Here is a 56,647-nt window from a genome sequence, read left to right as displayed (position 1 = left end):
GGTAAAGATTGGGCTAAGAATTAAAATAAATTACATTACATGTTTTTTAAGGTGCTTTAATGACTTGTGCATGTTTTTTTTTTTTGAGCACATCAAGCACACACACTGCAGTAATTTAAACTGGTCTGAAGTTTTTTAGGACAGTTTAAAGTTTCCTCTTAGATCTGAGTTAAACAGATTCACAAAATTAAGAAAGACTTCTTTTAGCTTCAGAAGTGTGCCACTCTACGGCTAACTCAGCACAAAGAGACACTTTTTGATGATTACTATCAGTACAGCTGTGACTTTTTATTAGAAATCTGAATATTTGTTCAAACGTAGGGGAATAAAGTTGATATTGGAGTTGTGTTAGTCTGTTGTGTTCCAGCAGAGGGCGCTCTAAAAATTCACTACTTTCCTACTAAAGACGGCTGTGAGACAGCAGCTGGACTGCAACAGGTAAATGCAGATGCCTGTCTGAAGTCTGACTATTAGATCAAAGTCACTGTCAAAATCTGTTCTTGTGAAAGTGGCCCTCAGAAAAAGAGACAAAACACACCTGTCACAGGTTTCAGCTCTTATGCCCCCTAGAGGCTGTGCAGTGCCTTGCAGATAGACCAAAAAAAAGGGGACTGAACTAACCAACACATGGCGAGTGGTGGCACACCTGCTGCATAGAGTTAAGATGTACTAAAAGCACATGACTGTAGGATCTCTGAGGCTGTTGTGATGGGAGAAAGAGGTATAGTGACATGCACCCTTATCCGCTGCGGTGTCACTGTGAACACGACCACCGGATGGCGCCAAAGTGGGACATTCTCAAATCCTGCACATAGTGGCTTTAATTTGAGGCTGTGCAGACTGTGATCAGACTATGGTATTTATTGTTACTATGCCAAACATGTCTTCTCTGCTTACCAACAATCCCAGCTGAGTTAGTTCATGTCAGCATTTATTTTTTTTAAAAAAATTGTTTGTTCAATTATATGCTTTCACAGGCGGTATTCCTTTCAAAGCACAGAAATTAATGGCAAAAAAACTTTCAGACCCATCTTGTTCAGACTGAGATAAAATGGCTCATTGTCAGTATTGACAACTAATATCTCCTCTATGATTTATTTCGCATTAATATTTTACTGCTGCTAGGATCATGCGGGTGTTAATTACACTTCCTCAAAGGGATAAAGTCTTTTTTAACCCCCCTTTTTTAAATACTAGGAATAGTATAATAGTAGCTTCAGGGCCTCAATCAATCAGGTAGGTGGTGGAGGCAGCCACAAGCCAACCCCAATTTTCTTACCTCCTGTGTGTGTGTGTGTGTGTGTGTGTGTGTGTGTAGTCCCAGGTGTGGCTGCTGGTTCATTTGCAGCCCTCTCCCAGGGGACGAGTCCCTCGTGTCTCTGCGTCTATCAGACACTCCCCTGTTCCTCTATCAGTACACTTCCCTGCTGCCCTCCTGCTCATTTGCACTGGTTGACATTCATCGGACCAATGTTGTTGTGAATGTCAATGCGTGTGTATGTCGGTGCATTCGTGTCACTTCATGCAACATGCAGATAAGATTAGTTATCATCAAAACATTTTCTAATTTTTGACCCCCACCTCCGTCCTAATACAAACCACGATCAGCCACTTGAGTGGATTGTTGTTGTAGAGAAGCTTCTGAGGCTTTGAGTGCTGAACTCAGTCACATCCTGTCTCTGCTACAGAGGCAGGGTGTCTTTGAGCAGGTATTGTACAGCGGACATACTGATGATGTTTTAAAGACTTGTTAAACCAATTTAATAATGACTCAGAAGCACCCACGGAGTTAATAGATAGTCACTCCGCGCCTGGAACGCAGCCTGGATCATAAAATGAAGCCAGACAACATAGTCAGGTGCACAGGTTTGTTTGTTTATTTATTTATTTATTTTCACAAGGCACAACTTGAAGCGGAGGTGGGGAACATGCGGGATCCGAGTCGTATACGGCCTCCGAGACCGTTTTATCCGAGTCAATTCATTCATCCCAAAACGCAATTACTTATGATAAAGAAAATAAGTAGATTAGTAGATTACCGTTTTTCCGAGCGGTCTATGAATGCAACACACGTCGCGGTTATATTGCGTAATTGTATCATGGCGGCTCGCGGGAAAACGCAGATGCCGAATGTCGCGCTTTCCAAGAGAAATGAACAAACCAGTATTTTCTGTTGAAGTAAAACGCAAACCAGTGTGTAAATTAGTTTGTCGGGGCGCGGAATCAAAAGTATTAACCTCAGAACAGCTACTAACATGCTAACTGGACGAGCTACAGGGACAGACGCGCCTGGATGAAGTTAAAGCTCTTCGGCGGAGTTTGGAGGCCCAACAAGCAGCTTTCACAGACCACATTCTGACAGAGACAGTGTTATACAGGCAAGATTTACGGTGAGCGAGCAATAGCTAAGAAGCAGAAACCTTATGCAGAAGGAGAATTTGTGAAGGAGAGCCTCGGTGCTGCTGTGGAGCTGCCAGCGTCACACAAAGTAAAACTGTTCCAAAGTCAGTTTGTGTGGGATAATTCATGGAGGCGCTGATGTGGAAACCCATTGAGCTGCAAAGCGAATACTGACTACTGTGAGCAGCTCCTTGCAAAACGGACTCTTGCTAAGACTCATTTCTGCTCAAGACTGACTGACCCAAACCAGGAAAACCATCTGTGAGCATCGTCATCCTCATCATCTTCTCATCATCATCATCATCATCATCATCATCGGACATCTGATGGCTCGCCAAAGGGAAGCAGTTCCAGCCATCACAGAGGTTAGTGTCATATATTTGTTTAACAATTTAGTATGCCACCAAGGGGTGGGGGTGGACCAATACAGGTGCTGGCCCCCCAAAGTGAGCCCCCTCCAACCCCCCATCGCATAAGCAGAATAAGCCTCTCAGGTGCTGCTGGCAAAATTAAAATGGCCCCTGATAAGAAAAAACTCCCCAACCTGACTGAAGGATAAGGCAGTGATTTTATTTATTTTCCTTCCTGAAAATGATCAAAACCAACAACAAACTGATTCTACCAACAAGTATTTTCTGTGTCACCAAAGCCCGACGTGGCTCTTTGCTCTGTGCTGCATTGTTGTCCAGAAACTATTAAAAACACATTCGTGAGCCGCACTGTTGTATTAGGTGGCACATGTCGTTATCATGAGCACGGACAGCGCAGTCTGTGGTGTTTTCAGTGATTCGTACACTGCACTACTGTTGTAGGTGCTTACTTGTGCACCAGATCCACGGCTGAAAACAGGCCCCAACAAAAGCAGTTTTTACTCCTCCACTTCTACAGACTGGTGTCAATCATCTCATCCAACCCCCAGCGAGACAGTAAACACATTTATTTCCCATAATGTCAAATTTTTCTTTAAGGATTCACCTACAGCCTCTGGGTACTTTAAAGCGCCATGTGTTGCCAAACACAATCTATTCAGACCGTCTATGACTCCACCCTTCTCGTTAAATACGAGCTGACATGAGCTCTTGTGTTTTCACAGGAGGTCTGTCTGGTAGTGAGAAAATGATTGAATTAAAACAATGTCTCAGCTACACGATGTGGATCAGCACACACATGACAGATGGCATCTCAGGTTGCCAAGACAACTGAACCCTAATCCGCCTCCCTCTTATCCCCGCTGCAATAGTGGTGGTGGTGGTGGTGGTGGGGGTCGATAATTCAGCACAGGGCACCATGTGCTGTGTACCACTCAAATTGGTCCCCTGAGTCAGGAGGACCTGAGGCCCATCAGATGGGGACACACTTATTAGAGACTCACAAGTGTTTTATCATTCTGTCAGATTACAGCCGATCTCATTTTGAGGAGGAATGAGCTTCGTTCATGTGAGGGAATATTTGTGTGTGTGTGTGTGTGTGTGTGTGTGTGTGTGTGTGTGTGTGTGTGTGTGTGCGTGTGTGTGCGTGTGCGTGCTGCTGCTGCTGTTGCACGCAAGTGTCCATTTTCTGCACAGACTTGTCTCTTATAAAGTCAAACCACACGTTAACATTCCTTCATAACGACTTTACATTCATCTCAAATGTGAGGGTTTCAATGCTTTTTCTTTTTCCCCGTGTGAACGTCAGGCATGCTCGCCTCACAATACTTGTTTTATATTTAAATTGCACAGCCGGTAAAACAGTTGTATTTAAGCAGGAGACAATAGGTTTATTAAAGAATGGCAGTTGGGCCTGAAGACAGGTAGAGTGGAAGGAAAACAATGCTATTGGTTCCCTTATGAGAGATGTCAGATCGAGTATATTTGGAGGTTGGTCCACAATATGTTGGCCTTTGTTGCATCAAGTCTCTTTTGGGTCCCCCAACTTCACAGATGTGCAGTTCTGAACACTTTTTCATTAGCTTGGACTGGACTGTGATTTCATTACGCTTTGTTCAGTGTGTTTATTTGAACGTCACTTCTGTTTGAATCCCTGAATACATCTAAGACGTGGGTGGTGTTTCATAAATGTGGAGGCAGGCTAGTTTTTATATGGTACTTCAAAAATCCTTAAAATTTCCTGAACTCGCAGTTTTCAAACATCCAAATTGCTGTTATTCCTTTACAAATATCACCAACAATAGTCCTTCAAGGTCCTCTGTCTTATATGAAATGCGTTTGGACCCGACAGAAATTCAATAAAATGTGATTTGAAAGCATTCAAAGTGGCAGCCGACATTTCTGTGTGCTTTGTAGCTCATAATATGTGCGAGCGTCATCATGTTGTGTGAGGAAAGGCTCCACTCTCTCTATTTCATCTCAGAGGAATTTATTGTGACTTAAATCATGTCATTGCATCATCTTAATTACCACTGATTATTCCTGCAAAGCATTAAGCCTGTCTCACTGTCGCTGCCCGCCGGTGGCTGTGACCCATTCATATAAATGACTAATAAATAATATGTCAGCCCCTCCTGCACATGACAAATGAATACTAGCTACCTCGGCTCAGGCTGGCAGGCCAGGGGGTCAGTAGCTGCAGGGCAGACCTTTGCTTTAATTAAACTACCTGTCACACTGAGCGTCTTTAAATGTGCAGCCAGTCTGGAAGCAGACGTGTCTTTACCTTCGAGCCTATAGCAAGAATGTGGACATAAACACACCTAAGGACAGAATTACTTACACTTATTTTCTGCATATCTTTCCAGCTCTTTAAACCACATGAAGCCCAACCAACATGCAATGATAAGAGCAAAATGGCCTCAGTGTAGTGTCAACAAACGGCCACCAGAGGGCAGCACAGTAACTTACTCATCAGCCCTTGATGCCAGACTCAAAGGGGAAAAGAGGAGCCATCTTTACTTTTAATGGAGTGGGGCGCAGCTATTGTGTAGTGACTTCATGCATCTGCTTTTAAGTAAAAAGAGCAACGAGAGAAAAATCAATCCCGCTCTGTGCAGCTCCTTCTCTCCATCCTAAAACCGCAAACTGGAAACAGATAGCCCTTCGATGGGAACCAAACCCGCCTTTTTAAAAGTGCATTTCAGTACCTGTGTGCCCGTGCAGCTCCATGGTTACCTGACAAAAGCTTAATGCACTTCAAAACATTCAGTCAGACGAGGTGAGGGCTCGACTCCACGGGCGGCCCGCCTCGCTGCCATTCGTCTCTCTGTCGCTGTGATTCCAATCACTGCGATTTTAACAAGATTACCGGGAGCGAGTGGAAGCAATGGAGTGCCGGTGTAATGTGATTATCAAGTGATGGAGTGCCTGAAACAGCTGTATTATCACTGGCCAGTCGCTTAACCCCTGTCAGCACGTGAAGGATCGCGCCCCCGCTCCCTGCCAGACGATCAACAACGGTCCATCAGCACATATGAGCATTTTTGTGGGTTCATGTTTTTGCAAACTCAAACAGCAGAAGGGTGGACGGGTGAATGGCCGTCTCTGTGTGTGTATCTCTGTGGGTTTGTGTGAAATGACGAGTTTAAACAGGAAAATGAAAGAAGAAGAAATATGAATGTACTTCATTGTTGAGAAAACCTGAACCTTGAGTCCACACACACACACACACACACACACACACACACACACACACACTGCAGGCTCACTCTTTCAGCCTCAACCTCATGGTCCTAGAGTGTCTCCTGACAACCACATTTCTCTCTTTTGCCACTTCCTTTTTATACAAGTATCCCAGTCTCCATAGCAACTCCTCTCAGTTTTAGAAACATGGACAAAAGACGCAGAGAAAAAAGAAAAATAGGCAAGGACATGCACAAGTAATACATGTAGACACACATGAGTCAATAGAAACATGCACACAACTGCACACTGCGTCCGCCGGCAGACACGTGCATGAGCAGACATGCAGACACACAAACATCGCTCCCACGCCTCCACCCTTCAGCAGTGAGGAAGCGTTAAAAAACCCAGGAGGACACAGGTTTGGATTTGGATAAGCTGATTTAAAACGTCGCCTTTTCTCTGCATATTATCATTTTATCGACGTCATTTCCCGAGTCACTGATCTAATATCAACGTCGCCGAGACGTTTGTTTGTCAGAGTGACGTCACTGCAGCCCGACAGCGGCTTGATGAGGGGACTTTGCTTCTGTGTGCCTCTCTAATGAAGATGCTGTGTCATTTAAGTAGTTCGGGCCCCCTCTGTGAATTTCTGTGAACTCGTCCAAGTTGAGTCCCTGACGAATGACGAGATGATTCATGTTTTACTGAGTCATTTCTCCCGTCACCGTGCAACTTTTTGGGCGGTCTGCGATGGCGTGTGGAGCTGCATGCTTAATCAGACCTCATGGATGTGAACAAAGTCAGCTTCTAGGATCAGCGTCACCTTCAGCCCGTGCCCTCATTTATGGGTTCACATGCAGACGGGGGGGGAAAAAGTAGTCATTTACTCCACTGATTTAACGTTGGACTCCTATGAGACGCTAGGAAAGTCGCAAAAATACCAGTTTTTGATTAATGGTGCTTTAATAAATGGTTTTTAACACTAAAATGCAGTTGCAGGCACATTTAAAGACCCTTTAAGTTAAGTTACACCTGTGTTTTACTACATTGTCAGTGATTAACACCATTCTCCATTTATGGGCGTCCACAGGAGGAGTTACAGTTATACATTACAGCTAAATTATAGCGTGTCATAAGCCATTTATTAAATATGTGCATGCTGACTGTAAATAGGGGCAGTTTGAAGCATTGAACTATTGGCCTGTTTGCATCATATGTTCTAAACTGATCACATGTTTTGTTTGATCTGAAAAGCAACTACAGCCGTCAAGTAAATGCACTTAAAAGTACAATATTTCCCTTTGAAATGTCTCGGAGAAGAAGTTTGAAGCAGCATAAAATGGAAATCGTCGAGTCGAGCGAACCCACCGCTGCTTGTAGGGAGTTGTTGAGCTTGACTGACTCGCTGAAGCCCCTGAAACAAAGACTTTGCGTGTGTTTATGTTTGTGTGTGTGTCAGGTCAGACAGTAGGCTGTGCAAATGGTTTAAAACTTAAACGCCAAGTCGAGGAACCGAGCAGACGGGAGGACGACTGACAGATGGACGGAGAGCGTGAGGGGATGAAGAAACGCCTTGCTCCTCTGTGGAGCAGTGGATTGACAGATTTGCTGTGTGTGTGTGTGTGTGTCTGTTGTGCAGCAGCGGTCAGGGCGGCGTGACGGGGCACCACTAGAATCAGCTTGTTTGTTTCGACAGGAGCGTAGGTGCAGAGGAGAGAGATAAGCTGTGATTGATGCGTCGATCATGGCAGCTCACTGTCTGCAGAGTCTGAGTGGACATAAGTGTGTGCAGTCTGTCAGACGCTCTGCCAATGTGTCGGAAAAAAAAAAAAAAAAAAAAAAAAACTTTTCAGAGATGGCCAGTGTCCGATCGGTGCGTGACTCATCCGATATATCATTCAGATGTAGCGTCTCTGCAGTGTCTGAGTCACCATGCAGCAGTGACAGAGCGAGGAGGAGCACCAGGGAGGGAGAGAGGAAGGAAAAGAGGCAGATAACAAAGGAAGCTGATATGATGAAAGAAAGATCATGACATTATCTTATCCTTTTCATGTGACTCTCCTCTGCAACCTTCGCCCGGCTTACTTCAGTCTGTCACAGGCGTTATCTGGTCGTAGCTGTGTCAATCAGGAGCTCACAGGAGGTGCAGCCTTCCTGGAAGATGGGAAATCGACCTCTGATTTAAATAACACTGTAATATTACTACAGGAAGTGTGATGCCAGTAGTGTTTTTCTATGATTGATGAATATTTTAGAAGTTCTATGACTGACATGAGTTCATTTTCTGGTGATAAATAACAAATGGCATCACAAATAAGACTAGATTTTAAGCAGTTGTGATCTAAAACTGATGGGACTTGTAGCTTTAGCTCCCTGTTTTCATACAAAGCATCAAGCTGCTCATTTTTCCATCATCTTTCCAAAGCAAATGTCATAGGCGGCGTCTCCTGTGTGTTTTATCCTATTTGTCTATTGTCTGTCCCTTTTCTCCCACACACTCGTCCCAAGGTGTCGCCTCTCACGGGCTCGGCTCTTAAAGGCGCCGCGCATCAATATTTTATCAGCGCAGTGACACAAAGCAAAAATCCATTAGCTGAATGCAAATATGTGCTGTTAAGTTCTCATTAAAAATGGCTGCAGGAAGTCTGTAACAAGGAGTGAAATGTGATTCGGCAATTGTTTTCAATTGAGGAGCTGTAGTGTGCGCTTGTGCTCTGGATGGGGAGTAATTGCCTGCAATTGCAAAGCAATTTCTAACCCTAATGTGGAAATTGCAGGGTTGTGAAAAGGGGCTTGGTGTTGTGCCATTCTTACCAGCAATTACAACAAATGGTTTAACAGGCGACGATAAAAGGCCCATTTTTTTCGATTAAGGTTGTGATTAATGTGCGTTTTTTTGGAAAGTTGTAGGGAATTGAATCACGATGGTGGTCCATCCACGGCGGCCCTGGCAGCGAGCTGAGCCGTCCCTCTAAACGCAGAACAAAAGGCCAGACGGCGATAATGTCGTCCTTGTCGTGTCCCTCTCTATCCGATGTGTCACAAATGAAATCAGACGGACGAGCGCTGGTGACAACATGAAATCAATAAGGCATCAAAGTGTTCGTGAGGGGTGTTGTTTACCTCTATAACATGTCTGTGTAGACAGATTTTCCTTATTCCATCATCAGTGTCATATTTTAATTATATAATACTGAAATAACATAGAACAATTAAAAGGTGAATGTCGGTATCCTGTTTTAAAGTCTTATTTGACACATTGCTTGAACCGAGTTGTTCTATTATTTGTTTCCTGCAGTCCCATTAGACATGAAGCCCCTCCCCCCATCTCTCACTTTTTAATGAGATTTGGAGTGTGTGTGTCACCCCACTGTGAGGCCATCGGTGACAGGCGAGAGGACAAAAGGAGGCCTGATGCTCGGGTTTTGGGAAATACCCCCCTCCAATCCAGACCCACACACACACACACACACACACACACACACCTACCGCTAGCTCCCATCTGGTGACAGGGCATTAAGAGCCGAGCTTGATTAAGGAAGTATGGGCACACACGCATGCATGTCCATGCACAGACATACACACACACCTCAGTCCAGGTGCTGTAGCTGCATTAATTGAGGGAAAAATGCCTCCCCCCTCTTCCTCCCCCATGTTCCTAATGTTCTCCTCTTCAGCACTGACCTGCAGTGTCCGGATATGGAGGCACAGCAGGGAGAGTTTTTAGCTGAAGAAGAGAAAATAAAGCAACAAGTCGTTTTTGTTTGTGTAAAAACCAAAATAAAACCAAACGACAAATTCAGTTTGAAACCGTGAGATGAACTTCAGGCAGGATTTATAACAGGTTACTTTTTCTTGCAGCTTCTATGAAGAACAGTCACATGAGCGTACTATTAAAGTCAAAAAGGCCTCATTACCAGAGTTCTTCCTGGCTTCCCTCCAAGATATCAAACGTATGTTTTCCTGGAGGAATGTGCGATCAAACCAGCAGCACCCTGAAAATAGTTCAGGTCGACTGTTTGTGACTGTGATTCATCCTCTTGGGGGAAAAAAACACATTATTTTTATTTCTTTATTCCTTTTTCTGTCTGTTTTGTCCTGGAATTCCTTCACTTGGAAACAAAGAGCAGAGGAAGATGATCGTGTCCGTGTGCATGTGAACTGTTCACACACATGGCTCCTGACGTCTCCGTGCATCACACCGTCATGTTTAAAGTGGCTTTCTCTGCGTGTGTGTGTGTGTGTGTGTGTGTGTGTGATCTTGACGGAGGCCTGATGAAGGAGAGTTTCTGCCTTCGTAATATTAGAGTGCCTCGCCCCAGAGGCTCCCCCTTGACAAGCCTATGACGCACTTCCTGTCAAGGTGGTAGGAGGCTGCGTGTGAGGGGAGGAGAAGGAGGAGGTGGCCGGTGTGTGTGTGTGTGTGGGGAGGGGGGGGGGGGGCAGCTAAATATATACGAGCTGTGGTGATAGTGCTGAAGGCTGGCATGTGCAATTAATCATGCTTCCTGACTCGTGCAGGAGGAGGATCCTGCTGCTGTTTTCCGAGCCAATGGCCGCCGAGTCAGAACCTGTTGTGGGGGGTGGGGGTGGGGGGGGGGTTTGTTACCCAGCGTTCAGGTAGAAGTGCGACGTATAGAACAGGATCATTTAAAGTCTTGAATACCACGATGCCGTGTGCTGTATTTTATCTGCATCCTGCATATCTATGTAGAGCTCAGCGAGCGCGCCCGTGCTCGTGTTACGCAGTGATCCTTCATTGAGCACCATGGACAGCTCACGTGTGGATGTATGTGACTGCAGAAAGCAGGAGAGGCTGCATAAAGTTACAACTATCGTTTTGAAACACAAAACTCAAAGATATTTCTCAGTTTGCTGTAATTGTTAATGGAGCAACTCCTAAAATTGCTGCTGAGTGATTCAGGAAGTCTTTTATTATTCATGAAGAGAGTAATGCAACAATAAACGGTTTCTGTTACGATACTCTGCAGATGATAATTCCCGTCAGTCACACCTGATGTGATCTTCATGTGTCCTGCTCGGTCTGAGGTCGATAAATCATCTGAAGACACACACTTTCTCATCACCCTGTGACTCGCTCAGAGGGGCTGGAGGCACATTGTGCAAATCAGGAGCTTATTTATGAGCGACACGGGATCTCAGGGGCCCAAGCACAACATGAGCACAGCCCCCGAGTCATTAAAGAGTGATTTTGGCATCCACTTCCACTCCTCTCACCCCCCCCCCCCAAATCCCTGCTCCCATGAGACTGGAGCGGCACCTGCCCCCCACCCACATATGAACAGCCATTTAAGATGCTGAACATATGCGCCCGCGTCCATGCTGTCAGACACACACGCCCACATGCTATATTTATATATGTGATGCAAAACATTAAAACTGAAGAGAACAGTTAAAGAGCTGCTGCATGACGTGTTTCTGCACAGAGACTTCATCAGTACGCAGACACCGAGGCGGATGTTACCTTTTTAACCTTTTCTGTGCTGATAGGCGGCGGCAAGTTTTGTGTTAATAGGCGGGCTGATGGTCATAAAGGGGTTATGGGTCACCTCCCTCACTTGCAGCGGGACAGGATGACGGTTCTGGCTGGTTGACTGTGAGAAAATACCATTTAGGGGTGGCTGGTGACACGTTTATTGAGCCTGTCAAATTAGCAAAAGCAATGAGCTGAGCAGGGACAAGGGTCGCAGTAACGCACACACACACACACACACACATACACACACGAATGAATGGTTAAAGGTAGAGGGGAAGAGAGGTGCTTTTAATATCGGCTGATTCAGAAGTTGTGCATCAATCAGACAGTGATGTCTGTGTCACCTTGGGCTTTTCAGAGCTCCTGCGGAGTTGTTTGACGTCAGTGATGCTGGGAAGGAGAATGTGGTCTGAATTTTAGTTTGCTAATTCCGCTCCATAAAGTGCAGGAATCCATACAAAATGTGCTTTAAAGACAGACATCTCGGGTAAACTACGTAGGAAAGAACTGAGCAGATACGCAGAGCAGTACATCGAATTAAAAGTAATGGTTTAGCAGATCCTGTGCGTATTGTGTTGTATTGTATATGGTGACCATTAATTATTATCTTGTGCATGTGGTCTGTTGCAGTTCATATTTATGAATGATATATTTATAGCAGTTTTTTAATTATTTAAAGATCCTGTTTGGACTTGCGCCTCTGCTTTGAACAGCAATGTGTGTCTGCTTTGGTTTTCACTTTTTAAAAATTCATAAAATTACATGTCGAAGCAAATATTTCACACACAAACGATGAACTGACAGACACACGATGTCTCCGACTACAAAGTCCTTTCTCTGTATTTGTGCACCGAAGTTTTCAAGTTTCCACATCACACTTGTGTAAGTTGAACAGTGGACCGTGATTGGCTGCCAGACTAGTTGTCACCACATCCTGCTTGTACACGCACGTCATCTTTAGCTCAGATTTAAGGTGAACACACAGCAGATTAAACTGGAGGAGGAAACTGAGCCGTCTAGTGTCGAACTCTGCACAGTGAAGGTCAAACATCCAAGAGGAGCAACAATAAGCAAAACAAATTACTGAGAGGAAGGGGCCTTTAATATTTCAGAGGCAGGCTAACATTTACGACTTTCTGTCATTAAAGAGTTTTTCTTTTAGTAGATCTGCCAACTTAATCAGGCATTAAAGACCCATCTTAGCCAAGTCTCTCCTTACAAGAAGACTTGCATCTCATTGAGACATCTACCTGAGAGAAACAGAACTCTCTGCTCAACCTCAGAGGTAGTTCTTTTTTTTTTTTTTTTTTTTTTTTTTGCTGTACAGTATCTCCTCTGATGATCCGAGAACTGCGTGGCGAAGCTTTGCCGGTGGAGCAAGGGGTTGGCTCCTAAATCGAAATAACACCTCCAAATGGCTTAGTAAGTGCTCCTCCTCCCTCTCATCTCCATTAAAAGGTTAGAACAGTCAATAGGTCCAGCCGAGCACTGGGGACTGACCCTATTGATTTCACCGACGGGGGAAGGAGGGCAGCCATTAACGGTGCACTTCCTGTGGCCTTGGTGGAACAGCTAAAACTCACTCTGCTGAAATCCCGACTGTATCACTCATGTTTTATTTATTTTTTTTATTTGAAGTAAACTGAATGTAGTTGAATTGACCATTCCTCTAAAATCACTAAATGCAATATTTAGGTTTATATTAACAATATTATTCTTGTGCCTAGAAAGCAGTGGGAAATATTCTGCAGAAAAGTGTATATGGAATATTTCAATTTTACCGTCACGCTCTGTCACAATATGTAACACTGAATCGGGCAAACATAAAGCAGCATAGATCTACATGTTGCTTTATATCCGGCATGTAAGTGGCATTTTAAATGTGACGTTTACCCCAAAACAATGTGGTTAAATTAAACCTCCTAAAAGTACATAACACAGGTTTGTACACCTGTGTGTTCCTTTTATTCATTTTTATTGTCAGCGTCCTTCCTCAGTGAGCAATAGTCCTTCAGTTTAAGGCCGAACTTCTAACTTTTCCCCAATTATAAGTGTCAATCAACTTAACACCGACAGGAGCACCAAGTGACAACAAACAAACATACATTCACAAAACGATGTCCTTCCGCTCGAATTTTAAATAAAGTTCTGTGCGATTGAACAGTGTTTGGCTGGTGTGACGTCCCTCCCGTTGTCTCGGCAGGCCATTGGCTGACGTGGGAGGGTCGTCAGCTGATCTGGTTCACCTGGGCCTTGCAGGCTATAAAAGCTGCTCCATGTGCTCACATTGACTCTCTGCCTTCCTACCGCTGACATCCACCCTGTGTCACCTTCTTTTGCATTGCACCTTCAGCACCTCCACAGCACACATTCATGCATTTGAAGTAAATTACAATGACTTTGTCTTGACTGACCTGCTGGGGGCTCACTAAAGCTCACCAGGTTGACTTCTCGCTGTAGAGCTTTAGATGTCCTGTAGACTAACTCATGGTTTGGTCAGCATCCATAAATATTCTATGAGCTTGTGTTGAACTGTATTATGTTAATAGTTTCCATTTGTTTCAATATTACTGTCTCCATTACAAAAACACTCTTAATTTATTAAAATTCAGTTTTCCAAACATTTGCTCTTAATCATGACTGCAGCTTTTTTGGGCCGCTAATAATGATCATGTTGTGTACTGTATACATTTAGTAAAGCATTTTAGTAGCTACCAAGCCAGACACCCTTCAGCACTGTCTGACTTCTTTCATTACTTGATCTCCCTTGTTGTCGATACAAATACTCGAGACACACACAGATTTGTTTTCTTTTTTTCTTTTTGTTTTTTTTTTTTACAAAAATGGATATAGAGTATTTCATTTTTGACATCAACAAACCTCTCAATTTACACAGCAACAGAAGCCATAGAATCACACTGTAACTTCAGAGGCACAAAACAGGAAACTTTTAACTACTTCAGGTTGCACATTTGTCGTTTTTGAAAACGGAGAATCACCTGTTCAGGTGTCATCCTTAATGTCAGTGTCGTGACAATGAAATCGGGGTCGTCGGGGGGAAGGAGGAGGTACATGTGGTTAAGTAGGGCGACGGGGGTCCAGCCACTGAGTGAACAACATGAATCAAACTAAAATATGAGGAAGGAGAGACAGAAAGAGGGAGGACACAACAGCACACAGTCCACATGGACCACAGCAAAACAAAAAGAGAAACATGAAGACGAGCGTCCGCTTCTCAGGCGGAGCTCGTTTTATCATTCTCATCTGGTGAGCAGCCCCAACATAAACTCCTTGCACTTCCTTGTTGTCAAAGACGTTTGTGTAGGACTCTATTACTATGTTTTCATACATATATTTCTTTTTTTTTCCTTTACAAGTGTATATTTTCTACATTTGTTATCACAAAAAACACAGCTTTTAAACAAATGCATAAAAAGACAGTTACATAATGACTGTTCATGACGTTTGACCAGAACTGTTACTATGGGTTTATTGCTTTGTACACTGAGTAATGTTTGGTGCCACCTGCACTCTGGGGGTCTGTACGCTGGGACCTCGCTGCTGATGGTCTGTACTCCCTTACAAATGCTTGACTTGCAGCTAAAACCCAGCTCTGCTCTTCACCTTTGGTTAATTGTGCAAAGAAATTGAAGCATCAGTAACAGTTTCTGAGACAAAGACAAATAAGTTTGAAAGAAAAGGAAACAATAAAAGAAAAAGACAAACTACAAATTTCACTTTGTTCCATGCATAAATACACATCCACACACGTCTACATTGTGAAGTGCTGACTTAAGGTCTCCACAGACAAGTGACAAATCAAACAACATTGGCCCCTTTCAGACCTTGTCAGTGTAAGTGCAGAATGAGGACACAACAGATTCTGGAGGCTTGTTTGTGCTCAGGCGCCTAAAACACTTTTCATAACCAGACTCCCATAAGAAAGGACAGTCATTACATTATACAGTAATGTATAAAATGTCTCATCTCACCTCTTTTCTGCAATAGAAATGGACAAATGGCAGTTTGTCCAAATTGCACACCTGTGTGATTGCCCCTCGTGCTGCATCGTCTCTGTGACCGTAGAGAGAAAGCACCTGTTGTGCTGAGCTTTATGCAAAGTATAGATTTATATAAACATTCATATACTTCTTCAGAAATATTCAACCTCTCTAATATTACTTGACAAACTCTCGTCCCTTTAGTTTTAAAGGCCCTGAAAACATTATTTTTCTCAACAGGCTTCTCACTTTAAACCAGTGGTTCTCAAACGCACAGTAGCATCAGCATCTTCCTCTCCCTCGCCTACATAAATCATATTAATTCTACTTTGTTTACATATTTTTCCACTGGTCAGCCACACCCCTCTATGCACCCCCTGAGTGACTCTATGCACCCCCAGAGGGTCCCCACCCCCCAGTTTGAGAATCACTGCTTTAAGCAATGGGATGCTACATGAACGCTCAAATTCCTGCTAAAATTACAGCAGTTTTGATTATTTGACGCAACAGATTCCTGTATTTTTCTTTTTTTTCTGTGCTCTTCTCAATGGTTTGAAGTAGGCGCAGTTCAGATACAAAAAGCTGATATTTCCATGTACCAATCAGAGTTTAGCTACATTTGAATCTGATGACAGCTTTCTGTCAGTCAAATCTGATCAAACAGCACCCACACCAGCCCGATGAAGCACGTGAACTTTCTGAGTGTTTAAACTCTTCATAAATTATCCATAAAGATGCTTTTTTTAAAAACTTTGCTTTTTTTAAGTCTATTTGATGCAATAGAGAAATTACTTATCCCTTCATCATGTAAATATCTGTTATAAATATTAATTTTTTTGCACTCTCATTAAATATTATTAGCTTTGCTGCTCTAATATAGTAAGATTCTCATACTGATTTTGGCTAGTCTGTAAATTCCCCAAATCTTTACGTTGCACAAACCCTTCATAAGGACAGGACCACAAATCTTTTGGTCTAACAAAGTCTAAATTTAATCTATAAACTCTTATACATCTTTACTCTCTAGTTATCTCTGTCATATATATGTCAACAATGCATTGGTACAACTAGACTTCTATTGGCTTGACTAAAGTGGAATATGACACTGAGCATGGCTTCAGTCCTGCACTCCTGCACTACACTGCTGAGATGTGACGGGTTGCAAAAGCTAAAATCAAACGCTCAACTGCAGCGTTACAAAATGGTTCATGTGTAGCAAACATCTGACATTTTTTACCTTTTACGCAAGTGTAATCAAACACTCATCACAAGTCAATATATCACTCGTCAGATCTCTACATCAGGTCACTTACATGTACACACACAGAAGCCGGTGATAAGAGAACAAAAGTCGTCATATTGTGCATTAAAAGGACACACTACTCTGAGTGCATTCAGGAGAGATACAGTACAATCTATATCAACAGAGTGTCTAGTTTCTGTTTACAACGCTGTGCAGTGACATATCTATACACTGTAATGGCTGGCTTGTTGGACGTTGTACTGTCACTTTGATGATAAGGGGTCGGTTCTGATGGGCAGCTTCTATGGAACCCTACAGGCTTCAGTGTGCTCAGGAAGCCTCGGCTGATGGCATGAAAATGTTCACATTTATACACAATTGCACTCCAAATAAATATATCTATTATCAATATGCATAATAATACATTTACAGACTGCCAATTTGATATGTGTTACACCTCTATTAATCGAATATCTTTAAATCTTTTACACATTTTAGTGATTTTTACATGGATTTATTTTTAGGATTTGTGCAAACATTACAACAATGGTTTGTAGTTTTTCTGGTTTCTCATTTGCTATTTGATATTTTTCATGACTAAACTGATGCACACTTGGGAAAATGAGTCTACACGTGTCGGTGAATGTGTTTGGTCTAGGAGTATCCCTCATCCTGCCTGTATCCGTAGCCTGCTCCCTGTGCTTCTTCCTGGACGTACTCCTCCGTCTTCTCCCAACCTGAAGCCCAGCCTCCGTTCACCTGTGTGGTTGCACCGTAAGACTTAGCCGGACCTCCAAAGGCACCATAATTTTGAGTGATGTCGCCCGTCTCTTCTGCCAGTTCGTCCTCGTCTATGAAGCCACACTTTTCCTCGCTGGTCAGTTCTGGGTCGGCCCATGGCTGTTTTTCTCCTGATGCAAAGATCCCATAGAAGACAACACCCCCATAATGCACCATGGAGGCGATCAGGAACACGTACTGCCACTCTTCTCGAGTCTGAAGAGGAAAGGAAAGCAAGAAGCTGTTTGTAGCCCCGTAAAGGAAAAGTCTGAAAGTATTTTTCCTATTGTTAACAAATCCCATGAAAATAACTAAAACCAACAATGAATAGATCCTACTAACAAGTATTTTTTGAGTGTCTGAGATGTGGCTGTCCAAAAATTATAAAAACACATTGCTGCAGAACAGCTGCTGCAGAATATATATGATATATATATACACATACTTTCATATATTTACTGTCCAGGTACCACTAATTATTATTCTAATGAATGGAGTCAAGTATTAAATTATTATAACACATTATCTCTTTATACACAGCCTCCAATTATAGATGCTTCACAGGAGGAGTTATAGTTGTTGACAAATACATTAATAAGCGTGTGTATACTACATTATAGTATGTTGTAAACCATGTTTTTGACATTTGCTGTATTTATGTATTGAGCTGTCCTTTAAGTCTTATGGCACACATGAACTGATAGAATCTTTATTATTGTTTGGGGCCTGAAGGGAGAGGATCTTACCTTGTTCTTTGTCATAGTGCCAACAATCAGTGGACACACCATCCCAGACAGGGTACCCACACCATTAGAGATGCCCATTAGGATACTGGCATAGCGTGGAGCAATGTCCAGATGATTTACATTAAAGCCTGATGGACACACACACACGGACAAAAAAAGAAAATATTGTTAATAAATTTTACCTTATATTTGTGCTTTATGTCAAGGCCATGCAACAGCTGAATGCCAAATTGTGGGAAACACCGTGACAGCATGTATACAGTATTAAAAGCATCAGAAGCAGGACACAATTGTAGATAAAAGCGGCACAAATGGTGACCATCTTGTTGCAGAAATAGGCAGCAAGTCGCCACACATCCGCCTCCTCCCCCACTCTGACTGGCTGAATGAGTAAGTGTCCTCGCGAGCTGCCTTACACTGCCTGCCTGGCAAATCCCCGGGGACAGCTAGCACTGAATTATTAAACACTCCAGGAGAGAGCTCAAGAACAACGGCCAAGAAACTGATTTTGCACGCAGTCACAGACCCCTGCATCCTCTGGAGCTAAGCATATACATGAAAGGATCTGCTGAATGAGTGGCTGAAGAAAGATGAAAGGTTTGTTTTGCCAGTCAAACGTGTTGCCAGTAATATCCAAAAGCTGATGTCTGAAGGGAGCCCTGTGCTACGCAGCTGATATTGATAAAGATTAGTGATGGCATATACATCCTTTATTATCAGATAACAGCAAACATGCCACTGCAAGGATGTTTGTTTGTAATTTCAAATTCATTTCAATGATGTTTTTATCGTACTTCATAATCCCCACAATCATTGCTGTATATCAAAGAGTCTGGAGAGCAAATAAAAACTATCTAACCTTGTATCAGAGATTTCCCCTTTTACCTGCCCTCAGTTTGTATGGAAACCCAAGTAGCACAACACAGTAATAAACAAGTTACTAAATAAAAAAATATATAGTCTGTGGTCATCATAGAAAACTTGATAAAGGAGTTGGATTACAAGATAAATACCACTCTCATATCTGTATGGTAAATATAAAGCTACAGCTAGGGGACAGTTAGCTTAGCATTACGACTGGGAGAAGAGGGTCACAGCTAGCTTAAACTGCTCCCGGCCAAGAGCACCGGGCACCATAACGCCCTGTAAAATCACAACTCCCTGTTTTCACACTTTACATTAATGAAATAAAAAAGGTATGATTTGTTAATTCATGATCTTTAGGGGTGCTGCTGCTTTGCACGCAGCTAGCTGTTTCCCTGTTCCCAGTCTTTATGCTAAGCTAAGCTAACCATCGCTTGGCTTTAGCTTCATACAGTTATGAGAGTGGTATCGATCTTCTTATCTAAAGCTCTGCAAGAAAGCAAATGAGCAAGTGTCCTTAAACTATTCACTGAACTGCACTTTTCAATTTCATTGTTCACTTGACATATTTTCAAAATCATGCCAAGAAATAGTTCAGCAACTCTAACTCTTATTGTGAAAGGTATTCAAATCAAATATTCATCCTCTTCAATTGTGCCTTATTAGCCTTCTCTTAGACTCCCAAAGCTGTTCAGTATTAGATCCAGTGAAACTACTCAGTAAAACATCATTTTAACGACAGTACATTAAATCCTAAATTGTACCTATAGTATATCGTGATTGAGCTTAGAGTGTATTTTACTTGCACAAACCTGATATAGCAAATCCACTGAAGCCCACTGCCAGCACCAGAAAGGAGATGGCCACCCCTTTGCTGTGGGAATATCCTACCACCAGCAGCAATGTGGCCTCCATGCCAAATCCTAACAGAGACAGACAGCAGGCCACACACACACACACACACACACACACACACACACAGAGCGCCCACGGGCTGGTGGTCATCACAGTGCCAATTGAATTAAGCATGATACGTGGTCTGCACTCAATTACGTGCGTGACGGATATGAAATCAATGCACAGTCACAATCAGCGAGTGTGGATAAGTATTGAGCAGAGAGATTTTTTACAAAAACATAAACACAACCAGCTCTTAAACCCATCTGGCAGCGATGAGCAACCGAAAAGAGAGCAGTATGGATCCAACACCGTGAAAGTAACACCCTGTAGCTGTGCAGAGAGAGGTGTGGAAAATGATATCTCATCCTCGGTTCAGGCTTCTCACCTCCACAGTTCATGATTTTCCTGACAGTGGTAGTTGTCAGGATGTTCTTGCTGCGTAGGTAGTCGGCCAGCTGGCCACCGATGGGCACGATGATGGTCATCACCAAATGGGGCAGGGCAGACAGTATGCCGACCTACAACCACACACAGAAAATCTACCATATCAGCTGCAGTATGATACGTACGGCAGCACGATACATTTATTATGCCTGTGTAGGAAATGCATGGTCATTTTGTGTCATCACTGACAAATGAATCATTCCCCAAGAGCTCATTTTTGCACTGTGGGATTGTTAGTCAGAAGTAGTGCATTATGGGAATTTTTGAAGACACTATAGTGGGTACATATTACAGAAATTTGCTGAATTTCTGAGTGTTAATCTTTTATTAAATAATGACTAAAGATGATTTTTTCCTGAACTTAATTTGTGATTGTTGTCATGAATATTTAATGTCTTAAATCATGAAGGCAACCAAGTTTTTCCAGCATCATGTACAATATAAAACAGAAATGTTGCCATTTGAAGCGTTAACATAAAGTTAATTTACACCCGATGTTACAATTAGCCATTACATTAATTTTATTTTATTCAAAATGAATCACTTATTCTGTGGTTACTTATTCTCTCATTCTATTGCAGGAAGCCTTTGCCATTTGACCTTAAACAAACATCAGTGTCTAATCTGTGATGACAGTCACTTTGACTTTTTTATCTTTTGTGAACTGATGCCACCTTGTTATGTAATATATCGGATCATGAAAATGAACCGCAGGCCACCAGTTGCACAGACATTGATTCTGATAATGACTCGTTCCAAGAGCAAAGTGTCACAGGCTCAGTTCTGAAACACCAGGGCTGTGAATCCGTCATATATTGATCACACAATTCATGCTGCACGTTTGTCACTTGTCCACTGAACTGTATCTTAAGCTCACCTTGCTTATCTCAAAGCCAAACACTTCCTCAAAGTATGCAGGCTGGCTAATCAGCAGCAGGTAGAAGGTCCAGCTCCTGCAGAAGTTGGCCACGATGATTGCATAGACAGGCATAGAGGTGAAGAACTTCCTCCAGGGGGTCTTGAATTTCTGGAACAGATTATGATAAAGGATTTAATTTTACCAAGACATGTGCAACACAAAACAACACAAGACAAAGGAACAAAGAGTATTGGGTGGAGTGAACTATTGTCTGCCTGAAGTGTAGATTGTTATCTGAAGGGTATCCCCTCACCTCAGAAGGACCCATTAGCTTGGCACTCTCTCCGATGCTCTCCTCAATGTAGCAGCGCTCCTCGTCAGTGATGGTAGGATGTTCAGCGGGGCTCTCGTAGGATACGAAGATCCAGAACATATACCAGAGGATGCCGAAACATCCTGCATATCACAGAGAGATTGCATGTCAGAAGTTTAGACAATTACAGATGAAATACTGCAGCTAATTTTGACCTTAGCAGTAAGTACACACAGAGAGTTTGGCAGCCTGATCTTTCCAAAATGCCTGAGAGGAAAAAGACCCGGACAGGAAAGCTTACTGTATTCAGTCCAGAGAGAGAGAGAGATGGGGGGTTATTTATTGACACACCCAAACATCGGAGGGAGGAAATCAATACACAGTCTGCCTGGATAAATCCATTTGACTTTCACTGGACTCTCCGAGTGTCAAACTCTTAAGGTTTCCACCCAGCTTAAAAACACTTCAGCCAAATATTTTTCAATTGATTTCACCTCAGAATTATACCTCATCTCCCTTTGCACCATGCAATGATACACACACACACACACACACACGCAACTTGTAAGCTCTCATCAATGAGTCTTACCATAGACGTAGAACACAGAGGACCAGCCTGAGTACTGAACCAGGATCCCAGCCAGAGGCATGGCTATCACAGCACCAGCATAAGAGCCTGACAGACAGCAAGACAAAGGAGTCAAAGCGTGGAAGGTCAGGCTGCTTAACTGATACATGCAACACGTCAATTCATGAAAGCCAATAGTAGAGAGGGAGAAATAAGTATTTACCACAGAATGAGATGGTGGCCAGACGACTCCTTTCCAACGGAGGAGCCCACTTACTCCAGATGCCATGACAGGCTGGGTAGGTCACTCCCTAAACACCCCACACAGAAACAGTCTGTATTAATCCGGTGAAGAAACATGCTGAAACCGTTCGCAACCGACTGGAACTCCGTGTTCTTTAGCTGCCTATTTTGAGCATTGTGTCTTCCTGATATGAACATATATGGAAATGTATGGATAAGAGTGGTCGATGTGCTGTCAGCCATTTTTGGCATCCCAGGAGCAAGTAGGGGTTCTCTCAAGCTCAATGATTTAAATCCAACGTATTTATGTGTTAAATATATCAGTTTGTACAATTAACAGATAAAAGGCTGCATGCTGCATTAGTTTCTAACACAGTATTGTTGCAGTCTCAAAAGCCATGTGTAAGTAGGAACAAACTATTTTCCACAACCATTTCAAGCATTGTAATGGCATTGCTATGCTTTGTATTTGTGGATTATTTCAGTTTAGGATGCCCTGTTAATCTAGGGGAAAATACCCTTTTAGATGCGAACACAAAGAAACAGATATCCGATATAATAACTAACAAAAATTAACATTTTCACCCTCGTAATTATCGTGAACAAATTGCACGAGGCCATGAGCAAAGAGTACTCGATGAGCTGTTCATGGAGCAAAGCGGCCCTGCAGCTATTAAATGTTCATCAGCCACTAATTTGAACAAAGTGTGTTGATGTGAAAATACAATCTGCCTGGACTTTCTTAGGCGGCCAGTGCAGGGCCTCCAGTCTTTAAGGGATGAAATATGAGCTTATAATGTTCAATTGTTTTTATTCATCCTCCGCAAATCTATGATGCAGCCTTCGATAAAGATGTTACGTGATGCTGTTATATGATTCATTGATGCCGTTTGTCCGAAAACACTAGAAATCAAATGGAAAACCATTAGCCAGCATTCCCAGTGATGTACAGTTTATACAAACGTTGCCCAACAACAACTTTATCTCTACATTTCATTATGTCTCCTATATGTAAGAATTGTAGTATCAGCTTTCTGTATTTTTCACACGATCAGCAAACAACTTTCATCAACATGCCAAAATTTACCACACAGCAGGCAAATATTTGTGTGTCATGTTTCACTGCAAAGCCAGAGGAGTGACTTGCTTCTGCCTGTCAGCATTTTCCTTTTCGTCTCTGTGTACCAGCACTTTGCTGTTGCGTTTCTAGGATACAAAATGTGACAGCAAAAATAGGGGCTGGACTATACCACCAACATTCAGCTGTAGTGAACTGGATCAATACAGCGCATCTCACATTTCCTGTGGATGAATATCCAGTGCACGTTACAGTCTTCCTTTTGCCTTCTCATGGAGTAATATTTGCAGGAAGCTCCTTTGTATAGAGCATTATTGCAAATCCCCTGCTGTTGATGTCCACAGTAACAGAAACACAAATCAGCCATAATGCAACCTTTATGTTCTATTAACGGTGAAAATACCTACAGTCTTACTGAAGGAAAGAGATATACCTTGTAGCATAGTATTCTCTTACCTCCACCAGTCCTTGTAATATCCTCACAAAGATGACACACCCATAATGGACTCGGGCAGCCGAGGGGATGAACATGTTGAGAGTCGAGGTCAGGACAATGGCTGCACCAAATACTCTGAAAATGGTCAAATATACCTTAAATTAACATTTTATGTAGGCTATAGTGACTACCCCCCCCCCCCCCCCCACACACACACACACACACACACACCCACACCCACACACACCCATGATTATTTCCACTGAACCGAATGTGTGTCACTAACATCATGTAGTATTGTGTTTTGTGCCATCATGACAAAGAATACATTGAAATATCACATTGGATGAAATATTCCCTTTTTTTTTAGGAAAATATAATAAAACATTATTTATCTTGCAGTTTTTTTAATTACACTTTGGACTAAAAATATCAATGAAAAATAATCAATTCACGTTTTACAATGAAAAGGCCGTTTCAAGTCTCTTTATTTCCTAGGGGAAAAACAGAAATCTGTCACATTTCAAACCTCTGAAAGGTTTTATCATTGCACCCGCCGAGCGCACGCGCCGGCGCTGATCGAACGCTGTGTCCTCCGTGATTGGACCTGCACCACACGCGCTCTTTTGACGTCAGTGAGCTAAATATTTCAAGCAGCGACGCCCAGTTAGCAGTCACATCGATGCGTAAGTGTCGCTTAGCAACCGTTTTCACTTCGGTAGGCTACTGTTCGAGAAGTATGTTTTTCATAAAGAGTGACGTTTTAATTCGACGTCGAAATGGACGCAAACAAGATTCATTGATCACTATTTTTACAGCATATGCGTGTTAGGCCTATTACTTGCGTATTATGTGTATTAAGCGCCCACCTTAGGTTTCTTCTGCGTTTTTGTTGTTAAATGTAGACAAAAGGAAGAAGAACATTACGGGGGGTTTTTTTGTTTTAGTTTTTTCGATTTTTACCGCGAGGGAGAAGCTGAGCAGGTGAACCCGGTCGCAGGGAGGACCAGGCCAGCCGTAAACACCGAGCTATTTCTCATTTCTGTCACGTTCTCCCGCCCCTCTCATCTGCACGCGGGGGGCAAGCCCTAATCCGGTCGAGAGTACTGTTGGGCACGAGACCAATTGATTCGATTACATCCTTGTGTCAATCAACGGCACGAGGGAAATAGACGTTTAAAAAAGGGGATGGGCCTACATTAAATTCAGGCTGCAGGTGGATTTATAGCTGCCTCCTCTGACTGCGCCGTCTATCAGTATTATTAAGTAATATTAGGATATTGTTCGCCTTTTATTTTAAACATTCATTGTCGTAGCGTGCACATATAGGCCTCTAGTGTTTGTTTTGTCTTTATAATGGCGTTACTTTTAACTTTTCACAGTGGTGTACATCAACATTAAATCCCTAAAATGTGCATACTAATATTATATCGCCTATAGGGTGTGTCTAATATAACCTAATTATGATGGGTGGCGCGTTGGCAGTGTTCATGTGAATTAAAGCCTTTGGCGACAAGACCGGGTCTGGTCTCCATGCCCTGAGAGAGCGACAGATTAGACGCGGCTCCCCCCAGGGAGCTCATTAACAGGTGGCAGAGAGCCCTGACACCGGGAGCTGCAGGCCTGCCAGCCCGGTGCCCTCCCTGCAGCTCTGCATCACTTCAGAGCAGATGACTGTCTGCTGCCTTTATAGTGAGACCCAGCCTTTAACTGTGAATTGTTCATCCGATTCATAATTCAGACAGGACAGACGCCATTTTTTTTTTTAAATATCTGCCTTGGATGTGTGTGTGTGTGGGGGGGCTTTTTATTAGCTGAATTTATTCCAGTCCCCATGTGTTTATTTTCGTTTCCTCCGTGTTTTAAAAATAACAAAGAAATAAAGCAACAAACGAAGGGAGTAAGAGGAACGGAGAGTCACGCCAACTGTGCAGTTATTTCGTTTAATAGGCCAGAAATTATTATTTAAAAACACACACACATCGTGCTTCATCTGCCAAATGATTGTGTTGTATTTCTGGTGATTCACGGAGAGAGCCGCCTACCTGTTTGCTGCCAGCCTGGAGGATATGTATCCTCCCGGGATTTGTGTCACGATGTAGCCCCAGAAAAACGATCCGTGAATCAGTCCCACCGTCTCTGGATCCCAGTTGAACTTGGCTTTCTGGTGGATAGTACGGACAACAAACCCAGTTAAATAATTGTTAAATGACCTCTGCTGGAGGCTCCCAGGCCTACATTCACACAATCATTCAAGAAAGGAAAAACATAGATTCTCTGATTGGCTTGATCTAAAGCCATTTCCGATTATTTAAGGCCTGCAACGGTTTATTTCGATCAGATTTCATTGATCTGATCATCGGGATCATTCAACTGTCCTGCACTGTCAAAGGAACACTAAGCTGGATGTGTGAAACTCAAATACCTGCGCGTGTTGGATGCACTGTCCCATTATTTGGTTAATATCTGAGCTAAATGCATAACCAAATATATGCAGCCATTTCTACTCTATATATAGGCTATTGTGAACTCATATACCATATATTTAAAAATGTAGTTGGGCTTTACACACAGGCGATGCACGTGAATCTGATCTTTGTAAAAATGCATCACATCAATGAAAGAGTTAACTATAAAAGCAATGGCTGACGTTATAAAAAGGCTCGTGTCCATGGTGCGTTAATGATTTGAAATATTCTTATTGAAGGAGGCTTATTAATGGGTTTCTTGCACACAGATATCCACTTAAATTTGGGAAAATACATGATTACAGGGGCCGTTCATGGTATAGGGATTCATTTTATGGCCTAAGTAGGCCTTTTCTATTCTGCATCTCTTGCACGGAGGAATTATTTTCTCCTCATCTTCCTTCCTGTGAAATAAGACCCAGGTGTCTGAGTCGTGAGCAGTCTACGCTGTCTGTACGTCAGGGGCGCGCGGGGCCCGTTGCCACACCTCTTTGATGATGATCTTGCCGTTCTGGTGGATGGTGCTGTTGTTGACCATGCCCACTATGGCCACGCCCAGGTTACACCGGATCCCGAAAGAGATGCAGAAGCCCAGGCCGCTTAGGATGGCGATGATGTAGCGGCGGGGCAGACCGCAGCAGTTGCACTCGCACAGCGGGGGCTTCTTCTCCGCGGCCTCCCGGGGCCGCCCGTCCTCCGTCAGCTCGATCACATCCCCGGTTTTCTGTCTCCTCTCCATCGCCCTGCAACAGCCAGGTGGGGACAGTGTCTACAGAGTGTCCCCGAGTAAAATACCATCACATGAGGTGGCGCACCCTTCAAAGATGTACAATCCATCCTATAATGGAAAATATTTTCGAAGAGGCCCATTTTTTATTATTTTTTGGTGTGAATATATCATTATGGGCCTGATGCAAAAGAGCATGGGGTGGTTTGTGGATCACCTAGATCATTTCTTATTTTTTGTGTCATTGCAGTCAGCATCGTGCAGGAGGCAAGTCTTGCAGAATCACCTCAATCATCAGCTGTGCAGGCGATGAGGCCTCCGCACTGTATTCTCTGTCTGTCACACTAAGGAGCTTCATGTCTGTGAGGTTCAAGTCAGCTGACTCAAGACAGACGCGAGCACCGAATTAAAATCAAACATTTGCGCTTAAGAAACTAAAATGGGAGGAAAATGAACAAACTTGGCCTGTGGGGCAGAAAAGAGGCGAACATGTCCGTGACTGTACCGCATTGCAGCAGCCCGCTCACTTTCACACTCATTAGCATTCACGGGACCGAGCAGCAGCTCCAGCCTCCAGACACACGTCTGTGGGCATCCCTCAAACTCTTTTTCCCTCCCCCTCCAGGAAAGTCACATTCAGTCCCCGCGCGCTCTTTGTCCGGATTCAGGATGTAAAAATGAGGAAAAATCCAAACATTTAAATTCCTGTGTTGTGCACACGGATGAAAAGCAGCAGAGCCAATTAATTATGACAGAAAAGGAAACGAATGCAATACAAATGAACGGAGAGTGCGCATGTAGTGAAACCAAAGGCCTGGTTTTTGTTGAGAGAAAATACAGATCAATCGCGTTTTCCTGAAAGATTCATTGAAACCAAACTTCAGCTCATCATTAGGAAATTCACACCAATTTTCACTGGAATTCTTCAGATTTTAAGGAATCGAGAGAGGCAATGCCCCCAAAATGCTTGAACTGGCATCAAAGCTGAATTCACAAGGCGATCATCTCAATACAGCTGGAAGTCTGCATTTTTATTTATTCCACCGCAGATTCAGAAACAAGCATTAAGAAACACCACGTGAATCCTGTCGGTTTAAATGGGCAAAGTCACTGCTCTGAATTAATATGAGACGCAGGCTGTCATGACGCGCGTGTCACTGCTTTAAAAGATAATATGAGATGAATTCTAAATTATGAATGAATCCCCGAAAATTCGCGCGTGGCCTGCACGTCCCGTATAACCTGTCTGCTAATGAGATTCACGTACAGGCCCCGCATCAGGATGGACTGACTGTGTGTGCACGCTTACACACACACACACACACACACACACACACACACACACACACACACACACACACACACACGCGCAGATACACACACATCTGATTGCATAATTTTCTTCTCACTTTTAGAGGCGTGACTAGAGATCCCTGCAAGTTGTAAAACAATTTTCGGTGACCTGCAGACCTGCACGCCAACACAACTCGTGTCTGGTTAAAATCAAGCATGCAAATAATCACACTTCAAGACGCGGAAACAGGCACGCGCCAATCAAGATGAAAAAAAAAGCCTGCTCTTACCTGTGCATATGACCCAGGGCCTTCCCCGCAAATTCCTTCACCCCCGCCGCGGCACTCGCCTTCATAGACTCCATATCCAGTTTCTATGTTTAAGCCTATTTCTCGATATTATTTTTTACTGCTTAATCGTCATGTTACGGCGCAGGATGGCCGGCTGCAGCGGCTTCAAGGAAAACAACAAACGGAGTTAGAATCAGTCTGAGTCCAGGGAGGCGACGATCCCAAAGAGCGAGTCTAATTTTCACAATGAAAGCGCTGAAGCGCAAACACCTTCGCGTAAAGAAGGGCAATCAAACGAGCTGTGCGCCTTTATCCACCACCAGCTCATCTCCTGCCTGGCGCACAGTAGCCGCGCCAAGTGCCATCACGACGAAAACAAAAAGGAGTGAAAGTGATAGCCAGCGTCGCAGAGCGAGATGGACCCGTGTCCGCAACAATAGAAAAGAGAGAGAGAGGGGGGGGGGGGAGAGAGAGAGAGGCTGAATGGAGAAATTAAAAAACAAAAGCTCAAAGTTTAGAAAGCAGAAGTGGGTGTTTGGAGTGGCTTCAATAAATCAAAGAGGGAGTGAGGCTGGATCGTGTCTCCTGTGGAGAGCGCAGGTTCATCTGACGTCGCGTTCAGCACCGAGGTCAGCGACAGCAGCTCCGCGACCAACATCTGGCCAGCTGCTCGGCTCAAATGCAGGCCAGAGTCAAATGTAACACGCTAATGCACATATATAATTATTTATATGTATGTATGAGTCTCTTTCATAAAACACCGAGGGGAGAAGGGGAGGAAATGTTTTCAATCTTTCGCTTTATGTCGCAGCCTAAGTGGCGGGAGATACAAACACAACTCTGTTTTATTTACATTTTTTATTTGGTGTTTTTTATGCTTAAAAGTATTTAAAAAAGCAAACAAATGAGGGCAGTAAAACCCCATATATTAAAGCTGCAGGTCTCCCGAGGGCGGTGCTATGGAAACCAAATGAGCAGGAGTGGATTTCCCCCCCAACACGCTCCTCTCCTCCTCTCCTCTCCTCCTCTCCTCTCCCCAACGCAGGAATCCATCAATAATTTAAGCGTCTCCCATATTTTCATCCTCACGACCACCACATCTTCCCACAGAGGCAGGAACACATTTGTGTTTAGAAGTATTGTTTTTTTAAATACACACACATATATATATACATAATCTGATAAATACACTTCTGCAGGATTTGCATACCACATTTAGTCAATCAATAAAAGGCTACAACTCCAAATGCATATAGTAAAAAAAAAAAAAAGAAGAAGAAAATAATAGAATGAGAGAAGTTTATGATAAAGATCTTAGATGTGTGATTAGAGGACGAAAGGAAAAAGGAGGAAAACGAGCAGTGTCTGTCTTGTCATTTGTTGGTATTGGGCACCATCTGGTGGACACTCAGAACACTGCTCACTGATCACTGTTGAATTCTTTTCATTTTCTTTGAACATACTTTATATGTATTTTGCTGCATCATGAAAGTGTGTTGATTATTGTCACTTCACTCGGACGTCTGACCTTCGCCGTGCAGAATGATGTATGTGACAGACTTTGATGCTTGACAGCTGATTTTATATTCACCTGTCGAAGGAGGAAAAAGTCTCTCTGTGAGACTGAAGAGGATGTGCAGATACATGGATGATTTAGTGAAATCACAACTAGTTTGGCAGCCAATCGTGGTCCCGTTTACAACTTACACAAATGTGGCTGCTGAATAACTGAGAATGAACTTTTCAGCGAAGTTGGAGACAGTAGTGAAATAAGGCAGAAGGGGTAGATGTCCCTTTAAAAAATGTCAGTATCTTATGCATCTCTTTAGACCTTAAACCTTATTGGACACAAATGATTATTGAAAGCTATTTTTTTCAGATGTGATCTTTAAGCTGGGGGAAGGCCTGCACTGTATAATGGCTTTTTCTTGACCTTGTTTGTCACATCTGCTTTACTTTGTCAGGGAGGTGAACAAGAGGCGGCAGGGAAAGAACCCAAACACAAGAACAGTTCAGGGATTTATTGGAAAAAATGCAGTTACACAAGCTTGCTGGCATGGTCTGAATGGAATGTGACTGAGAATCCAGAGGTGAGCAGGAGTGAGGCAGATACGAGGTGCAGACAGGCTGCAGATAAGGGTTCAGGTACTGGTTTCAGAGACTGGAAAGCCTGATGAAAGGGGGACTATGGCTGAAATAAGGGACAGAGAGGCAGGATGAGCAAAAAAAAAAGCACAACTGAGGCAGATGCTGTGACATACCTTGGATATATTGTTTTATGCTGTTGTGCCTAGAGGCCACGAGCAAATAAAACTCTCACTCAAACTAGTTTTTTATTCATTTATTTTGAATATTAATAGCTTTATGGCATTTCTGTACAGTAGGCTACAGCGAGCTTAGATTGTTTACTAACATATATTTACATAACAGACATCCATGCACATCAAACCAGACGAAACATCTACTCTGCAATGGCTAGCAGCAGCAACACATGATATGAAAGAGGTTTTGGATTCAGATAGGAAGCTTTGTCTTTACAAAATGATACAAAAACAAGTAAACACAGACGTTTAAGGCATTTGTTTGTTGGAACATACATCATGCACCTCGCAGGGTCATGCTCGAACCCCCTGCACACATCTGCATCAACAAGTGATGCTCAGGGAACATTAGCAGATGTTTAATCCTGAGATAGCAGAGCGCCAGGCTTAGCTTTTGACCATCAGATAGAATTTGCTGATAGCTGGAATCACAACTGCATCATTTACAGTGTTCATTACAAAGAGGTTTCAATACAAAGACAGAAAAATCTATATGCATCTTAAGCTGAACAAGATTTTTTTTAAAAAATAAGCCATACTGCATCTTATAAATGAAGAACTACATCAGATCTTTGTCTGCCACAGAGTGCGTCGCAGGAGCTTTTTTCACTTGTCTGGTCCCTTGACAAAAGTAGTGACTTGTAGCATAATATGTACTTGAAGAACTGCCTGAGCTAACACTGCTTGATGGTCATTTATGAGGCGAAGAATAGTACAAAATATGAAATCAGGTGCTTAAAAGAAAATTCTTAAAAAGAGGATTACAAAGTAACTCTAAACACAAATGCTTCGGGTTCTGGAGCAGAAGCAGATCCATAAATTAATTGCACTACAACCCATTTAAATAGATCACATATTCTCTCTATTTACAGCAAAACTTGCAAGTCTTTTCACTCAAATCCTCTCTCACATGTCTAGAAGCACTGAAATGATGGTTACAGTTGTTTATGCCTACAGTACTGAATATGGAGACACCAGTAATGTGAAAAACAGATATATAGGTCATTTATTATCCACGAGTAACAGGAGAAGGAGTGAGGCCGACACATGATCAGCCTGAACTCGCACACACAAACTGATTGTATTAAAACAGAAGATCTGTTGAGAGATCTTCCAACATTTTCTTCATGTAGTCTTTTCTTTTGATAGAAATCGTATAATTGGTCCCGCAGCAAGTTGGAAAAGCATTTGGAAGATGAGACGTGAGCCTGCAGCTGCTGTCTCACCACATCACTGTAGCAGCCCCTCGCTCAGGGCGGAACGGGTGGAGTAACACCACGCGTCTGATCTCGCTGCTGTATGATGGAGGTACTTGGTTCTCAAATGCACAGTTTTTAAGAGCTTTTCTCTAAACATGAATGCACTCAAATAACAGGAGCGCCAGTCTTATAGCCCAGCTATAGATCAGTGGAGCTAAACATTATGGAGCTACCAATTAAAAAAAAAAAAAAGATTTGAAAAGAAGCATAGTGAAGCCGTCTGAGCAAAAAGCACCGCAGTATTAGATATATCTGAGACAATTTGACTGTTTTACATTCAGAGTTAAATGACAGTGAAAAGATAAGTGATGTATTATAACATTCATCCCTAACATGATATGATTTTTTTTAACCACAATTACTATTCAAATATTTCTTTTTTACAACCGCCACATGTTTCTTGCCTAAACAGTCGAGTCCCTCATCTTTTATTCTCATAAGAAGAATCACATGCAGCAAATTAGATGGATGATATCGTAACTGATAATTACACCAATGTCACATGTTCAACAGCACACACTTCAACTCTATCAGCACATACAGAGATTAGAGTTTGCAGTCATGACTTTGAAGGCAGTACATGGGGAATGGTACAAAGCTGCCGTTATTTTCCATCCCAGCACCTTCCAACACTTTTATGGCACAGAAATGTTTCCTCACTCATGAAGCTGATTTTAAGCAAAGTCAAACATCGTGCTGGACTTTTTTTTTCTGATGCCTCAGCTCAGATCCTAATATAGGAGCCCATTCAGCAAGAAAAGCAAATAGTGTTTTTATCCCAAAGACAGAAGCCCTTTTATGTGGATGTCCTCAGTGAGGAGAAAACTCCCCCCGACCCTGTCGTGTCCATCCTTGGCTTGGCTAGCGGGAGGTGTTTAGCGAGAAGCTACAGGCACTCGGACAACACTTCGTGCTTGTCTGTCATGGAGGACGCTTCTGTCTGTGGCTCTGTGATGAAACTGGCACTCAGCTGGAGCTTGAGCTTCTCCACCTCGTAGTTATGCAGATATTCTTGAATCAGGTAGCGCTCTCGTTTAATATGCGCCTTCACATCTGACGGGACGTCCGGGATCATCCACGCCACGAAGAACTTCACCACAAAGACCACGTGCTGCAGGGAAAGAGTCAGTCATTAGGGGCAAGATATAATCAGTTTCCTGCATTTATTCTTTCAGGGAGATGTTGGGGAAAAAGGCTGTAATGTCTTACTTCCATGATAATGATAAAGGCCATTTTGGCTGCCAGGATGTGCCAGAACTGCATGGTGTGTTCGTACTCCCTCTGGTGGCCTGGAGGGTAACGGTAGTCACGGTATCTGTACAGAACAACACACACAGAGGTGTCAAACCATCAGCTATGTTTCAGTAATGTAATTATTAAACAAAATGTTCTGGTATTCGTACACATCAGTACATCATACACAGGAAAAATGATCTGAAACAACAGATATAAACAAATAAGTTGCCCCTTTCTGACCCATACTGATTAACATACTGATTATAAAACTTCTTTTTGGTCTCCACGAATTCTTGAGGAAAATATCTGAGCCTTTACTGCTAAATGCTCCTCTAACTTCACTAACTTCATCTGTCTGTAAATTTATTTTAGTGAACTGTGGGTTCATCAAGTAGTCATTTGACCAGCTGTTCATAAAAAAAATTTGATGGTGCAGCTTTACAGCTCCTTAAAAATGTAAAAATCAGCTCCAGCTGGATGCACAACAAGCCCTTTACGCTCTAGTACCTGCAGTTGGTAGTAGAGTTATCAAACCAGTAGTCTTGTTCTTCTGGCATGTTGTCTTCATGTATCTGTGAGATGTTGTATATCGACAGGCTGTTGTTGACGTAGCCCCTCATGCTGGCCCCATTACCGTGGGTATACAGGTAGACCATACGAGGGATCATGTCGGAGGTGAACGCCATTATGAAAGCCTGGGACGAAACATGCACAAAAACCTTTCAGCGAATGTTTGCATCTGAAGTTACGCTGCGGCAAAAAGGGTTAGTTTGCTAACCCTGCTCCACATACAACACTCACATTGGTAACAACAGACAAAATGGCCACTGCGTTGAGGATTTCCTGCCACGCGCCGATGTTTCGGGCCTTGGATGCCACCGGTCGTCTGAACTGGGTGGTGAATTTCCAGGCGTCCACCCTGATCTCCAGGATGTTGTTGAACAGAGCCAGCAGGGGAGCCAAGGGGAAAGACGCCACAAAGAGAGTGATGAAACCAAACTGGACCACTGAAACAACAGAGCAGACCGAGAGACTCAGTGATAAAGAGGCAAGAAAGCAGAAAAACGGAGAAATGTAATTTCGAATAGAGGACTGTCTCATAAATTCATGCTGTATACGGTCCAGCCAATTATCTTGCTCTCCTGTCCTGATGTGAACTCTCTGAACAAGGTGGGTGAAGTAGCTCACCCATCTCCAGGTACTCGTAGAACAACCCCAGCTGGCTGAAGTTCAGCAGGACGTGATCCTGCTCCCAGCGGCTGTAATGGTTCTCAGGATGGTGCCGTCCCTTTCTGCTACTCCACCAGTTACGCATCAACCTATCAAGAAACCCATGAAGAAGAAACAGACGTCAAACTGCCAAGAGCTGACAACAAGACAGTGAAACGATCAGCACAGTAACGACAATACTGGTAGCTGCAGTCTCTGGTCTGATCCGCTGAATCAGCTAAACAACCTGCTCTAAATAAGAATAATGTTACATATATTTAGATGTTTTTGATGGGAACAAGATCCATATGTTGTGCACACCAGGCACATCTCTGATGGGAACAAATTATTTAAAAGTCTGCAAAAGTTTGGACAGCTGCTAAACATTTTTAAATCTAAATAAAATTTTTCTACATAATATTACTAATAACTTTCAGGTCACTGTTAAATCTGTGTACCCTCTCCTTATCTATGAATATTCTGGAAAATTCCTGGCGCTAGTTGCACAAAACACCTAATTTAAGATTTTCCTTAAAATCCAAATTCAGGTTTCCTTAAAATATAATCTGTTACACAAAACACCCTTAAGTCTTCTCCTTACGATTTCCTTAAAATGTTCAATTACATATTTGAGGTTTTCTCTTATCTTGTTTTTAACAACTACATGGCAGAGTTTATGCCGAAAAATGAAGACACGACTGGGAGAACCCAACTATCGATGATCAATTGATTTTACACTGATTGGATGTGACTGGCACTTGCTCCTCTCTTGCTGTGGTTTATGAGGAAGAAGAGTGGATGGACTCACGGCAGCAGGGCCTCTTGAATGTTCCCCCACAGCTGTTTTCCTGCCATAACAATCACCAGCTGTGTGGTCAGCTCAATCAGACAGCCCCCGGGGTCACACTAGGACAGAAAGAGGTTTTTAGTTTATATAACACAATTTCATTTGACGCACTTCCTGCCAGCAGCACTAGATTATGAAGCTGAAGAGATGAGGCGTGGGGGTGTTTACATGAGGAAGAACACCTCCTATCAGTACACAAAGTAACTTAAATCACAAAAACTCACCTCCTCATTCCTCAGTTTGCTCCACTTGCCAAACATGTATGTGTATTTACCAGGATACCCCACGAATTTGCCTTTGAAGAAGGCCACATAGAAGCAGGAGGAATAATAGTTGACAAACTGGAACAGGAACATCTTCATGGTCAACCTGTTCTCATACTCCAGGTGTGTCTTTGGGATTTCTGCAGGAGGCAGAAGATGTCCTCAGGTCAAAATCAACACCACAGTGTAAAATGTTAATACAATGAGACTTTATTGATTCAGTGGATGTCAGATTTAATCTCTTTACCCATATCAGTGATCCAGACGGCCACCCTCTCATAAAAGAAGTTGAGGATCATGATGATGACAAAGTTGATGCAGGAGGCTGTGACGGACGTCGCTAGCTGCGGAGTGATGAATCTGCCCACCACCTGGATCTTCCTCATGGGGTCTTTAATGATACTTGCAAAGGCAGCATACACGGCCAGCCTGTATGCGATGACCCCAATAATACAGGCCACTATCAGGGAAATCTGTGGAGGAGCACACACACACACACGTAAAGCTGCTGACAGTATGTGACATGGAAAAGAATCACTGTGTATTATTGTAAAGAGCACACACACACACACACGTGCAAACACAAACATTGAGTTACCCAGAATAAAACCGTGGTTGCAGAGAGGCAGAAGCGAGCGCACTTGCTGGTGACGGGGAGGTACGGCTCCATTTCCTGAAAAATAATTTGTCAGTAGTATTATTATTATTATTTATTGTTTTTCAAGTTGCCCAGGTCAAAAAGTAGTACACTTTAGTGTATTAAGAATATAATTTAAGTGTAGAAAAGTCATTACAAGTATTTTTACTTTCTGTGCTTAATTTAAAGTAGAAGGTTCTGGAGCACCTGAGTGATCTTGTTGAGTCTCCTGTTAGTGCATCGGATCTCAAACTCCGGCCGGATTTGGAGCTGCTGCTGCTCCTCCTCAAAGTCCACCAAGTCCCACTCGTACTCCAGCCGGGCTTGACGTCGTTTCCAGAACTCCAAAAACAGAGTTACTGCCAATCAGATTGGATGGAAGAAACGTTGTGAAATCTTAGTTTGAGAGTCACTTCCACCAAATAGGCTTTGTTGTACAATGAGAACTTCAGAGTCTGTGTGCAGGTGTGTTTGTGCGTCCATCCAGATTTTGGACGAATCTTTTATGAACTTCAACGTGCTGTGACTTTTTGACTGAAACAGAGTGTGTGTCTGTGTTGGGTTTCAAGGGTTTAATGTGTTTCAGCTGTGCTATGACTCGCCCCGCTTTATGGCTAACTGCTGTGCATGAGGCCAGTTTTTAGGCACTCTTGGCTTACGCTGTGCTGGGCGAGCCATCCGACCGCTTGAAACAGTGTGGATAAAGGTTGGCGCTTCAGTGTGAAAAGGCTTTAACTGTGAAAATCTGTCTCATGAGAGGGGGGGTTGATTGGTTGGTTGATCTCCTGCACAGGTTAAACACAGGGAGGGCGGCATCGACTGACACTTACCCCAAATCCCCATAAATATGGCAAAGAATATCGTCCCCTCATTATCAAACAGATGGGATTGCTGGAAGAGGGAATATGGAAAAGAGTAAGTTCCTCAGAAAAGCCGGAGACACGCTGGGCGTAAACAGGGTGACATACTGCTGACTCAGCAGGAGGCAATTCACTGCAGATATTTGACACTTATTTCACACACGTCTGTAGTACAACTCAAGCTTGTGATATATACTTGTAGGTTATCGTTCAATAAAAAGTGGTGTTGAATTAAGGTATGAAGCGTAATATTTTACCCAGGATGAGAGACACGTAGAGTTGAGCTTCCAGAAAGGACATTTTTTATCACAAAGTGGGCACATCACAATACTGCCTCCAACACTGGCGTCACATATTTCTTTGCTAGAAGAAGAAAAAAGAGCATATTAAAAAAATGCATCAACAGGAGTTAAATTTAAGGCATAAGAGTTGATATATTATATGGCCAAAAGTATGTGGACACCTCTGTCACCTCACATACTTTAGTGTACTTTCGGTTTCAGGCTGTTTTCGTGGTTTGGTGTCTTAGTTCCAATTAATGGAAATGTCAATGCAACAGCATGTGATGTTATTTGCTGCAATACTGTGATTAAAGCCACAGTTTGGGGAAGTATTGCTCCAAAAAAGCTTCCAACGCTTGAACTGAGAGTCCAAGCCTTATTGCCTCCCATCAGTGGTCAACCTCACTGATGCTCTTGACTGATGCCCCTGCAGCCAGGTTCCAACACCTTGTGGAAAACCCTCCCAGAAGAGTGGAGGAGGTTGCAGCAGCAGAAATTTCCTCCTGTCTTGATTATTGTATCTTCTATTTCACCTGTCTTAGTAAGACATCCCTAAACTGCTTACAAGTGGGTCAAAATGCTGTTGCCAAACCCTCCAAAGGGTCTCACATGACACCATTCCTGATGTCTGTACACTGGCTTCCTATAAAATTTGGAATCCAGTTAAGGATTCTTTTAATTACATTTATAGCGTTGTGTGGTCAGACACCTGCCTAATTAAAGAGCCACTGCTGCCATATAACACCAGCAGGAATCGGAGGTCCTCTGATCGTGGTTTGTTGGCTGTTCCTTGCTCCAGGCTCAAAACAAAAGGAGAAGTGCTTTTGAAGTTGTTGCTCCAATGCTTTGGAACTCTCTCCCATTGGATCTGTGATCTGTGGACACTGTTGACACCTTTAAAAAGCAGCTTTAGACCCATTTGTTCAGACTTTTTTGTTTTTCTGTTTCTGTCTCTTGTTTTTCGTTGGTTTCCTTTAATGTCTGTTGCTCAGTCTCTCTTTTGCTTTGTTTTTCTTCTTTCCTGTTTTGTGAAGCACTTCGTGCTGTCTGTTCTTAACACAGACATTATTATTAAATGTCCATATACTTTTGGCCGTATGGTTATCAGCTCTCTGACTCCCTCTGCTGGCACTAACCTTGATATGTTGTCATCATAACTGAGCACTCCGTAGGTGAAACATATAACGCCCATGACGGCTGCAAAGAACAACATCTCTGTGTAGAAGCCCAGCCAGGCGAAGTAGATCCCAATCTTCTCCCCGTAGTACTTCCTACAACCACACAATCAAACAGCACATTTATAAATACATCTTGTGTGAAAAAAGACAAGTTATGACAGCCTTCAGGTTCTGCTCGTTTACCTGATGAGGTTGAGAGGTTGCTCTTTGTAGAAGCAGAGAAATCTGGCCCAGTGCTTGTACAGGTTGTAGCGTTCGCTCTCACATTCGGCATTTCTTGCCCTTTTCCAGTATCGACACTGAAAGAAAGAGAAGCAATGCAGCATGTGATGCTGAGTGAGGCATCTTTGGAAATCAAACAAAATGTACAAATGTGCTTTAAAGAAAAGCAATGAACTCAGTGAGTGAGGCCAACTTCCTACTGCAGAGCCATCTTTTTCAATAAAAATTACAGTATGAGTCGTAGTAGCATTAACAGTAAAATATATTCATTCTGCAGAACTGTGTGTTTAATAATCATGTGCTAGAATACAAGCAGCATTTTAATGTCGTGTGCGGCCAAGTGCTTAATATGGAATTGGGTTACTCGTACTCTGTGTACCCATATCATAAATCCTGCATGTCGAATCTCAACATGTATATAAGCACTGATAAAAGCGGCAGCTGGAGACTGAAGTGCCATCTGAAAGTTGTTTTTTTACTTGAGTAAATGCACTTTGATATGTTTGACCTCTGCGTATTCGTGTTCTTCCTTCCATGTGTCTTACGTCGTGTAGTGGAAAGGCTCCTGTGTACGTCCCGTTGCTGAGCAGTCGCTTGATTCCCGTCTTGTCTTTATCTCTCTGACCCTCTTTGTAGTACGGACACCTGGCCAGGATGTAGAAGACCTGACAGCGAGGAAAGGGTTTAACACGGGATTAAGGGATTTGGATGAACTCTTTAGTTAAATGCTTTTTACATTTGGCTTCATTGTTGTGTAAGCTTTCACTAACACTGCAGAGTAAAACATAAAACTTCTCCTATAAGTCCTCCAGGGTAAGCCTGTCCAGATGAACAGTGAGAGGTAAACTGAGTTAACCTGTAGAAGCACTTATCATTCTCACTAAAATATCAGTCATTCTAACACGTGAATTCTGATTTTAGAGACAAAATACTCGCAATTCTGTTTCTTGTGGAAGGCGGGAAGAAGGTATCCTTATCGGTGATGAGGAAGAAGTCGGTCTTGGTCTTGTCGAAGGGGTAGGTGAAGTAGTCGGGTTGTGGGTGCATGATGTGTTCTGGCAGGCGGAAAGGATGTGAGAGCCACTCCAGTGGGACGTCCTGACCGTGGGGGATGTCGCTCGGCTTGAAGGGGACTTTGATCTTCAAGACATCGGCGTAGGTGGCCAGCACTTCCCACGGCGCGTGGATCTTCAAGAAATATGTCTTTTGGTCTTTGGAGTCCTGACACAAGTCAAAATGGAGGAAAAGACAAAACTGTAGGCTTTATTGTAACTATGTGTGAAGAGTTTTTCACAACTTCTTTCAAATACTGGAATGGATGGCAGTAAAATGGCCTACGTTGTTACTTCAGACCTGAGATATATAATATTTCCACACAGAAGTCATGTGATAATATTATTCCAGTGCGAATCGGCATCTTGGTGATTTGACTTTATTGCCAGAGAACTGAACAAGTATGAAATTTGACTCCTGGTCATGATAAGGTGAACAGCGGTCGACAGCTGTGCTGTGAGACTGACGTTTAAAGTGAGTGATGACAGAGAAGCAACAAAAGGTCATACAGTCACAAAGCATTCATGACATGATCTGAATGAGCTGTTCATGTGTATTTATGCTCGTAACACATGCAGGAAGTGAGTGAAACAGCTCTAAACTATATTATTCACGTGGAAGCTGAAGAACTGTTGATGTTATGCAGTCTTGACATCATATCTGGGGCATAATATCAGTAAAATATAGACTTGTTTAGACGTCTTTATCACGTGTGAATGCGACACACGAAACACAGACATCGAGGGGGTAATGTCTAACTCACAGAGGTTCCTTGGTAATATTACAGTCCCATGTGTAGTGTTTAACACTGAGTCATCCCTTTAAGAGGTTTTTATGTAGAAGATGTTGTGCTTCAGCAAACTATCCACTAGGTGGCGCAGCTGCTCTATGGTTGAATTTCTTACTGCTTTGTCCTCCGTCTCCAGCTCCAGTCCTGCTTTCTCAAGGTTGGCCTCAAACTCCCTCCTCCTTTCCTGTGGATAAACACAGAAACCACAAGCATGAGAGCCTCACGCAGGCTGAGCAGGTTTCCTCCTTTACCCATCCATGTAAGAGACATTCGACTTTATTTGGCTCTTTGTCGGGTTAAATCTCAGACTCCTACAAACGGAGCCTGGTCAAACAGGAGGCATGAAGTGAGCGTGATACTGGGTGTGGCTTCTCACACAAAGCTACCATTAAAAAAATACTGTTATAACTTCCAAATGGATTTAGAGATCAGTTCATGCCCCTACCAGCACACACAGGGGGAGCCAAACCCTCAATTACTGACCTTGTAAAATATCGTGGAGGGACGGTGAACCACTTTTATATTTTAAATGTAACCCTGCCAAATATGCGCAGCGGTAGAAGGGTGACCCCAGAAAAACAGTGCAGTGTTGATGGGCCACAGGATAATATGCCGATAACAGCTACACCAAACTTTCAATGCAATAAAAAGGGCAAGATTAGCTGCTGAGCTTCAAATGTCTTTAGCTGTTTCTTACAGTCATTGCACTTTAGATATTTATAGACAAGCTTTCCCACAGTTTGAGCCCAATGTAGCAAAGAAACTGAATGACAAGAGGACGTGACCTTTGGTTCTGTAGTTGAACTGTGCAGCCTCCAGGTGTGAATGTGAAAACAGCATTAAGCGAAAAGGGTTTTGGTATCAGTAATATTAATAAGAGTGGAGCTCTGAGTGAAATCTCCCTGGATAAACAAATTTTTTAAATGTGGTGCTTTCATTGAGGACCAGGAGATGAACTTTGCTTTCATCAGTCGAGTTTCTGTGCTATGACCTTTTCAGAAGGCTGATGATGATGATATCTATAACATGCTTAGAAACAGAGGAACGTCACTACGCATGTTGGTGCACAGCAGACACACTTCTAATAAAGGTTAAGAAAAAGAGTCGGCCACTGACGTCTTTATTGGAACCAACTGTAAAACTGTGATGGACAGTGAATTCAATTCTAGTCATCAAATCAGGAAAAAGAGAGATTTCTTTCACAAAAGTTATCGCAAGTTTCGTAAAAATGAGCTGAGACTGAATTCACAGAAAAACTGTCAAATTACGACAAAAGTTGTAATTCGTGCTCAGAAAAATAACTCATGGAGGAAGTCCACACGAGTCCTTTAATATTGGATATCTGTTGATACTAAGTCAGATCTGATGCTTATATTTACCAAAAAGTTCATTTAGACATCCAGCAGTTACAGAGCAACATTATTCACATTCATTTGGCGTCTTGTTTCTGGTAAGAAACTCTATTTTAGCTGTTTTTGGTCTCAACCAACTCCTGAGGGAAATATCTTTAGCTGCTGTAGTTCATGATTACCCTTTAACACTGTCACTGTATGTAAATGAATCTACGCCTCCTTCTTTTTCCAGTCACTGTCAATTCTACCGACGTGTGACTGACAACACATATGCGTATTTTCTGTCATGTGACGTACTCATTATGATCCTTCTAAGAGGCACACCAACAAATTGAATGGATTGAAAATCAGTTAATTTCAAAAGTTGCTTAAGGTCACAAAAGTTATGCATCTGTGGTCATCTGAATCTCACTTCCTCTTTGTAGTACCACGTATTCCTGTTCTGGAAATGAATTGTGTAATAACAGGATCACCATCACTGGCCGCACTGTGAAATGCTGAGTCATTGACTTATGGCCACTTCTCTCTCTCTGTTACACTTACTTGTTTCTTTTCTCCATCTTTGTCGTCTACATAAGACAACACGAAGTCTATCCTTCGAACTCCGTCCCTGAAGAACACGGTGTCTCTATTTGGTTGTAGCTTGTCTGTCTGAAGGAGAAACAACATGCGCAAAGTAAAAGTTTTAGTTTTCTCACAAACAAACGTGATACCTGAACAGCGGACATGCAAAGACAAAACAAGAAATGAAACTGCCACAATCTTGAGAACAGACATGAAAGTGTCAGACCGTAACACTGATAAAATATACAGTATTATATAGAGAGAAAACTGCATCGTGTCCCAGAGGTAACTGTATGCTACTGATCCCAGGGATTAGACGTTCACTTGTCACTCAAAGGAGAGTACTGAAAAGCATTTCCATAGGATGTTTCCTTTGGAGAAAAGTTTAGAGGGAGGCCATGATGAATATAGAAAAACCACATAAAACAGGAAATTCTGGACACTGTACAATCACAGCCTCTCATTACATAAAAATAGTCGATGGTGGGGGAGAAACATGCTCTACATGTTCTATATCAACTCTGTAATTTCACTCATTGTCATCTTAAACTTCTTTGACATTAGATGTTTGTCCACTGAGGTGGAAATGTGTTTTTTTTTTTGTTTTTTTTTACGCAACTGACATTTAAGGAAGTTAGATCAAATGATCTCCAGTATGTGTCTTTATTTGTAAATCTGTTACAATAACAAGGATCAGTACACGAAGATGTGCTGTATCTCCAAACCGTTAATTGGACTGGACTTTCCGATACTGCTGCAAACCTTTAAAACATAGTACCACAGTAACACAGTACCCAGTATCTTCAGAGGCTCACTGAACCCCACCCAGCTTGTTTATCAGACCCTAACATCCACTAACAGACCTTCCTGTGCCGCCCGGGGCGTGGACACCGCTCGTTATGATGTTATTTAATCATGTTCAGACCTAATGAGGACATTAGAACATGACTGATAGATCGGCGCTGATCAGAAAGTGTTCCACTCCCGTCCTGAATCCTGGAGTCGTACATCACAACATAACATGATCAGTGTTATGAATGAACCATCTGCTCGCTGGCCTCGCCGCTCGGGCAGCGAACGTTTATTTCCATCTCGCTGTCAGTGTGTTGAGACCAGCTTTTGGAGACACAGAGGTCTTGTGACTCAGCGATGAGGGCTGTGAGTAAACAAAAGGTCAGTCATCTAAGCCTACAAAACTACACCAACATAAACACTGACATAAATAATCTCATGGCTCCGAAGAAAACAAAACCTTTGGAAATAAAGCGAATCCCACCTCCATTATTGATTGCTGAAAAGGTAGCAATTAAAGGGACAGTTCAGCATTTTAGGAAAGGTGCAGTGTTCAGCGTGACTCTTACGTTAACCAGCAGCCAATTATCTTATCTGAGCAAAGCCTGGAAACAGGCTGAGCTCTTGTCATCGATCTGAAGATGCCAGGCAACAAGCGGAGAAACAGGAAGTCACAGCGCTGTCTGGCTGCTAACTCCCATAAAAGCAAAACATTTTGATATTTTGTTTTCTGTGTGGGTCAAACAAACCAGATATAACGTGTTAATTAGTGAGCTTTTTTTTTTTTTTTTACAGCTAGCTTCATATGAACCACACAGAAATAGGAATGTGATTGATCTGCTCATCTAAGTCTCGACGAGAAAGCACAGGACGTTTTTTTTCTCTGACTGTCAGAATTCTTCCTGAACAGTTTGCGAGTACGTGGAAACACAGACAGATACATCAGAACTTACTTCTGCGTGTCCAGGAAGCGCTGTCCTCTCCGATAATGGGACGCCATTTCCACTGTTTTCATCTGCAAGAGAAATAAAAAATTAAAATAAAGGCAAAATAATGCCTTGTTTAGTTCAAGAAAAATAGAAAATGTAACAATCATGTGCACAGAAGCAGGCAGAATACACAGTGTTTTCAAGCGTAACGATACTTTGTCTTCAGTGTGTAATAGTCCCATCAACAAACAGCCTGTGCAACTATGACTGACACTGTATGTTAGTCCGTCACTATACAGTATGTGTGTGCAGCAATGGTCTAACAGCTTAAATGTGGTAGTTTTACGCTTAATGAGTTTGAACTATCTTCTTCTGTATGTCTTTGCCTGAAGTCTCAAAGTGTGTTGATGGGCCATGTGACTGGAGCATAAACATTAGCTCAGTCAGTGGATGTCTACAGGATTAGTTAGCATCTGAGCTCAAACAATATATTAACATCACTGGTAAATAACAGAGACCCAGAGACTGAAACTAAACTTCCTGTAGCAAGAAATGTTCTTTCCATTCTGCTGTCTTGTTTACATGCACCCACTCCCAACGAGGGAAAACAATAGCTCCAAACAATGTCCTTAGATTAGATTTCCTTGTGTTTGTTTAAATCCGTTCATGCTAGCCAAACAAGCAGCCAGTACAGTATTAAACCCTCTCAGCAATGCAGCAGGTATTCTTCTCTACTCATCCCACCAGCATCCAATAATTTAGCTAATCTAAATTAAGCTCTGTTTATACTGATGCAGGATTTGTGCAACGCAGGATAATAATAAGGTTCATATAAAACTAGACTATCCCTTTAAGAGCAGCCAACCGGCCAATAATTGCTATGGCCGCGCAAGAATCTTAGACAAACTCAGTCCAACAAGGGCCCAAAGAAAATCCTACAGTCTCTTGGCAACATCAGCAGCTACAGTCTTGCCATATTGGTAAGCATTTATAGGAGCTGAGAGAGAGGGAGAGAGAGAGGTGAGACACACAAAGGCAGCTGCAAACACACACACACACACATACATGCACACACACACACTCCTCTTCATCTCTCATACAATGACACACAACATTCCAGCAGTGCCTCCCTCTCCCTGCGTGGCAGACTCTGGCAGAGGGAATGTGCTCATGTAGCACAGTTCTGCTCGCCTTTTATCCCTGAATGGTGGGAAAGCGGCACTTCCTGTGGGGGAGATGCATGAAGACGTCAGTGAGGGGGAGGGGCCCCCGGGTCGCGGCTGAACCAGAAGTCTTACCCCCCGAAATGAAACACAGCCAGCCGGCACACAAAGGACACACAGCCTCCTTCAGCTTCAACCCAGCCACACAGGCAGCCAGCCGCCTCTGATTAGACGCAATGATCTGACAGACAGCAGTGTGGACCAATGAGAGCGGGGCTGCGGTGTCTCTATGTGGCAGCTCAGCGATAGGCCTGGAGACTCACTAGGAAGGGATAGAAATATGCCATATGAGTTAAACCACAGAAATCCCCGAGCACAAAGTTCAAATGACACCGTGACTCTTTCCACCGGGCTCGTGGGAAGCATCGTTGACTGTGCGGCTGAAGTTTTCTTTATTCTTAGCAGCTTTTTCCTCTTTCCTTTTTTTGTCTCACTTTTTTGGTCTCATTCCAACTGTGAGCAGCCAGTTATCAGAGCCTGGCTTGAGCAAACAGAAGCAAAGGGCCAGCAGTGTGTTTTAACTGCTTCCACGGAGAGACACACGCAGAAGGTCGACTACAGCACAGACAGTGACTGGCACACATAGGCATGAATGTTCATTCACTAAAAATAACTCCGCTATATCACATTCATTCATGCATAATTACCTCTGTAACCGTGGCTTTTGAGGGCGAGAATGAACTAAATTACAACTCGTTTAAAGTAAAAGCTCATGCACTGTGTTTTCTAACATACTTTCCACCCGAGCAACCCACTTACATTTCAGCTGCTGTCTATTTACAGGAGCTGAGATATTCTCCTGTGATCATGCCCACCAGCAGAATGCCAACTTACTACAAAAATATGACAGCAACCTCTAGTGGGCTCTGATTCAAAGTGACACTTTAACAGCCACCTTAGAGGGAACAAGAGTCCCAGATGGTCAGAAGAAGTTCATAAGCTAATGTCTACGAGCAGGCAGCACGAGTGAGACGCTCCTCTTTCTCTTTGCTTCTGATCTGATGCCTGCTGTTTGATAGAGAGACATCTGACATCTTCTTTTCTGGATTCCTTCTTGTGAATGTGACAGACTACTTGGTAGCCTGAAGACCTGAATAGAGATACTGTTGAACTGGAGTGCAAACAATCCACAAGGCAGTGAGACAAGGCTGCAAGGCTGAACCAAGGACACAATCAACTGGTCTCTTTTCCTAAATGCCCTCATTTTATCCAGAGACACATGCAAAACACATGCATATCCGGTCACTGCATATCCAACCGCTGCAGTTCTGTAGAGTAGTCAGAGTTGGCTACAAGAATCACAGAAAGAGTCTGCATGCTGGACTCGACTCTTTCCATGATGCAACTTGTTTGAGTCCTTGCTTTTAATAACACCCGCGTCTTTGAAACTCCACTGCCAAACACTGAAACACAAGCTTTTGTCTAAAATATGTGGCCCTCCAAAGCCAAAATAACTTGGTTAAACTTGGTGATTTTAGCACAATTTGTTTTTATCAGATTTTGGAACGCTCCCCCCTCCCCCCAAACCCACAGCAGATATTGTGTAATTGTTTTCCCAGGTTTAGTGCTACTCTCATTGAAAAGTCAGAGTATCTTCATGCAGAAGTTCCAAGGACTTCCCCTTTAAGGACCATATCAGGGTTATAGGCTACAAGGCCAACTTCCCTGAAGCACAGTCAGTAAAAATTTTGCAACATGGTCAGTGGTCATGGTCAATCTTAAGGATGTAGAAATAGGCCTGGAAACAGGTAATAATATCCCTGCCTCTGTCATAACCATAAGCATCATCTTCTCTTCATCACCTTCTGGAAAAGCAGTGGAAAAGCATGACTTGGGCCTTACCCCACTTGTCCTCAAATCTTCTCTTGAAGTTAGGGAAGAGTTGGATGACACCAAGCGATATTCCCATAGTCTCCAACTTCTGCTTCACTTCCACCAGCCAGAGAGGTGACAGCCAGTGAACAGTGATCAGATTTAGGGTCAGCCAATTCTCCCTCTGGCTAATTAAAGTGTTAAATCAGTGGAGGTGATCCACAGTACGGGCCAACATTACATCAGAATAGGAGGCCACTCACTGCAACATGCTGATGGTGCACAGAAAGAAAAACAGCAGAGGTTGTGCATTCTCTCCGGACGCAAACAAATCTACTCCTGACCAGCCGAGCCGTGCCAAAACCTAATTCACTACAAGCTGATGAAGTTTCCATTCCCTGTGACGGTGACTGCCTCTGTTCAGAAAATACGCCTCTGATTTCAGCACTTGAACATGCGTAACCCCCAGACGAGGCACACATTTAGCGCTCCACAGGTTCATTCCACGTGGCGGCATGTGTCACAGGCAGGGGAGCTGCCCTCCTCAGTGCACCCTGAAGTGAGTCATCAAAACAAATGTTACGAAAGGGAACCTGCATCTTCTGATCCAGCACCCAGGGTCTAGACTTCGTCAGACAAGAGGATGTGAGAGGGTACCTCAGATACCTGCACACCCACTTACTTTTATCCTGCTTTATATTTCTACTCCACTGCATTTCGGGGGAAACACTGTCTTTTTACTGCATTAAATTTATTTGACAGATATATGTTGCTATTTACTTTGAGGATCCAAACCACACATTATGTACTGTAAGTAGATTTTGTACTTCTACTTAAGTAAAAGATATCACTACTTCTTCTACCACTGTACACCAGCGGTGCACATCTATGAATTAGTGGGCAACATAATACTATAATAATACTATAATGTCATATAGTAATTTATTTAAAGTCTTGACATATAATCTGTCCTGCTCATTGATTTCCAGCATTGCTCGTAATGGCATAATACAAGCAGAGATATTCAAGAGAGATTAAACAGCATAGCAAATTCTCTCAAATGTACATCTGCTCATGGTGTACATTGTCAAATCGTCCAGCTCTGTCTGACACTCTAACACGTTCTCATGCCTCTGTGCAGTATATGAGTGCATGCATCAGTGCAGATTTAACACTCCAGCCATGAAAACAGGACACAGCATATTTTATTACCAGGAGCCAGGTTCTGCAGATGAGATGGGATCTGAAAGAGCAGACAGACAGACAGACATCTGGGTCTGATTAGCAGACTAACCGGAAAGCAGTGCAGAATTAACAGAGACAGAACTATGCTCCATCATTGAAGAGAGTTCAGCATGAAGAGAGAGCAAGCAGATGAAAAGAGAAAAAGCAGAGGATGACGATGGGAGGACGGACAGACAGGCGTCACATAAAGCCTCTGATCTGCCCGTACCTGAGTGCAGGTTTATCCTGAATGCGGTCAACACTGCAGGACCATCTTTAAAAGGACAGACAGACAGACAGACACAGGTTAGTCTCAAACCGTAGGTCAGGAGAGGAGGTCAATATGTATGCTTGCGAAGTGCTGAGACACTCTGATTGCTTGTAAAAAACACTGGAAAGAGATTTTCTTGTAAAACAGGGCTTACTTAGAAGAACCAGTGCAGAGAAAATGAACAGGCTGAAAGTGCAGCAGAGCATTTTATCAATTAAGACAATCAGCACAGCAGCTAAACAAGCAGCAGCGATAACCTGAAAGTGATGCAATGGGTAGTGTACAAGTGATTCAATAACAAACCTAATTGTTTTTCACTGTGACTCAAAGCAGGCTGCGTGGGTGTGTACTGTCTGAAAAAAGCACCAATAACAGCTCTTGTGTAGCTCCACCACTCGGCTCCACCGCCCTGCTTACGCCTCTCAAACACATACACCTACAGTACTTTTTCTGACTTGATTTAAAACTCGTCAGATCATTGCCTTGAGCTTCAACAAATGCTGCCCACTAACCACAGCTCCGGATTATGACAACAAAAACCTTTTCTGAAGGCAAGTGATATAAACATGTCACAGATTGCCCTACAATTTACCTTCGGGCAGGAGTTGCATGTAGAATTCAATGAAATATTGATGAGATAAAGGCTATCCCTCTGATCACACTGAAAGTCATCAACTGCATAGATATGCCTGAGGCAGATACACTCAGGCATATCTATGGCAGGCACTCACATACGAAAAGCTAAAGCACAAGACTGAAATATTAAATTTCATACCAACACACTTGACTGAAATGAGAGCGAGTACCATCACACAGCGAAACCACAACATCCTGATCGGGGCCTAGGTCTTCTACGACAAGACATCCTCTCTATCGCTCTACCCACATTTCCTGTCGAGCCAGCTAACTCTCCACCAAGGGAAAAATTCATAAACAGTCAAATGTGAATTTCATTATTAAAGCCCGAGAGTGACAACAGGAGGCTTTAAACACACATTAAAATCTGTGGAGCCACATTTTCTAGCAGTTAAGAAAAATAAAAACTCATCAGGATCATCATTAATCTCACCTCAAGGCTGATTTAGCAGCTGTTCTGGAGCCTTCAGTCAGATCACATGATCTTCATCAGCAATTTTCTGACTGCTTTCAGGACTTCTTGTTCATGTTTCTTTGGATTCAACTTCCACCGACTGACGAGGATCATGTGATGTGACCGACAGCTCCAGAACAGCTGTTAAATGGACCCTGATGTGAGATTAACTTGTCAAAAAGTGTAAAATAAAACCAGATCATACCAACTAAACATACAGAGCCTACAATCATGAATAAGTATTTTTAGTAAGCATTGTGTTGGATCGTGTTTGTGTGTTTACTTTAGGCTTGTATTGTCATGAGTAAAACACATTTTCCTTCTTATCACCAGGATATTACAGCTCCCAAAGGAGAGGTTTCCTGACACTGCCGGAAAGCTTGAACAGAGCCAAAATACCACAAAGGTCATGCGCAGGGCAGAGGGGAAAATGTATTATCTTCATAAAACACAGTGAGAATAACCGTATTTCATATCTTTGGTAGTCTGCTGCAGGAGGCATGTAAGAAAAGAGCACTTGTCAACACTGATTAGGACACTGGAAGTCGCTCTCTTGCTTGCATGGCTTGTAACCTTTGGCCTGGCTGTTTGGTTTTGACATGATTCCCATGAGATGGCAACAGAGTACAAGCTTGTTCCTGTATTATCAGTTGCCTTGTAGCCAAAATAGGCAACTTTCATTCAGAGACACTGTACTATACAACAAGTCCTTCCTACAGTTCTTCCTGTTCTATAAACAACTCACATGCATAAAACATCATTTAATGGCCTGGAGTGATTGTTTACCCCGTCTGTTTCACGTCTGTGTGACCGCAGGTCAAACAAATAGGCCGACACAGAGAGGAGGTCTAAATTTAGACCAGAACATTTTATCTTAATCTGAAAAATAAAGACTGAAATTTGATTTGGCAACAGAAAGAAACGAGCCCAAACAACTCCTCTAGTTCGCTGAGAGGATATCTCGGCTGCTTTTTATGTTTAATTTAGTGTCATGCCTGCATCAAAGGGCGTAATGTAATTACAAGGCCTGTTTCCCTGGTAACTCCTTGGCTCTCCATCACCTCTGACTGGAAGATGACTTCATCGGCCAGGCTGCAGATAGCAGATCGCCTTAAATGGAAGCAAATCCCTTAAAATATGAGCAAACACTGTTGAGAGCACTTTGAGTTGTTTGATAAGAATTATTGCGCGACTGTCGCTGAAAAGCTTTGAGTGGAATTAAAAAGCAGGGTTTAGGTGCTTTTAGTTTAGACAGCCACCCACCAAATTGTATATCACGTCAGGGCTGCAACTAACCGTTATTTTCTTTATCGATTCGTCTGCTGATTATTTTCACAACTAATTGTTTAGTCAATAAAATGTAGAAAAAAATACACACAGAATTTCCCAAAAATGACGTCTTCAAATTGTTTCTTTCGTCTAACCGCCAGTCCGCAGTCCAAAGACTTGTCGTGTACTCTCATAAATGACAAAGAAAAGCAGCAAATCCTCATATTTAAGAAACTGGAACCAGCAAATGTTGAAAAATGACTGAAATGATTAAGAGATTAACAAAATGGCGTCATTCATTTTTGCCGTCATTCATTTTCCTGCGATGGACTAGTCGTTGCAGCTCTGACGCCAGAGCGTATCTGGTGTTCATCGAGTAGTCGGACGTCAGTTGTGACTGTCTATAAATCAGTGTTTGGGCAGCTGTGAACGAGGTAGTCCAAATCAAACACATATATACCAAAGTGAGGACAGAGCCCTTCCTCTTCTGTCTCTGTTTCCTCTTTCACATGTGGCTGAAGGTCTGCCTGATAACAGTCCAACAAAAGCCTGGTCTATTAACCTACAGCTCAGTGAAGATAAACAGGCACGTGTCTTTATCGACAACTCGCTGATTCACTCAGTTAAGATGTGGAATGTACATATGGAGAAGAAAGGGCTGATTGAGACTTCATGATCTTCACCCAGCACACAATAAATTACCTTTATGTTCTTTGCCTAAATGATCTGTCAGTGATGCAGTGTTGTCTGTGCTACAGGGTGATTTAATCCAGCTGTTAGGTAGACAGGCTGACATATCAACACACTTAATTACATTACTGGAAATACAAGAAAGGAGTGTTTGGCTATTCAAGTGATTTCAGATCATTGCATACAGTACAGCTAACCCTCTTGAGATGTCTAAATATATTTGATTTGGTGGCTGTTTGCAACTCAAAATGAGGTCATCAAGCATACAGAGGGACGTTTTGAGGAGGTTAAGTCATTTTTGCGGCTGTTCATGCAGTAATCACTCAAAGCTGGTGCTATAAAAATGTGAAATTCACTTGACATTACTTAAATTATTTCCCTATAGCAGAGATGAAAGAATCTATACCTTCAAATCACATTCATCACAGTGCAGTAACTACATCACAGTATATCAACCGCTTCTAAATTTCAGATGCACTTAGACTATTACATCATATTGATCCTGAAAATGGGCGTCTGGACTTCTTCTATATTTGATCGTCCGTTGCAGCTCGATCAGGAGTAAATGCAAACTTCAGTCCCTCATTCTCGGAGTCATCCTTATTAAAATGTACCACAGCTCTTATCACATGAGCACCAGACTTTTCCAATGCAGGAGACAAGCAGGGGTCAAAAGACAGTAAGCGCCATGCACCTCCAGTATCTTAGGGTATCTTCCATGTGTGCCTTGCTTTTCATGTTAGGGATTCCCAGCCTGCAGGTTTCTGTTGGATGTCTCCTGAACTATTTGACACGACACAATTACTGAACTTCAGACTACAGGCTGCAGATTTCTGTGCTTCAGCTACTGCAGTTTTCAAAATGATAGCTTACCAACTGCACTTTTGAGTATGGAGTTTAAAATGACAATATGAGGAAAGGGCGAGTTCAAATGAGGAATTTTAAGTGAGGAAGGGATTGTGTAAACAGGGATACAACTGCAAGCACATCGAATCGGTGTGCTAGCGCAGAGCCTGTATTAGCCAGACACTTGAGAGCCATCACTTCATTACCGTAGATCACACTAATCTGCATCCTTGTTAATGGGCGTAAAAAGGAAGGTTTTGGATTCATGCATTATTAAATAGAACGTTTAAGTGAACCGCACATCATGGTAGACCGATCAAAGTGGCCTTTTCCATTGGTCCACACTTTCCATTTAGCTGCACATGTATGACATTTCAAATATTGGGGAGAATAAAAGTATTTATATACCTGATCCGGCTGTCAGAGGAAACTGTTCCCTAACACACATTGAACTGTCTTATAGCATACAGATTAAATGTAAGAACTAATCCTCTGCATTTTCCTCTGTTTAGCAGCTCTGTTGCGTAAGAACGCCACTACAGCAATGTTGTCTGTGGCATGTGGGAGCTACGCAAGACATAAATCAGGCCTTAAAAGCCCACAGCCCTTTACTATTATGACAAATGGAGCTCCGTGGAAGTGGAAGCTATTCATTTAACTCATTTTCTGGTGTCCTCAGAGACCTTTGTACATGCAAACAACAAGTAACAGCAGACCAATTAAATCCCATCACACTAATGACTGAAAGCATATCTACGACCACTGTCCAGACCGTTGACCAGCAGATGGATCCTGGTCAGTGCGCTGTTTGAAACCACACACTGAAAGCGGTTTGCTGTTGAGTCAGTGAAGCCTTGGAGGAGGTAATCCCATTAGATGTGGACCCACATGCCAAAGCTCGACGGAGCCTGACAGGAGTGAAAATGGATTTGCTTCACTTCTGATCATTTTGTCCTTTTATTGAAGTCACCTTCATTTAAATTAAAAAAAACAAAAACAAAACACGGAGAAGAAGAACTTCCTTTGGCTGGGATATTCTGAAACAGTATCCTCTCACATTTCACAGTGATGATGTCTGAGTGGTGTGACTTTAATTCACACAGACCAGTTTGGGAAATACCTGCCAGTGCGACCTCACTGCCCCCACAGTGACCAGTTTTAATGGACATTCCTGCAATGCAAAGCAAGACAAAACGCCAGAGATACACGATACAAACCGATATCTGTGCAATACTGACTCAAATAGCCGCACTGGGATTATATGTAATGTGCTTCTAAAAAAAAAAAAGAGAGGAGAGAAATGTTTCAGTCAAGCCTGGTGTTGCCTTCCACATGGCAGAATGATGGCAGTGTCTTCCACACAGTGAAGCACACAGCTTATTGATTAACCACTGGTCTCAGATGGGTACTCTGTGTCAGTGATACCCAGAACTCTGGCACTGGTAAAAGTCAGAAAAAGTCATTTCAGTGCATCCTCTCTAAATACCCTCACAAACAGCCAGCATGTCTGTTGGGATCTTTTTGCCTGCTGGCCTGTCATGGGATCACTGCTAACTTGCTGTAAAATGTCAAAAACACATCAGCTAGAACAAACTGCTCTATGTGCCCACTTTTAAATAATTATTAGTATTTTTTTTTAATGGTGGGCTTATCCTCAGGCTACAGCAGTCACTGAGATTTGCGAACCCTGACCCCTGACTGAGATGACTCTAATTAATCCCAATCCTTCCCAAGCCCTCCCTGTTTATGCGCACGTATGACGCAGCTAATTGTGCGCAGTCTCAGTCCTGAGATCAGCAGCCAAACTGACACCAAGTACAAGGTGCTTTAAAAAAAAAAAAAAAAGCATACCTTTAAAGACTTATTTCATCAAGCTGTGGGCAAAACATACACATGCCAAGCAACCAAATCATATATAACTCAAATTTTAAACTTCTTTGCTGCATGCACTAAAACGACTGTAAAAAATGAAAACGTCTATGATTTCATGTTTATAGTTTTCTATACTGCTTTTCTACTGGCTGTAATTTAGACATGAGGATATAATCTGAATGTTTTAATTGGATTATCTGTTGGTACCATACACTGTAATGTTCTTCTCTCCCAGCAGAAGTAAAACCAGCGTTCATTTGTCACAAGACAGAAACCTCCTCATGACCCCCAGACGCTGTTAAAGCTTCATGAGTGCGCCTTTCTTTAATTACCTCCAGTCTGAGAATCGGTCGCGCTCTGCAGCTCGATCAAAGTTTCATCCTTCGCCTTTCCCGTTATCCGTCTCATCGCGGCTGGCGGCGTTATTCTAAGGGCGAAAGTGAGGTGAAGGCGGTGAGGATGCCGCTGAGATCCAGTCGCGTCGATGGAAGCTCCACCATGCAGGTATCGGCTGATCGCACTGTGAAGTCAAGCAGCTCGATTCATATTTCTGGATGGTAAATGGATCATGTTTACAGTAAAAATGACCCTCGCTGAAGCTGTACCCTGCTGGGTCCCAGGCGCTACCCGAGAAGACCAGGCACACATAAAGGGGAGTGGCAAGGTTTTTTTTTTTTTTTCCGTCGGCAAAATTGTGTGTGTGTGTGTGTGTGTGTGTGTGTGTGTGTGTGTGTGTGTGTGTGTGTGTGTGTGTGAGTGAGTGTGTGTGAGAGAGGGAGAGAGAGAGAGAGAGAGAGAGAGAGAGGTGGAGTGAAAGAGGACAATGTGTAAACCTATTAAACATGTATTAATGGAGAGGCTTGTGTGCTGATGTGGTGAGTCAGATGCGTAAAATAGCAGCAGGACACACTCATACTGAAGAGAAGCAAGTTACCTGTATGATCTTAAACAGGAACACACACACACACACACACACACACACACACACGGAGCTGAACGCGATGAGGACATCTTGTGGTCATCTTGCACATATGCACTGAATATAATACTTAAACATATGTTCTGTTTTTATGTTTCAAAGCGCAAAGTGTCAGGACACTAAACTATTACTTCATCATTTTCACAAAGAGAAATCAACACCACTTTCCAATAAGACACCCTTAAACAAGCTGTTATTCCAATGACCAACAGATGCTTGGTTGATCGGTTATTAAGCCATTATTAAGAACAATATTGGGTTGCCAGGTTTTGAAAAATCTCCCTGGCTGCTGTTGATCCTCCCCCAGCTGGACTCCGTAGTCGGTTCAGTCTTTATTGTCCTATGTGGGAAATTTGGTCTGCGGCATTACGGAAGCGGACACACCGAAGCACATTCAGAAAACAGATGGAAAAGTAACAAATATCACAGATCAAAAGAAATATGATTTAGAGATAGTAACACACAGTGACAATGAAAACCATTAGAAACAGTGCGTTTTGTCTCGGCCACTGAAAGGTCTGTGTGTGAAACTTGTGGTGGGTGAAATGGTCTTTGAGTGTATGGCAGTCCACTACAAACACACCACAAACTACAGCCTCAAAAATGGATCAATAAGCATTAAAGGTTTCAAAATCATGGCAGGGTTACTGCGCTGTATTCCATCCTGTGCGTCATTCACTTTATTACATCTAATCCATGTCCATCACACTACAACTCGACTTCAGATTATATTTTGCTAACAACATCTGAAAAGATCCTTCTAAAAAAAAAAAACATCATTATCACCATCAGCATAATCTCTCTCAGAACAGCTTTGGGATTGCACCAACCAGCTCCACAACCCACAAACCACGCTGTACCAATTATCAGA

The 56,647-nt window shown here is 42.8% G+C and overlaps 2 protein-coding genes across 3 annotated transcripts; both read right to left on the bottom strand.

Moving 5' to 3' along the window:
* Positions 1 to 14,257: 14,257 nt before the first annotated feature.
* Positions 14,258 to 29,387, bottom strand: slc17a6b (solute carrier family 17 member 6b). Its single transcript, XM_076729530.1, has 12 exons — positions 28,708 to 29,387; positions 26,885 to 27,140; positions 25,975 to 26,093; positions 23,950 to 24,064; positions 22,396 to 22,483; positions 22,194 to 22,280; positions 21,605 to 21,747; positions 21,310 to 21,459; positions 20,374 to 20,506; positions 19,901 to 20,011; positions 18,225 to 18,352; positions 14,258 to 17,694 (listed from the first exon to the last, which is right to left on the bottom strand). The coding sequence occupies exons 1-12, from the start codon at positions 28,779 to 28,781 to the stop codon at positions 17,353 to 17,355; spliced, it is 1,746 nt and encodes a 581-aa protein (XP_076585645.1). The 5' UTR covers positions 28,782 to 29,387; the 3' UTR covers positions 14,258 to 17,352.
* Positions 29,388 to 31,033: 1,646 nt separating this feature from the next.
* On the bottom strand, positions 31,034 to 55,445 carry ano5b (anoctamin 5b). Of its 2 annotated transcripts, XM_076729509.1 has the most exons (21): positions 55,130 to 55,445; positions 48,989 to 49,033; positions 44,525 to 44,586; positions 42,759 to 42,866; positions 40,979 to 41,047; positions 39,957 to 40,241; positions 39,566 to 39,685; positions 38,982 to 39,097; positions 38,757 to 38,891; positions 37,597 to 37,702; positions 37,310 to 37,370; positions 36,687 to 36,838; positions 36,441 to 36,515; positions 36,090 to 36,315; positions 35,804 to 35,982; positions 35,541 to 35,638; positions 34,712 to 34,842; positions 34,325 to 34,530; positions 34,031 to 34,218; positions 33,497 to 33,602; positions 31,034 to 33,398 (listed from the first exon to the last, which is right to left on the bottom strand). In XM_076729509.1, exons 1-21 carry the CDS (start codon positions 55,203 to 55,205, stop codon positions 33,174 to 33,176), a joined length of 2,769 nt encoding a protein of 922 aa, XP_076585624.1. In that variant the 5' UTR covers positions 55,206 to 55,445; the 3' UTR covers positions 31,034 to 33,173. The 2 variants fall into 2 exon arrangements, with proteins under 2 accessions (XP_076585624.1, XP_076585634.1); XM_076729519.1 differs by lacking the exon at positions 48,989 to 49,033 and having other exon boundaries at positions 55,130 to 55,439.
* Between the last annotated feature and the right edge of the window lie 1,202 nt (positions 55,446 to 56,647).

This window comes from Chaetodon auriga, chromosome 1 (genome assembly GCF_051107435.1).
Source record: "Chaetodon auriga isolate fChaAug3 chromosome 1, fChaAug3.hap1, whole genome shotgun sequence".
NCBI classification, from domain to species: Eukaryota; Metazoa; Chordata; class Actinopteri; order Chaetodontiformes; family Chaetodontidae; genus Chaetodon; species Chaetodon auriga.
This window is presented reverse-complemented; position numbering and strand designations above follow the sequence as displayed.

Excerpts from the sequence above, each read along its gene's own strand:
- slc17a6b (XM_076729530.1), bottom strand. The coding sequence starts at position 28,781 with ATGGAGTCTATGAAGGCGAGTGCCGCGGCGGGGGTGAAGGAATTTGCG. Across the intron at positions 27,141-28,707 it reads GCCCTGGGTCATATGCACAG|GGCGATGGAGAGGAGACAGA; the intron begins GTAAGAGCAGGC and ends TGGCTGTTGCAG. Across the intron at positions 26,094-26,884 it reads GCAAGATCATCATCAAAGAG|AAAGCCAAGTTCAACTGGGA; the intron begins GTGTGGCAACGG and ends ACTATCCACCAG.
- ano5b (XM_076729509.1), bottom strand. The coding sequence starts at position 55,205 with ATGAGACGGATAACGGGAAAGGCGAAGGATGAAACTTTGATCGAGCTG. Across the intron at positions 49,034-55,129 it reads GACCGATTCTCAGACTGGAG|ATGGTCCTGCAGTGTTGACC; the intron begins GTAATTAAAGAA and ends GTCCTTTTAAAG. Across the intron at positions 35,983-36,089 it reads CGTCTGGATCACTGATATGG|AAATCCCAAAGACACACCTG; the intron begins GTAAAGAGATTA and ends TGCCTCCTGCAG.